Here is a 72,089-nt window from a genome sequence, read left to right as displayed (position 1 = left end):
TCTACACACTCTCTAGTTTAATTACATCTTTCCTGAAATATGGCAACCAGAATGGCACACAATATTCCAGGTATGGTCTGATTATTGTCCTATCCAGCTATAACGTGATGTTCAGCTCTTTAATTAAATGCCTGACCTATTGATGTTTACCTACCACATACCTTCTTCCCCACCTTCTATGCCTGTGTGGCCACTTTCAGGGAACTATATACTTCTACTTCAAGGACTTACTATTCTATAATGCTTCACAAGGGCCTGTCCTTCACATTGTATGTCCTACCTCAGTTTACTTTTATAATTTAAAACTTACATATTATTTTGTTCTTATTTATTTTAACTTTTAAAATTTACTTTCCTTTTTTTTTGCTAGTTGCTTAATTTCTGTATATGCCAAGCAACAGGGGAGCCAGGACTAGCCCCACAGCATACCACCAGTCACAGGCCTCCAATCTGAAAAATAGTCCTCCACTATCACCTTCTGATTGCTTCCAGCAAGACAAGCTCATGATTCAGCAGTCAGTTATATTTCAATTGATCTTTACCCAAACTCCTTTAGATTACATTCCTTGATTACAGAACACTCTTGAATGATCCAGCTGTCTCAGTCTCCAACAAGCCAGAATGACAGTAACATTCAAGACACCAGATCCCAGGTTCCTTGATGATGCACTGGAAGCTTTGGTAAAGGAGATGGAAAATACAAAAAGATGCATTATATCCACAGTGAGCCAATAGCCCCCTCCAGACATGCATTCTCAAGGAAATGAGAGAAAAAAGCTTCAGAAGTTAGAAATGCATTGCTGCAACGTCATTGACCTCACATAAGCCAGTGAATTAATTCATCTTCAACTGCCAAATCCCACAATCCAAATTATTTAGTCCTGTCCATGCCACAGTTCTCCACATTCCCATTACTCCACTACCAATATTCTGCATCAGATCTCATGCTCCACTTCACATTCACTCTTGCAAGCCTCGTACCACATTTCAGAACCTGCACACATTGACAGTTATTTGACCAAGCAGCCACGTTAACCTAACAGATTTTGTAATGCATTCTTCTCTCAGTAAGATCGTGGGTCTCCCAATGACTGCGTGAGGCACATTGTCAGTTCCAGCATTATCCTTTTGCCATGAGTACTTCTTTGATGCTCGGCCTAGAGATATCTTTAAGTTCCTGGGACAAAAGATCTCCATGAGCTGCTCTGCCCTGTCCAGCCACTTTGAGGCGATGGTGAAGAAAGCGTACCAGCACCTATTTCCTCAGATGTCTGTGGAGATTTGTGAACGCAGCTCAAATCACAACCCCCCTCCCTCCATTGAATCCATCCATACTTCCCACTGCCTTGGAAAAGCATCCAACATATTTTTTAAAAATCAGACCACTCTGGTCACACTCCCTTCACTCTCCTCAGTTATCAGACTCCTGAATGAAGCTCCCACTCATAAGATATTGTATTTGCTCAGTACTAACCGATCTCTCTCTCTCTGTTACTCTGCTCTGCGTTTTATTTGCTATACAATCTAGTGGTTGATTGAACCTCATGAAAAATCTTTCTCACTCTACCTTGGGACACATGAAAGTAGACTTGAACTTTAACTTGAGCAGGAGATACCAGGCAGGAGAGACAAGACACCTCTTCTCGCTCAGGTGCTTGCGTATTTGTGTCTTGGAATAACAAAGATAGGCCCTATCTTCAAGAATGTTACGGAAGGATATCCTCTCTCCACCTCCTAGCCCTAACTCTCTGAAGAGCAATGTTTCTTGAGACCAAGGCTTTCTGGGTCCATTGTGGCAGAAGTGTATTCAAGATTATTTTATTTTCCATGTAATAGAAGAGATTATATATTACACAATTTCCTTTAGTCTGTCATAAGGCAGACAAAGAGTCGCCATTAAAATGACCTACTACAGGCAGAGTTCCAACCATCCATCAGATAGTTCCAGCTGATGACAACTGACTTATGCTAGATACTCCAGATTGCTACAAGCCACAGTATTAATGAGATCACTGATGCTTTTTACTGAGGGTAAAGGCACCATCTAATCCAATCAGGCTGAGAAAAAAACCTCAAAATCTGTGAGGATTTTGTGCTTCACAAAGTTCAAAGAGTGATACATTCACTTACATAACACCTTTGTCTCCCACTCTGAGCCTGGAGCTCTATATCAGTTCCACAGGATGCCACTCCTGAAAGTACAACTCAAGGATGGCAGTTGGAAAAATGCCATCTATTCATCATGACTTCGTTTCCACCACATTGAGGAAACAAAATCCAGATTAGATTACCATTTTGCAGAATTCCCCCAACAGTCCACAAGGGAGAACTAATGTTCCAAATTACTTTTTAATTCTCCACCCCATTTCAACTCTGAACTCTTTATCCCTTATCTCCTACATTGCTCCAACAAAGCTCTATGTAAACTTGAAGGACAGTCCTTCTTCACCATAGTATTCAGGATGAGAAAACGCATTCAACAATTTCAGACAACTAGCCATTTTACCTTAGTATTTAAGATCTTAGACAACTCCTTGCAAACCCACTATCTTCTCCAGCTAGAAGGACAGGGGCAGCAAAAGCATGGAATGGCAATTAAATACTGGCTCAACTTGCAATGCCCACATCTGCTGATTTAATATGAATAATTTTTTTAAAACTGCATTACCAAGTTAAACTGACTGCTCCATTCTTACGACATTTATTCTATTTTGGAATTTTCCATTGATGAGAGACCAATCCTGAATCTATAACTGATTGGAAGATTACAGCCAGCACCTGTGCAATTTAATTTTTAATTTCCTTTAGCAATTAAGATGCATTCCCTCAGAAAATGTTATATATCAACTTAAGTATGTGCAGCTGGTTTTCTTTTTTTAATATTTTAAGAAAATACAGAATATAGAACTCAATTAATATAACAATAATACATTGAATATAAAATCATAGAAAAACATTCAAAAGTTCCAAAAAAAATCAAAAGGAGAGTCCCCAGATTCAAAAGAAAAGTGGACAGAAGCAGGGAATAGAGGGAGTTAAAAAGAAAGAAAGTAGAAAATAAAAAGCAACAGGAGCGAGGTTCACCATCTCAGTCACATCATTTTAAAAGTACTAAATTTCTAATAAGGAGAATATAATTGACAAATATCAAAAGAAATTATACAATCTGGGCATTTAAGTAATCTAAATAAGGTTGCCAAATTTTGATGAATTTACGATATCTATTCCTAAGACTATAAGTAATCTTTTCAAGAGGAATACAACTTTGTACTTCCATGTTCCAACGATCAATGTGAAGTAGGGAATTGGATTTCCATGTTACTGTTGTACATTTCTTGGCTATTGACAATGCAATTTTAACAAATTTAGATTTACTTCTGGAGAAGTCCATTTTTATCACTGCCAAATTCCCCAGAAGAAACAATTCTGCATCTAGAGGGAAGTTCACCCCCTACAATTTTTGTCAGTGCATCTGGTTTTCTAATACCTTTATTCACAATTAGATCTTCCTTTGCTGAGAAACCAACCACATTTTCTTCCTTGCAAAACCAACATAAAGTCTTATTTAACAGTCATGTAATTGGGAGAGTGAAGAAGGCTTCACAAAGTGAATGATCAAGAGGCTGAGGTATGACTCACAAAGGTCAAAAATGTTGTTAGGAACAGACAATATCTTGTGTTTCTTATAGGTTGTTAAAGTGGCATTTAAAGATCCTTCCCTCTTTCTTTCACCATCAGGTATTCCAGGCTTTGGAAAACCAAGCAAATATCAAATTTAGATAATGGATCAAATTACAACATGGAATACAGTATCAAGTATGATGATATAATTCCTTTCTTCACAGGGTAGCATAGTAAATACCACAAAATACCCCTTCGTGAAAATGGCCTGCACAAAGAGTTGGAGATCTTCCCTTTTTTTTAATCTTTAATTCCTTTCCTTTGCATTCTTGGGAGGGGGAAGAATAGGGGGAAATGGTTCCTATGTTACAATTGATCTCCTCACACTGATCCTGGTCCTGCTAACCTGCAAAAAAGCCTTGAACACACCCATTTTACCAAAGGGTAGCCACTGGGGCCTGAAATTTTAAGTTCAAGTTCAAGTTTATTGTCATCTGATTGTACATCAATTCCTTCTTGGAAGGAAGAATTGAAGATCAGAATATTATTTAAATGGAAAGTAACTGCAGCATGCTGACATGCAGAAAGACTTGGGAGTGTTTGTGCATGAATCACAAAATGTGGGTTTGCAGCTGGAATGTTGGCCTTCATTCCTAGAGGTATTGAATTTAAGAACAGGGAGATTATACTACAACTGTACAAATAATTGGTGAGACGGTATCTGGAGTACTGCCTGCAGTTCTGGTCTCCCTACTTGAGGAAGGGTCTACTGGTTTTGGAGGCGATGTAGATGAGGTTCACCAGGTTGGTTCCAGGGATGAAGGGGTTGGCCAATGAGGAGAGATTGAGTCATCTGGGACTGTACTCTCTGGAATTTAGAAGAATAAGAGGGGATCTTATAGAAATATATAAAATTATGAAAGGTATTGATATGATTGAGGTAGTAGATAAGTTGTTTACATTGGTAGGGAAAGATCAGAACTAGGAACATAGCCTCAAGATTCAGGGTAGTAAATTTAGGACAGAGATGAGATGGAACTGCTTTTCCCAGAAGGTGGTGAATCCATGGAATTTGCAGCCCATTGAAGTAGCGGAGGCAGGCAATCTCAGTAAATATATTTAAGAGAAAGTTGGTTACATTTTAACATAGTAAGGGAATTAAAGGATATGGGGAAAAGACAGGTAAGTGGAGATGAGCCTATCATCAGATCAGCCGTGATCATATTGAATGGCGGAACAGGCTTGATGGGTCGGATTCCCGGGCAAACTCAACTCCCATCAATTAGTTATATAAATATCAGCCTGGACTTCAAGAAATTGATCAGATCATAGAGCTGCAGCTTGCTTTTGTGTAATATTGCAGGTGAATTATATTGAGGTATGTGCTGGGATCTATGTTAGTCATTGCCTTCTTATAGTGTCATTTAGATGTGACCACTTTTATCCTGATCTTACAAGCAACCTAAATAGAGCCATCCCAAAAGCTCACCTCAAATTATATGATCTTACTGTTCCCTGAACTATATGTATTATTGCCAACCTTATAAAAGATAACATTTCAAAAAAAGCTTGATAAAAAAATCTGCAGTTAAATCACCAAACAAAAGGTAAATAACTAAAATCAAGGTTCATAGATCATAGGCCTCGGAAAATCCTGGAGTCACAAGATATTGTGATGTCAAGATGGAAGGAGTGGTGTAATCTACTGTCAGGACAATTACTTTTCCACAGCTTGAATTGTCTATAAAATGGACACATCCAAAATAATCAATTAATAATTTTAGTTGAATCATACAATGATCCATATAAAAGACTTTGCTGCTGGTACCCTAATTCACATTATCCTTTCCAGGCATTACCATTGTGTTTGTTGGACCACAATGGATCTCCATGAGACATTGTGCTTGTTTCAAGTTCTTCCAGCACCTATCCTATCCCATCTCAACTCACGTGATACCTGTGCTGCTCCTGTTCAGGCTTCCTCTGCTTCCCTCATGTTTTTGCCAATCTTTTGGTAGCTGTGCTTCACCTCCTAAAGTGTTTCTTCATTTATGTAAGTCACTGAAAGGTTTGGGAAGTCAGGATCCACCAAATCCTACCATTCCAACGCATCCAAGAGGTTGTCCTGATGTCATTAAGGAAGGATTTACCTTGCCCTTGGATTAAATTCCTCATTTGATTTCAGTGCATCAAAGTCCTATTAAATTGGCATCAGTGCCATATATCGGCTTGTTGTTCAGCAAAGTGTTTCCCTAAGGTTGCTGGATAGTTACTCATCTAAGAGCCTATATCACATGGTTTATAGATTTTTACATTTTTGTTTCTTTTCCACTCAATGTGGACCCAATAGATGTCTCTAAGATTATGAAAAGTTTCGATGGAATGACTTCATTTGTGGAGAGAAAGTAACAAGAAGCCAGCAATATAAGAACATTTTGAAAAATGCTGATGACGATAATCAGAAATTTAAAAATAATGTCGGAATCATTCAGCCGGTCAGAGAGTGTCAACCATACAGTAAAATCCTTGTTATCCACAATTCAAAAAACTGGCAGCCTCAAGCAATTGGCAAAAAAAAACCACGTAAAATAAATGGGTAACAAATATGTAAGTTTAAAACTGGAGCACCTCGCCGTTAGTTCTCCCTTCACACAACATGCAGCTTCAAACAATCATAAAGCTCATTTCTCCAGCATCTACCAGTCCCTGTGGGTGCCAGATACCAGGGGTTTCACTGTATAAGATGGTCACTTAAAACTCCAATAGGGAAACGAGAAGAAATATGCTCGTGTAATAGTCGAGTTTTTTTGAACCAATGTTTTGGGTCAAATTTGTGGTTGGGGGTGGTCAACTTTTAGAAGGGTCATACTTTTGATTGCAGTAAGTATCTGAGTTGTTCAAGCCGTTGGGAGTTCGGGTGGCCAGGGCCAGGTGGTAAGTCTGTGTTTGGGGCTCGGGTGCTGGGATGGGTGGGTGTCCAGGGCGTTGGGAGCTCTGGTGAGTGGGTGGGCAGCTGGGGTGAGGAGCATCAGGAGCTCAGTTTGGTGGGCGGCCAGGCAAGGTTTTGCTGCAGGGAGTCCTGCACTCAGATGGCCGGCCAGATGGGGCCAAAAATAGGCAGGTTTGTTTTTATACGGGTCATGGAAAAAACACGCGATATTTGGACCAATAAAGGGGGGAGGTCAACTATTACACAAGATCAACTATTACATGAGTATCATTACCCAGTGAGTGGTGAGAATGTGGAACCATGATCAACTCTGCCACAAAACATGTCAAATTCAAAATATTTTCACATATTGAGGCATATAAGAAATCAGAAATTGAAGGCTAGTGCAATACACAAAACTGCTGGAAAAACTCTACAGGTCATATAGCATCCATACAAGTCCACTGAAACAGAAAGGAACTCCCACTGGCAACCACTTCAATCCCACACTGGCATGTCTGTCCATGGCCTCATGTACTGCCAAGTGGAAGCTGCTTGTAAATTGGAGAAGCAACACTTTATATTCTGCCATGGCAGACTACAACCAATCAATATCAACTTCTCCAATTTCTGTTAACCTCCCTCCCTGATCTCTCTCTTTCCTATCCTTTTGTCTCCCTTCCTCCAGTGTCCTAACAGAGAGATATTTTTCAGCTCTCTGCCCTTCCCCCTGTTACCCCTGAGCTCATTTCTCTTTGACGCCTTCCACCTGAATCCAACTATCACCAGATAGCATGTGGTCCTCCCCCTCCTCAACCCCAACTCCCCCACCCCTATTCTTTTTCTGTCATCTGTCTTATTTTTGGCACTCATGAAGAAGGGCTAAGGCCCAAGACATGGACTGCCTTTTGCTTTCTATGAATGTTGTGTGATCTGCTGAATTTCGCAAGAACATCTGTGTACTGCAATATATCTACTTCTACACCCCCAATAAAGGCAAGAATACAAAGAATCCTGGTCAATCTATCTGTCACTCAGAGTGATCTATGGATTGCATGCAGTAGTGATTCTGTGCTATCACCTTTTTAAAATATCCTAGAACTTATTTCCTTTTTTTGCTTTCACACTTCTCTTCATTGAATCCCATGTGCCAATATTTTAATCTCCTGACCAGTACAGCTTTCATCTAGTTGTTACTGTACTATCTGCAGTCTTCTTCATAATGATCCCCATCCAGATTTGACTAACATCATAATATATGTATATTATAAAACATCATAATAGAGCATTGCAGACCCCTACAGTGAACAGCATTCCAGACACACATATCAAACAGCATTTTGCTTCCTACCACTAAGAAAGTTTTAGATTCAACTGGCCACTTTCCTTTTGGTTCCTTCAGTTTTTGCTTTTCTCATCAGTGCACTATTGTGATCTTGCCAAGCAGCTTACAAGAATCAAGTGAAAAAATACATGTGCTATCCACACTGAACATCCTTGTTAATTCATCAAAAATCATAATGTATCTGATACAGCAACTGATCATCCTATCATTCTACTCAGAAACATTAGCAATGTTGGTGTCATTGAATAAGAAAATCTGCAAATGCTGGGGGTCGAGTGCACCACACAAAAGTGCTGGAGAAACTCACCAAGTCACATAGGTTATCTCTAATATTCATACAGCCATGTAAAAAGCACAATGTGTCGAATATTAGGATTGCAATGAAAGGGAAGATTGGTTAACACTAAGCAAGAGAACACTATAATGGGGTTCATTCAGGAGCCTGATGGATGCAGGGAAAAAGGTGTCTTTAAGCCACTTAAGCCTTTTTCCCTGATCAAGGGTATGTTGGATATTTCAGTATGTTCGCTGCCTTTCCTAAGCAGAAGGAGATATGGATAGAGGGGAACAAAGCATGAGTGAGATTCTGACCTTCATTCACTACCTTTAATAACTTCATCTGATCTTGAACAGAGCAGGTCCCATAACATCTGTGTTACAAGATCAAACCAGCAACCACAAAGAAGCCATATCACACAGGGGTAAAGATGAAACTTTAATTCAAAAGCCCCCCATTTATAACAATGCCCAATTTCTATAACAGTATAAAACTAATAAATTCCCCAGCCTAAATATAACATATGTAATTAAAATCTAAGCTACATTTCCAACCAGCCCAGAGAAAAACTTAGACACAAAACAAACACAAAACACACAAGACTCACAAAACTTCGATCTCAACTGAAGCAAGGATCATAAACAAAATTCAGTTTGTTTGGTAAACTGAAGCCAAAAGATCTTTGAGAGAGAAAGAACACACAAAATTCAAAGTTGTCTTGTGTTGCTTGCAGAGAGAGGAACCATTGGCTTGGACCGGATCCTTCTGGCTGCCTTCGGAATGTTCATCCCTTTTTGAAATCCCAATATTCTAAACTGTCCTCCAAACCATGACTCATGCTCTAGGCCTTCTTCCCCTCCACAGCACCCCCAGTGGTGGTTTATCGTCCAAGTCCAGAAATATTTAGATCATTTTCTGCACATGCTCAGTCCGTCTCCCATTCTCTCAGCAGTCCACCTTCACCTTGGCTCTCTTAGGCAAACTGTCACTTTTTAAGATAAAACCACACAACACATAGGCCAATACTCAACACAGAACTCTGTAACACCTGTAATGCATCCAGTAGGTATGCTTTCAATTATGTTGCTGAGGCACAGGGGGATTATGTGGAACCTTCTTAATCTAAAAGTGCATGTTCTTGACCAATGCATTAACATGCTTCTCCCAGGACAGGTGATTGGGGATGTTTATTCCAAAGAACTTAAAGCTATCTACATTTTCAACTTCAGTGCCATTAATGCAGACAGGGTTGTGTACTCTGCTCCCACTTCTGAAGTCAATAATCATCTCCTTTGTCTTATTGATGTTGAGAGAGTCATTGCTATATTGGCACCATGCCACTGGGCTTTCAATCTCGCTCCCGCACTCTGTCTCAATAATATTTGATGCAGGCTCCCCACTGTGGCATAGCCAGTGAATTTAAAGATGAATTTGGAATGGTATCTTGTTGTACAGTTATGGATGTAGAATGAGTATAGTAGGGGGTGATAGTTCACATTCCTGAGGAGAAATTCCTAGAGAATGGTGGCATGGGTAGACAGGATGGTGATGGCAAAATTTGGAGTGTTTGCCTTCATCATTTAAAGAATTGAGTACACCTATTAAAACATCATATTACAGCTGTGGAAGACATTGGGAAGTCTTCATTCAGAGTATTGTGGGCAGATCAGGATGCCCAGCAATTGGAAGGATGTCATAAAACTGGAAAGGATGCACAAAAGACTTACGAGGATATTGCTGGGACTGGAGAGAACATGTTACAAAGAGATTCTGCATAGGCTGGAATTTTTGTCCTTGTAACATAGGAGGCAAAGGAGGGATCTTACAGAGATATAAAAGATCATGAAGGGCATAGATATAAAAGGTAAATGGTCATAATCAGGGTAAGGATGTTCAAAGAGCCCTGAGTTTAAAATTAGAGGAGATAGATTTAAAAGGGATCTGGGGGTCAACCTTTTCACAAAGTGTGTGGTAGATATGTGGAATGAATTGTCAGAGGAAGGTGCAATTGTGATGTTTAAGAGATATTTGGACAGATACTGGAATAGGAAAGGTTTGGAGGGACATGGGCCAAATGGGATTAACTTGGTTGGACAACCTGCTTAGTAAGGATGAGTAGGGCTATATCTCTCCATGACGTTATGAATCTGTAGTAACTGTGATAGGCACTGAGCTTTGCAATTTTCTCACTACCCTGCCGTAAGACTCTTCTTAAAAGCCATCTCAAGGTTTGATTTGTTGCTCCCTAATATACTTGTCTTTAATTTTTATCTGCCTGCATTACATTGAACTCTCTGGGGATGTTATTCTATATTTGATGAGATACACAAATACATAGCTCATACTTCAGGAGAATATTTTCTCTGGTAAGCCTAGAATTTGTTTTGAGCAGTCATCTAATCTTTTTAGGTTCTATTTTCACATTTGGAATGGGATGGAATTTATTATAATGATAATGATTATTTTCATATACATTGTACAATGTACATATGCACCAAAATTCTTAATTGCTGCAACCGAACAAGTATTTCATGAAAAAAAATAACGACCATAGTATATGCTAAATTGATTTTTTTTAAATCGATACAAAAGATAGGGAATAAATATTCACATTTACAAGTAGGGTTACAATAGTTCAGACAAACATTTTTATGGTGCTAAGCAGTTCATGATTAGTGCAATAAAGAGTCGGTTCAAGAATATGATAGCTGTTTCAAATAAAACTTTTCTTGAACTGAGAAGTGCTGGTCTGCAGGCTTCTGTACATTCTCAAAGTAGCAGAGAAAAGAAGTTATGACCAAGGGTCATAGGGATCCTAAATGATGTTGATTGTCTTCTCATGGTAGCACCTCACAGAAATAGCTTCAATTAATGAGGAGGCAGAGCCTGTGATGGACTTGGCTATGTTTGCAGAACTTCTCCAGCCTCCTGCATTCCTGGGCACTCAAATTCCCAAATCAGGCTGTGATGCCATCCGTAGGTATACTTTCCACAGTACGCCTGCAGAAGTTTGATAGAGTATTCGTCAATATGCCAAATCTCCTCAGACTTCTTAGAAAGTAGAAAGTAAAATTTAAATTGTGAATCTTGGCTTGAATCTTAAAACATTCCAGCTATGCATAATACATGTGATAGAATGGAAAGGAATAAATGCCTAACACAAAATATATTGCTAATACATGCCATTATTACTGCATATTTTATATCAGAGATTTACTTTCAGAACACATCACAATTAAATTAGATTTTAGCACAGGAATAAGCCATTTGGCCCAAAATGTCTGCATCAAACATGATCCCTAAATTAAATTAAAACTCTACCTTTGCACATGATACAATATTTCCCTCTACTCAGAATATTTCCCTGTGCCCAGAAGACTCTGAAATGCTACAACTATATTCACTTCCATCATTTACTCCCATATTTGCAGTAAAACTCCCTGCTATCCAGAATGCAAACAACCGGCAGCCTCAAGCAGCCAGCAAAAAATCATGGAAAATAAATAGGTAAAAAATACGGAAGTTTAAATTTGGCCCGCCTTGCCATTAGTTCACCAGTCAAGCAGCACACAATCTCAAGAAAGCAGAAAATTATCTTATTGGGCATCTACTAATCCCCATAGGTGCTGGATACAATGGATTTTACCATACTTTTATGGCCACTATCAAGGAGTTGTAACATAGACCCCAGATCTCTCTGTGCATCAGTACTTTTAAAGAGTCCTGCCATAACCTATGCACTTCCTCTTAATTTTGACCTCCCTAAGTGAAACACCTCACACTTGTTGGGATTAAACTTCATCCACCATTGCTCTACCAATATCTGTAACTAATCTATATCCTGCTTTATCATTTTCTTTCTTTTTAAAATATTTTATTAATTTTAATAAAGAGCTTATAATAATAGTTAATATAATGAATAAAATATAACTAATAAAACAAACAGTATATCAAAAACAAATATAAATTGTAAAACTTATCCATAATTCATAGTCCAGATACTATTTTTTTATAAAAGAACTAATAGTAAAAAAGAAAAAGATAGAAGTGAAAAGGAAAATAATAAAAAAGGAAAAATAAAACAAAAAGAAAAAACTCAGTAATAGTATTGCCAGATGCAATATATGATTAGCATTAAAAGATGAATGAAGGGAGAAAATAAAATCTGAGAAAGAACATGGAAAAGACACATCAGACAATTCAATTACATTGAAGTGAAATTATAAAATAAGATGTGAATCATAAATGACTCCCTTTGCATCTGAAATCTTATATCTGAATTATTAACTAAATAATTATTTTTTTCCATATTCAAACAAGAAATGATGTCACCAAACCAGTGATCATGAGTAGGTGGGTCAGCATCCCTCCATTTAAGTAAAATCACACATCTTGCTAAAAGAGATATCACGACTCTGAAATGGGGACAGAGAAGAATCATTCCCTCCCACTGTACCAAAGAGGGCCACCAAAATATTCAGTACTAAATCTATATTAAAAATTGTAGACAAAGTGTGGAAACCTCTCTCCGGTATTTTTCCCGACTTGGACAAGTTCAGAATACATGGGTCAAAAAATGATGCTTCTCCACTCTTACACAGCAGAGACTCATAACAGAGTAAAAGCAAGTAATAAACAATGATGGGCATATAATGAAGAGCTATTAACTTAAGAATTCTGTCCCAATCCACATCCGATAGTGTCAAATTTAAATCCTGTTCCCAAGCATTTCAAATTTAACAAGTGAAGTCTGTTTTAAATATAACAATTTCTCATAAATAATAGATATTAAACCTTTATGAGAAGAATTTAGCTTAAAAAACTCATCCACAAAATTTGATTAAGACTCTCTTGAAAAATCAGAAAACTGTAATTCAAGATAATGCCGGATTTGCAAATAACTAAAAAATTGAAATTTGGGCAGGTTAAATTTAGCAGAAAGCTGTTCAAATGATGCAAAATATCCATCAATGAACAGATACTTAAAACTTTGAACTCCCTCTCTATACCATTTCTGAAAAATATGATTAGAAATGATAGGGCTTGAAAGAGAGAAATTATGAAATACAAACTGATTTCCAAATTCTCACAGAATGTTTAACAATGGGATAAATCTATTAACTTAGTTGAAGTGGAAGTGAAGAGCTTAGAAGAGCTAAATTGGAAACATTTGGGGGGGTGGAATTCAGCTCCATTGATACCCAGAATGATTATGGAAAAAAGACCAAAATGTAAGACATTGTATATTGACTGCCCAATAATAAAATCTAAAGTTGCCAGCAGGGTACTCACCTAATGGACCACACACGAAAGATACTGAGTGCCGAGGAACAGCACATTGATCTGCTGAGTCTCCTGCCGCAAGCTGCGGGAGACTAACAAGGCTTAATTTAAACCTGCAGGTCCCGTGGGTCAGCAGCAAGCCCATAGTGATGTCCCACCTTGTCCTGTGGAGCTCGGGATATGCAGTATATAAAAGAAGCTTGTAAACTCTGAATAAATCAGTCTTGAGTTGACTAATTTGGGGTGTGTTTATATTACTTCAGTAGCGCTACTGTAGTAGCTACTACAGTGTAAGCAATTGAGAAAAGAATTTAAAAACTTCCACAGGAAATGTATTAGGTCTTTCTAGATTGTAATGAAGAAATAGCAACAATTATTTCCTCTTGTGAGATATATTCATCCAGTCTAATTTGACTATCAGAAGATATCTTAGGGATATTCAATCAGTCTAGAAATTCTTCATCAAATTACTGTTTTATGTATATTCAGAAGAGTATAGTTTGGAATAGAATCTTTTAAAGTATCATTTATTTGAGAATGATCTAAAGTCATAATACCATTATCTTTATGAACCTTTGTAATATGCTGCATAACACCAAATCATCTCAATTGGTTAGTCAAAAACTTACTAGATTTATCACCATGAATGTAAAATTGACTTTTAGACTTCAAAAGTTTGCATTCATCTGGATATGCTGAAAGAAGATCTAATTTAGTTTTAAGTTCAATCAACTTTTTGTGTACTTCTGAATTTTTAGTTTGAGTGCATTGTTGATCTAACTGTTTAATTTGTTTAATAAACTCAGGTCTTTCTTTATTAGTCTTCCTTTTTTTATTAACAGCATATGAAATGATTTTCCCCCCTAAGAAAGGCCTTAAAAGTATACCATATAACTAAGATAGAGGTCTCTGAAGGGACATTAATATCAAAAAAGAAAACTATCTGTTTTTTCATAAATTTTATCAAAGCCCTTATCTGATAATAATACTGAACCAGTGTCTTTTAATTGAGGAAAATTAGGAAGAGTCAATGATAATATAACAAGAGTGTGATCAGATAGTATAATATTGTGGTATTCACAAGAATGAGTTAATAGAATTTATCAATAAAAAAGTAATCAATACATGAATAAGTTGATGAACGTGCGAAAAGAAAGAATATTCTCTATTAGAAGGATTAAAAAATGCCAGACATCTGAAATACCATAACCTGATAGAAAAGTATGTATTAATTAGGCAGATTTGTTTAATGTGGCTGGGTTAAAAGATGAATGATGTAAGACAAGATCCAACCAGCAGTTGAAATCCCTGCCCAGAATAAGTGAATATAAACTTAAATCCAGCAAAGAAATAAAATAAAATTCAAAAAGACCTGGATCATTGACATTAGAAGCATAAACATTTGCAAAAACCACCAATTTATCATTTAGTTTCCCTGAAACAATAACAAAATGACTGTTAGAATCTGAAACAACTTTATACATACTAAAGGGAATATTTGATTAATAATGATTGATACCTCTCTAGCTTTAGCTTGAAATAAAGAATGATAGTTCTTCCCCTTCCACCACAACATCAGGTTTGAAACTTCATTGCCATGAATATGTGTCTCCTGTAAAAATATAATTGCAGTTTTAAGTTGTTTTAAATGTGAAGCCATTTCCTTCATTTTATTGTATGATTCAGGCCCTTTATATTCCAACTAAGGATATTAATAGAATGAGCCATGATCAGTTATAAAAACTAAATACTAACAGTGATACTAATTTCAAAAATTTCAGTGTGCAGGTGCAGAGCCATGTTTGTGCAACATACACAACAACCTCCAGCCTGCAGATGGCCCTGTTGAACCAGAAAGTACAACTCCAAATGCCGTAACGAAAAACAACTGTAACAATGAAGCACCAATGCAATGCAAAACAGAACCTGTCCCGTCCAGACCCATCCCCTAAGGCTGCTGAATAGCTGCTGCTCAATAACATTGCACTAAATAAATCTAGAAACCCACTATCTTCCAGTGGAAATTAGATGTTCCCACTCAAAACCAAAAGAATAAACATTACCTCTCCAGCTGTTCATACCAGACCAGGAGAAGTCATGTTTAGGTTAAATCACAATACACATCAAAAAAAATGTTTGAAGACTTCTCATAAAGTGTTAAAAAATCTATTGCAGGATAATTTTATCCCATTTTGATAGAAAAGTCTTAACTGTAAATACAATTGAAGTGTGTCAATTTCTTTTCCTTCAACTATTCTAATTAAATCAACTCACAATAACAATGCTTTACCTGCAAAAGCCTTAAAAACAAATGAAAAGTTCAATCATCAGTCCAAAACATTCAACAGAAAAAAAGAAAGAGAAAATATCATTCAAGACTGAGAATGGGAAGTTTGCAAATGTAATCCCAAGCCTCATCCACTGCATGAAACCATTTCTTGTTCCTGCTGGGAAGAGAAATGTGAAGACATGCTGGATACAGCAATGAAGGCTTACACTCACACTTGAATAGCTCAAACATAATTTCCCTGTAAACAGTCTGCTGTTTCATAATTTCAAGACAGTAATTTTCCACAATTCTAAATTGTTTGCCGCGATATCATGCTGTACCTTTACGTCGGGCTTCATAGATCAGCAGTTCCTTTGTTTGATAGCGGTGTAGGTGTATAACCACCAAGTGTGATTTTTGCCCCAATTTAGGCTTAGGCAATAGTGAACAATGCACTCTATCAAGCTCCAGTGGTGTCACAAACCTCTCTTTCCCAGCAGGTCAGAGAAAATTTTTTAAACCGTGCCAGCTTCATTATCTTCAGCCAAACCCATGATACACAGGTTCTGCCGAGATGAAGACAGAGTGGTCCAGGAAGGGGAGAGTTTTATCAGAGATGGACCAGGTGAGTTTGAGGTCGGGGTGGAAGTTGGATGCGAAGTGGATGTAGTTGATAAGCTCATCGTGGGTGCATGAGGTATCCCTGATGTAGTCATCTGTATACAGGAGGAAGAGCTGACACCACTAGACACATCTTTCCTGCTCCTCCTCTCTTGGCCTTCCACAAGGGCCAGTCTCTCCATGATTCCCTGGTGCACTCCTCCCTCCTCACTCATTGCATTTCTGGAACCTTCCCCTGTGCCTGCAGGAGGTGCAATGCTTGCACCCACACCTTCACCCTTACCATAGTCAAGGGCCCCAGACAGGTCTTTCATGTTAAGCAACACTTCACCTGTACATCCAGAGGACTTATTTACTGCATATGGTATGTACAGGATGCCTTTCTGGCATTGTCACATCCAGGGAGATTGCTTCAACTCTGCACCTCCTCTCTGTCTGCAACCACAATAATGACCTCCCAGTGGCCAACCACTTCAGTTCTGGGTCACACTCCCACCCTCACATGTCTGTCAATGGCCTTATGTACTGTCCCACCCTGACCATCCTCATATTGGAGGAACAACACCTTATTTTCCATCTGGGCACCCTCCAGCCACATGGCATGAACATTAAACCTGCTTGCCTTTTCTTTCCCCTCTCCCTTTTCCCGCCTTTCCTGTTCTTTCACCTACACAGCCCTGCCCTGTTACCCCTTCCCCCTCCCACTCTTTTATTCTGACATTCAACGCATTTCTCACACTGATGATGGGCTCAAGCCCAAAAAGTCAGTTATGTATCTCTGCCTTTGCTACATAAAGGACACTGTTTGATCTGCTGAATCTCTCCAGCATTGTGTGTTTTTACTTCAACCACAGTGTCCACAGAATTCTGTGTTTACCCCCGACCCATGCAAGCTGATTTTCCAATGCCAAATCCTAACATTTAGAACTTTAAATTCTTCAGCACTCAATGCTTTGACCTCAGTTATCAGGTTTGCCAATGTATTAGTCAGAGTTTCATGTTTCTTTCCATTATTTCTGACCTTCCCACTCCTTGAATCCAAAAGTGCAAAATATGAATTTTGACACCTTGAAAGTTTTAAAAAGCTAAGCAGAGGAAAAAAGAATATTGAAAGTACAGAGCTGTGATAGAGATGACTACTCCATATCACACCTAAACAGAAGTCCTATCCTTTAATAGACTTTTACACTCTCCAGAAGTCCAACAATCTTCAAGTGATCTGCAAACTTATGAACCCACCCACTAATTTTTTTTCAGACAAGCCTTATATATCACAAACAACACAGGTCCTAATACTGACTCCTATGCAAAACTATTGGTCACAGACTTCCAACCAGAATAACACTCTTCCACCACTTCACTACATGCCAGCTATTTCTAAATCTGAACGATCAATTTACCATGGATACCATACATTGTTATCTTCTCTGCTATATCCTTATCAACCACCTTCACAATGTGGCATTTGTTTGTTCACTTAGTATGAAAAAAAATCTAGTTAAATTTAAAGCAAATGTTTTTTTATTGAACCCTGCATTCAATCATAAATGTTGCTCTTTCATTTCTCTTGTTTGAGTTTTTGTTTAAAATTTAAGACAATGCATTTTTTTTCCAAAAAACTAATTGCACAGAAATTCCTTCTTTGTAAACATATGGTAAATATGGCATGAATTGCTCCATAATTTAATTATTTTGGAGATGACAATTCATAGATTTATCCAACTCAATAAATAGCAAATATTTTATTAACTAATTCTGTGAATTGCAGTGTATCTGCACCTGCAAATTATTTCCTCTTGACAATTTAAGCATCATTTCAAACTTTAATTTATGTTTGAGCTGAGAAAGTCACATTTTAAAAAGTTAAATAAATATAAGCTCATCCAATTGGGACCAGGGTTCAAATCCCACACTGTCTGTAAAGAGTTTGTATGTCCTCCCTTTGTCTGCGTGGGTTTTCCCTAGGGACTATGGTTTCCTCCAACAATTCAAAATGTACCAGGGATGTAGGTTAATTGGGTGTAAATTGGGTGGCATGGACTCATGGGCTGAATTAATTTAAATTTTAAATTAAAAAAAATAAGCAATTTAGAAATTTATGATTCAATATAATATAGATGATCTTATGCTGTGCAATACTTCCAATAGTTCAGGGAGTTAAAATATCAGCCTCACATGATTTAATGCCATTGGTTTGAACAAATGTATTATTCCCACTTAAATTTATTTGTTGCTGTTGAATGATGCAGTCATACAGATTAGTTCAGCTTTTCATTTAACATTATTTCAGTTTCCATGGTCATGACTAAATCCTAAGCCTACTTTTTACTGTGCCTGGCATAAAATCATCCCTTATACCAGAACTCTTACACCAGATCACAGAGTCTCTTTCCCAGATTCACAGGACTTTGGGGACACACACAGCATTTACTGCTCCCAGCTCTATTCAATCAAGACTGCAATTTCACTACTCCACCCACAAACTGCAGCAATGCAGCTAAAAAACTGCTCTAAATCCAGCATTTCACATTGTATACAGTATACCAGGGTCACGATTAATTGAATTATGCCTTTATTTTCACTGAAAAATGAATACTGTTATTTATCAATGAACACCAGTCAATTAGTTTTTAAAATCCACAGACCAGCCAATTAAAAATGTTTATCACATTAGCAAGGTGGAATACCCTAACATTTCAACTAGCAGTGCAGACAGCATTAAGAAATCAAATGCTAAAATGTTGAATGAACCATTATTTTTCTTTCAATTAAGGAGGGTAATGAAGAAATACATCCACTTCAACGTTGAAATCCATTAGGATGGCATTCACCTTTCATAAAGTATGGATAGAAATTCTAAAAATTGAGTTCAAATTCATCCTGGCTAGACTAGGAGGATGGCATTAGTGTTTTTTACCCTGTGTCAATTGCAATGGAGACTCAAGTGGAAACAGAACAATTATATTCACAGTATTCACAGTGGAAATAAAAGCAGCCTGTGTGGGGAAAGCAGAACAAGGAGCTGATTACGATAATAGCAGTGTTGATGGTGATAAGAGTGGCCATCCCGGGGATATACTTTGAAAGCCAGGATTAAATAAATTATATGGGCTGCTTATAAATAGGTTAAATTTTAATCAAATAGAAGATGCGGGTCAAAAAAAAAGCTCAACGAAAACTCGATCGAGCTTTTCGCCCTCCTTGGTTCCATCAGTTGAGGAAAGATGGAACCAGTGAAACAACGATCCGGAACGACGAAAACTATCTTCACACACAGATACCAATCATAAGAGAACATCAGAGCTCAAATTAGCCAGGCCTTTCCATTGGCCACCTGCCAGCACCCATGAGGCTTCCCTTGTTCATTTCTCTGCGCCTTCAGACACCACTTTCCTTTTAATTATACAAGTAAATTAGCCGAGTGAACGCCTTACTTCCAGCATATGCCAACACTTTCAATTAACATGCAAAACTAGGTCATTCGTACAAATAAGCCCCATTCACGATGCATTCATTGAAATCCAAAATGGTTCTTTTGAGTGGGATTTCAGGCAGCATTTGATATTTGTGAGGGCGTGACTGGAACCCCCCTTCCCCTTCGCCCTGGAACCTTGCATCAAGTCCGAGAGTCAACAGATCCGGTTCAGCACCCCGGACAGCACTTATCATTCGCGTTGGAAAAGGACACGGTATAATTTTCTGATATCCTAAAACCTGCTGCTTCCCAAATATTAATTAGTGATATCAAACACTGGGCATCTTGTAAGGGATGTGCCATTAGAAACAGAGGGGTGAGCCAATATTGATTTGAATTTCAAACTGTCCATTGGCACTTTGTACTATAGCATCATTGGTGGATCAATATTTAATGCCTGGAGATCCAGAGAATGCACCAGTCATGTCAAGGGACCTCTTCAGCCAATCTGCTTCGCTTGGCAGATGATTATTATTCATAGAAGTCTGCCTGTATTCTTTCCCTTCCAGAGCTCCACACTGCTGACTCAGTGCCTTATTCAGTCATCTCTGTCTACGCTGCAGTTGCCGGACCCTTTTCCCTTTCAGCCTCTGAGTATTTGCAACCTCCACTATGTCTAAAACAGCAATCGGTAAGAATTCCTTACTTTTGTGGTTGTTCTCAGCAGAACATGTAGCGAATTAAAATATAATGATTTGTTTTTCTTTCACAAAGGTGTATGCGTGCGTGTGATTCTATATCTATATGATTCATTTTATGCTTTTTCTTTAAATGTATAATAGTTTATGAGATTAACTGTAGAGTCTATTGTAATTTTTCCTGTAAAATATACGGTCCAAAATTACCCAGTCCAAAAATTGGAGTGGCACTTTGAAAACCATTGCAGCAGTTTGTCCAGGCGTAACCTTTATCGCCCAAAATAGTCCATTTTAAAAGCTCTAGTTAAATGATGACAGGTCGAGGTCTAACAAAAGATAGTAACCTTCTACATTTTTCTTTCCTTATTTTGCATGATTGGTTTTCTTCTTTAAAGACCAGGGTAAGCCCTAAAACCTGCAGAGAATAAAAGTACATTTGGAATGGTGTGCTGGTGACGATCTTTTAAAAACTGGACACAAGCACAATGCAGGCAGACCCCACCCATGTAGCTTTCAGCAATCAGACACAATCTGAAATTAATCAGCTTTCCTGTTCCCTAGCTGAGATTTCTAGTAAAACAAAATGAACAATTTTACATTAGATATCTTATTCACCAAATAAGAGATCACATTCTGATAACTACAAGAAAGAGCATTTTAAATATCAGGTTATCGGTAATTGAACATAACTGCAGCCCACCATTTAATGAAGGGTCATATTGAGACAATGATCAGGTAAATGTACTGCTCAAATCTTTGCTCTATCTCAATAAGATCGGTCTTAGAAGTATAAGCAAACATGAAAGAGACATTGTGTTTCAAATCAACCAGCTGGTAATGATAATTTTCTGTCTCCATTATTAAACAAACCATCAGGGATTTTCAATAATAAGAACACTACTTTGGAATTGGTTCCCAGTTTAGACACAGATGTCACCATCAGTGTGTGTTCAGTTAATGTGAACCAAAGAATAGAGGGCATTTGTATGTAAATGAAGCAAGCAATGAGTATAGTGAAGAACAAGGTGGGAAGGGCGTGGTGTTCATTCTAAGACAGCTGCCTGCATATGTACTGAAACTAAACTCTGGGAGATCAGCCAGCCCTGCAGTGCTTAGAGAAAAGATCCCTCCCCACTGCACCAATCTGGTCATCAGTATTGATAATTTGTAGTTGGTGAGAGACTGATCACTGCAGACAGCAGATTAAGAATTCTGTTACCATGGAAAGCTCTTCAATTGATTAACGAACAGTTCATCCATGGCAAACAGCAAATTCACTTAAGGAATGGACTGCTGAGATTAGGAGTTCAAAAAGGCCACTGATGAGAATCAAATTTCAATAAACAGCACTCTCAGACAGGCTCTGTATTTAAATGGCCAGAGAAAATGGTGTCCAGGAGAAAAATAGAATAGAATTTTACAATATGCAAATTTACATTAACACTTTGTATATTGCTTACACCATTACTACAAGCATATTTTCATGAGAACTAAGCCTTTCTCCCACATCCGGGCATGCCATTTCATTGTTTTAGCTGGCCTTTAATATCTTCCTTTGTCTTTTTAAAATTTCTTGGTTTATTTATTCATTATGCTTGTGGTATACTGGGGCTTTCCCTTTAAGTAATCAATTCATTCTACTCTTCCTCTTCACTGTTGTATTAACATATTTTGTATGTTACATTCTGCTATGTATGAATGTATGAATGTATGAATCCAAGATCTATGACATTGTACTATTAACAGATTCACAAATTAATTTCCTTAGCAAATTGATTCTTGGAATGGAACTGAAGTATATACATTACCAATGAATTACATCTTAAACACAATTCCTTCTCCCATCCATTCATCGCAGCGTTCATTTAGCTGGAGAGCGAAGTAATCTGGGTCATTGACTCTTCCATAAACACTATCCCTGCCATTTCATGACCAGCCACCAGGCAGTGCAATTCGAGGATATTCCTACTTCATTCAAGGCATCACGCCATGCTTCCACATGGTGCTCATGGTGCTGGAAGATGAAAATATTTGTCCAGCTCTTTCAAGAAAGTAATTTCAAATAGACTGTAGGATTTGCAGTGAAATGCATTTTGTTTTTCCTGGTTGGACATCAGTATCTAGACTAGTATAAACTGGAATACGATTTTACAAAACATTTTCAAGAAAAGGAATCTCATCAATTATTTTACGCTTAGTCATTTCTTTTCAAATCAGTATGACTTTGGAAGAAAATTACATAAATATGATTTAAGCAAGTTGTTAATTCAGAATTCAATCCTCTCCTTCAAAATCCCTTTCTCCATTTTCATCGCTTAAGATGCCGTGAAAACTAAAATCAATGTTGAGATAACTTATTTTAATTAGTCTCATGTCATCCACTCAGTCAATATTAAGAATATACATTGGCATTTATCACCTTCATATTAAATACAAAATTGGATGATTTGTTATGATTCAGTAAATATAGGAGAAATTGCTTGGGCAACACAAGAATATTGCCCTATCAATGTCCATGTCACTGGAATGTTAACGTATAAGTATATTATTGAATGTAGTTCACTGATGTTCTTTCAGTCAATATACATGAAACATTTTAGGACCATCTATAGCTTCCTTCAGATTGATCATTATTCATGATATTTTGTCCTTTGGGTATTGGTATGTCTCATAACATGGTTGGCTATGTGTACACGTATTCATCTACTCCTAATTGCTTCCATGTCAACATACTTCTGTCCAATATGATTAACTCTTAACTGTACTTTGACTTCAGCAAGTCAAAGAAATGCATAAAGTGGACATCAGTGATTCATGAAAAAAGCCTCATCACTAGATTCCAAGAACAAATGAGACTTGAGTGCTGAACAGTTAGTGATGCCTTTGTTAATGGTTCAAGGAATAATTTAGATTACTTGTATGCTCTTCTCTTATTTACCAGACCTTCACAGACAACTGATTTTCACTAATGCCAAAAATACTCAGTGTTGCCTCTGACCTCCCTTGTTTTTGTTTTCCTTGCCACAACAGGGTGATTATAGAGATAAAAATAATACTTAGAATACAAACATGGAGCAGAAATAATTTTGATTACAGGCATACAATTCTTTTCCAGGATATTTCTAAATAAATAACACAGAATAGAAGCAATAGTCTTGTTCTCCAGAATAAAGCAATAGTTGCACATTTAGATGCAATGCATGATGTTCTGTTAAACACTTACTTAGATGTGAAAAAATATTCCTGGCTAAATAAAATTTAATGTTCTTCTTAACAGTAAATGCACCACTAATTACACTTGAGAACATTAGACAAAAGCATAAAATAGTAATATGAGAAAATGTTGTGAGGGGCAAGAAAGAATGATGGTTTCTTTACTAATTACAAAGCAACAAATGCAGGAAATAGTCAGCCAGAAAACATCTGTGTTTAGACAAGCAATTCTGCTCAATGAATGTTCATCAAGACTGAATTATTTCAGAATGTTCCAACATTCCTCACAGCTGTAAATTCAAACAGGAATATGGAGCTAATAACATGGAAGAGGTGAAGTGACTGAAGCAGTAGATACATGGTAAGGTTCCATTTGAAAGCACAGAGCATAGCTTTAGAAGAGAGTCTGAAACATAGGGACAAACCATAGAATTCTACAACACAGAAAAAAGCCAATTGCCCCTTCTAGTCTGTGCCAACCATCATCTTGCTAGTCCCACTGACCTGCTCCCATTCCATAATCCTCCAGTCCTCTCCCATCCATGTATCTATCCAATTTATTCTTAAAACATGAGATCGAGTTCGCATACACCACATCAAATGGCAGCTCATTCCCCACACTCCTACCACTCTCTGATTGAAGAACTTCCCCCCCCCACATGTTCCCCCTAAACCTTCCCCTTTTAGAAAACTATGACCTCACGTATTTATCTGTCCCAATCCAAGTAGAAGGGAAAGAAAGGAATCATTGATCACCTGTGCAAAGTTAAACTACAGCAGTATCTATGCGATGCTCCCTTTATGCAAATTTTCATTTTATTAGCATCTGTGAATTTCATTTTGAAAGTCATGTGGTAATTATCAATTTGATGCCAATATGAATTATATCTCAAATGTGTCATCTAGAACTATTTGACATTGAAGTGATTGTGGTGCAATGTATTCTTGTGTTGTGTTACCATAATTCAATTTCAATATGGTCTGCAGTGTAATAACATACATGATGATTAAAGACTTACCTTCTCATGATTGCTTCCAGAAACCGAGGAAATAAATGACCGAAGAATTAGATTTTTATTTTACTTATCTATAAAATTAGTTTATAAATGGAAACCAATAACTGATCAAAAGTCAAAGATTGTGCATGGGCAACAGAACTGTCACCATCCAATTGATACAGGAAGAGGGAAACACAGGATATTTGAAATGAGGATGTATTGAAACCGTTATGGATCAAGTCTAATTGGAGTTGACAACGTAACAGGAAAACGTGAGTGTGAGCATAACAGGGCAGGTGTGGATCTGACTGAGACTTCATGCATCACAGTGGCCGATGTTAGAATGGTTATATAAGATTCCAATACTCCAGGACATGAAATGTGGCTTCTAGCATCTCCAAGAAACACAATTTGAACTTACTCTCTTCATAAGCCTAGGATAATGATGCAGATAAAATTGCAAAGGAAATAAATAAGAGGATTTGGCTTTAGATTTTGCCATCTGGTCGATGCTTTTTTAAAAATTCACTTGCAGTCATGAAACAGAACAATGGAGCAAGCTTGTGGAGCACCATGTTACCACTCAGATGGGCTGGACCCCAGCTTTTCTGGAATTGGTCTTGCACCTGTCAGTTCCAATATTCCCAAATCCCAGTTCATGTGTGTTTCCCATCAAGGAAAAGAAATGCATGTACTTCCCTGAATCAGCAGATTGCAGAATAGAGCAGTGACTGCTGAATACTTTCCCCTCCCCTCACTCTGCTTCAAATTAATATTGTAATGCACTCAACGTGAAAGATTATTTCATAGATTTTAAAAGGTTTGTCAGCTCAAAATTTGTTATGAACATTTGGATTCTAAGTCCTCGCATTTTAATCTGATCACAATGGAGAAAAGTGAGAATGGGAAAAATAGAAGCAAAAATTCCTCTGAATGCTTTTGACATTAACTGTTTCTGAATGTTGGTTGCATTGGCAGAATTCAGTATAATGTCTGTTAACCTAATACTTTCTCAAAAGGCAAAGAGTATAAAATTGTGCAGTGCCTTTTGGTTAATGGTTGTAATCCATTTTTTTCTCATTATCTGATAGGTTCACAAGGGTGCACATGATGGAATTATTAAATGGCACAGATTATTGATTAACCATCAGTAAGCATCTTCTAAATGTCTGTACTGCAATGGGGAGTACGATTACAATTGAGCATCTGGTATTGCAAAGAGTTTATTATGATAAGCAGTTTAGCTATAAGTACAACGTGTGTCCTTTCTGTAAAGTGACACCATTATTGTTAAAAGTTGCTATTATCTTTCCTGGAGCTTACTGATACTTTTTCTTCCAAGAACCTGTCATAATTATCATAACTCAGGCTGCCTGACACTGGGTCATCCTGAAGGCCCCATCGCTATCTACTCTGGGAACACTTGCCATGTACCTTGATTGGTGTTGCCATCAGTCTCTTTTCTGAAAATATCATTGTCCTCCATTACACTGGTGAAATGGCATCCCTTTCCATCATGACTTGCCATCACTCTCCATTCTGGAATGTCACCATTGTCCATCTTGTGTTTTTCATCACCTTTCATCATGAGAATCTTAACTCTTTCTGTCTTTGGGGTCCTGCCATTCTCCATCCTGGGATGCCATCTCTTTCCATCATTGATTGGCATTGCTCTCCTCTCTGAGGACACCATCTTGAGAGTGCCTTCACTTTTTTGAATATTTTAAATTTTTTTAAAAAATAACATCGATTAGAATGTATTCATACAGAAAATAAATAGATAAAACCACCCCAAACCTCCTTCTCCACCCACTAATACCCACCCTCCTCTCCCTACTACCCATTAAAGAAAGGAGATAATCATTTAAAAACATTCAACTATTCAGCTGTGAAAACCAAGACACCACACCAAAACAGACTGAAAGATTTAATCTTCAAACCAATAATTTTTAAGTAAAGGCTCCATACTTTTACAAAAAAATGGTATTTATCCCTCAAATTACATGTTATCTTTCAAGGGGAATACAGGGTTTCATTTCAGTATGCCATCTTTGCATTTAAAACTAAATCAGATCTCCAGGTGATGGCCAAACATTTTTTAGAAACCGCCAAAGCTTAGAAATTCAATTTGATACATAGTCAATCTTAATCCTAAGGCAAACTCTTCCTCCTTCACATGCTACCACTCTTCATCCCTCTCCACTCTAAGGGTTCAATCACTTTCCTTTAGGTGATGTTATTCCCATCACAAATAAATTAAGCATAAAGAAAAAGTGTTTGGAAATCACTGGATGGTCCCAATGACAACCAATTACTTTAATACCAACTATGCCATCCATAATTATATTCAAATTGAAATATTCCAAGAAAAGGTAGGCCTTTTTACAAATACTTCCTATGTAATTAACAAGTTAAAGAGATATGTGCATTATTTTCTAAATTCATACTTTGGTGATTACAGATGTCACTTTCCATGAAAAGTAACACAATAACAAACTATGATTTGATGATATTTGTTTCGGGACCAATGCAGTTAACTCAGGGCCTGTGTATCAAGAGCCATTATATCTTAACTATTTCACCATTAGACATTGGTTCAGCATTTTGTTTGAATGACAACATCTAGAACACATTTTTCAACTGAATTGTCACCCATTTAGATTATAAGGGCCCAGAGTGAAGCACAGAATCCGTAACTTTTAAATCCATGTAAAATGTCCTGCCTAAACTATAATATACAGTGTTTGTAATGAACCAGAAGAACAAATTAAATTAAATTACATTTTAACAGGCGCTTCTGACCCACATGCTCATGCTATCCAAATGCCCCGATTAACCTTCTACCCCCATATGTTTTAAAGAGTGGGAGGAAAACGGAGCACACAGAAGAAACCCACATAGACATGAGGAGAGCATACAAAATCCTTACAGACAGCACCAGATTCGAACCCAGTTTGCTGGCACTGTAATAGCGTTGCACTAACTGTGCTGCACAGTTTAACATTGTTCCATTGGACTGGCCATTCTCAATGGGGCCATGGCACATTTAAAGTGGGGTGGGGGGGGGGGGGGGGAAGGCCACAGACAGAAATCATTAAATATTTTTAATGTACTCATTGGAAAGAAGTCTGGAAGAAGCCAACTAAACTTGATTGCTTCAAAGGGAAGGGGGCTCATGAACTTTGAGCATAGTCCTAAGGGGACCATAATCAAAGAATAGTTGAGAGTGGCTGCATTAGACATTAATAATCTCCTTCCAGAGACTCTGTATGCAGTTATTTAATACAGTATCCAGTCTCCAATAAACAGCAGTTTGAAAAACAGAAGTACTATTTCACTTGTCAATAGAATTTTAAATTTAATTTAAACCTGATTTAGTATGCAACTTTATTATGAGAAAGAAAATTCAAATAATAAATTTGACAGAGCAGCCAGGCGAGCTGGAGCTTAATTTAATCACCTCTAAAAGCTGACGCTGAGCCCACAGTGCAGAAGTATTCTGTGACACCGATTACCATGTAGCCAGCACACCAACCACTCTAGCACCATCATAAAAAAAATCCTACCCTGTGTGTCAACACCAGTTAAAACTAGTTCACCCGGCTTAATGTTGGCTTGAATGTTTTAATCCGGTGGTATTTATGGCCGAAACCATATCTCATTTAGATACTGCAATGGATGACTTAGCAGTGGGAATGCAAAGCAGAAGTGCCCTGTCTCCACAGGATGCCGAGCTCTTCAAGACAAACACCCTAAAGCCAATGGAGCAGATAGATATGCAGATCAGTATCTGTGATCATCTTCATGGATCAGAGATAAAGTGCAGTAAGAATGACCACACATGAATTTTAAGTCACGGAAAGTATATCTACATGTCATATTCTACCATCAGCAACATTAGCTTCAGCCACTGTTCAAATCGCAACATAACATCACTGATCTTCCAAGGACTTTTAACTCGCATTCCAGTGATCCATCTCACTCTCATACACATGCCCCTGTTGAATACTTCATACCCAACTTTCAATGCTGCCAACTTTGCAGCAATGATAGCCTAAGGTGTGTCATAGATCTGTCTCCCTCTTGTAGAACATGAAGCACAACCAGACAGCATACAGATGTCCTATCTACCAGAAGGAGGTAATGGCATGCCATTGCCATGACTGGTGAAATCAGTGATGGGAATGGTGCTCAAATATCTAATCCTCAAGCCTTGTCCATAATCTCTCTTGATTTGCATTTCAATCCATGTGAATATGTCTATCATATCAACCCCCACCCTCTCTACCCTACCCCTGCACTCCAAAGTACTTGCATCGGTATATACTTTCAGATATCCAAGGACCAACTCCCATCCAAACAGTGAAAGAGCAACAAGAATGCAATGACAAAGAAGACACACATCATCATTCAATTTCTTGTGGACTAAACCAGCTTTGCTGCAGAATGCATTATCAATCTCCGAGTTGTCTGAAGATCTTCTCCAGAGCCTCCTGTGAATAGCTCTACTGAAACTCCCAACCTTCCAGCAACAATGCCGCATTTGTCTATGTGATATTCTTCTTGGAGCTAGGCAGGCAAAAACTCATAGGAGGCAGCAAGTCAGGAAGTTAATAGCTAATTTATACTTCTGTGTCAAGTAATACATCTTAATTGTATAAAGATAGTTTGGACTGTTTGATGTGGTAGAGAATGTGCTATGATCAGACATCTGTTGTGTTGGTCAATGACATAAGTTGTATTTTGCTGGTGAATGGAGCATTGAATTGTGGTTTCAAGCATCCTACTTGGACGTGTTTATCACAGTTAGCTTTCTCTTCTTTCTCAGTTGTGGTCCTCCTTGCACTGCTTTTTATATATCGAGTGGTTCTGGCTACCTCCCTAAGTGGTTGTGCAATTCCTGCTCTGCCTTATAAATCCTGGTTCCTCCACGGTTGCCCTCACATTATTTTGGCTGACAAGAGCTTTACTCTATCAATATAGTGTAGAAACATGGTTTTTGCTGTGTTGTGGTGCAGAGGAACTGATTATTCCAACAGTCAATCTTTAGTTTGCTACTCTTTCCCATGCGCAGCAGGTAGAGCAGACTAACTCAGAATGCCACCTCATAATATCTACCACAGTCTCAGCCACCAGTCTGCATGACTCTTAGTGCAAACTATTACACGTAATTCCATTTCTGGCCTTCAATTATATGATTACATAGGCAATGCAAATCTTATGGTTGTGGCTGTAGCAGGCTGTTTATTTCAGACAGCTTGTCATTACAGATGTATAGATGGTTCGCACTGTAAGCTTTGTTGTGGGTGGACGATTCTTGTCTCGGTATCTTGGATGGACATAGCCTCTTGCTGAGAATTTTTCTTTCTTCTGTCTTTCCCCAAGTATTCATCTTCTCTCAATTTGTCTTGCTCTGTGCATTTTGTTCACTCATGGTGAATCTCAGGGAACATATAATCCAGAAGAATAACTACTTTTATGCTGAAATGTAAAATCAGACATGTCATACAGTCCCTGTAGGCCACACATGTCAAACTCTGGCCCGCGGACTAAATTTGGCCCGCGATATAATTATATTTGGCCCGCAAGATCATATCAAAAATGTATTAGAGGTGGCCCGCTGGCCGCCGCGCCAGTATAGCACATGCACAGTAACCGCTGTGTCCCAGGGTGAGAGAGAGAGAGAGAAAAATCCTGGTCGTTGAAAGGTAGTGGTGGGTGGTATTATAAACACGCTGTCATGTCCCCCCGCCCACCCCCCCACCACAGCGCGGCCTGGCCGGTGTCAGGGGAAGCCAAGGCCGCTTCCCAGCACCTGGAACCCCAGTGGCACAGCGTTTCTTGGAGCTGCAGATGGAGTCGGGACGCCGGAGGGAAGATTGAGGCTCCCCCGGGCGATGGGAGCGCCGGCCGCCCTGCGCCTTCCCACCAGACCAACGGCGGGTGCCCGGAGTACACGTGGAGAGCGAGGCTGGTCGGGCAGGTAGGGTGGAACCCCCCGCCAATCTCGGGAGTGGCATGGTCTGGATCGGGATTAGCCACGCTCACCTGCTCCTCCACTGCTGACCGGGATCCCAGCGCGGTCCTGAGCACGGAGACTGCCCTGGAAAGGTCCTGGGACACCGGCACGGAAAGAAAAGGGGGTCCGAGAGAAACTCAGCAGGTCAAGGGAGGTCCGGGAGAAACTCAGCAGGTCAAGGGGGGTCCGGGAGAAACTCAGCAGGTCAAAGGGGGATCCGGGAGAAACTCAGCAGGTCAAAGGGGGATCCGGGAGAAACTCAGCAGGTCAAAGGGGGATCCGGGAGAAACTCAGCAGGTCAAAGGGGGGTCTGAGAGAAACTCAGCAGGTCAAGGGGTAGGGGTCCGGGAGAAACTCAGAAAGTCAAGGGGAGGGGGTCTGGGAGAAACTCAGCAGGTCAAGGGGGGGTCCAGGAGAAACTCAGCAGGTCAAGGGGGGTCCGGGAGAAACTCAGCAGGTCAAAGGGGGATCCGGGAGAAACTCAGCAGGTCAAGGGGGGTCCAGCAGAAACTCAGGGGGGGCCTGACCTCACCAGGACCGTTGCCCACTCCCCCTCCCTGCCGCAGGCCGACCCGCGACTCGCGGTGACGGGGCCGCTGATCCCCCGAGATGCCGCCCTGCAGCGAGAGCCGATGCCCCCGCACTGTCGTTGTCCAACCCGATCTCCCGTAAACCCCGCCCTCCCGCACATAGGCCTGAGTAGGTATTATGAACTTTAATCTCAGGATAAAACGATCTTCCAATAGTTTCATGTCACAGTGATAAATATATTCCTGGTTAAAAATGGTCCTGCACCTGGATACAAGCTCATTAGGCATAAAACTTGAAAAGTGTGTAAATCAAAGGATATCTGTACCAATGGAAAAAGGGCATGGCAAATAACCCACAATCAGTCACCCATTTGATTGTTTCAGGAATCATGTTATTCTCCCACATTCTCAATAGCCCTCAGATTTTACTATTCGACAAATCCTCTATAGAGAAATATTATTTATTGAATATTTTATTTCTCATTTGTTAATGCTTCTGGAAAAAGTTTATCCAAAACTATTATTAAACATTTATTTTAATAAGAAAAAGTTTAACATTACATATGTTGAAAGAAGAGAAAACATGCAGATGTTGTTGAAAATTTTCAATAATATTTAGTTCGGCCCTCGACTTAGTCCAAGTTTTTAATTTTGGCCCTCCGTGAATTTGAGTTTGACACCCCTGCTGTAGGCATTTGCATGAGTTATGCCAAACATCCCAACAGCTAGAATACAAAAATATTAATCAAAGATGTGGTGATAGTGTCTTCCAATGGGGATGGGGTTCCATCTGAATGTGTTCTTAGCCTTGAGAAGTTGAGAGCAAGTGATGTCTGGAGCATGGACCTTCATCTGACATTGTGGACTTTCTGCTCTGCTCACTGCAGTGTCCATGGCTCCCATTCTTGCTGAGGTACCATACAGTATAGATCACCCCACAAATGTGAAATTATCTGATGCTGTTTTTAAAGCAAATTATGACATTTTGGATCTCTGGGATCACTCCGAGCACGAATAACCATAATACTGAAGTCAGTTTCCTAATGAGTATGTCAATATTAAATGTTAATCATTGCTGTAAGTTATTAACAGAAATTCTAACCGATACACAACAAATTGTAAAAATAACATGTATTCCTTAACCTGAAATGGTTAAGTAAGAAATGGTCTTTGTCTGCAATGTCAATTTTCTGACATGAACCTATTCCTGCATATTGTATTTACATTAGATAAAAGCTATTATTTAGCAATAACCTAAGCCACTCCAGCCTTTGACAGAGACTAAGGTGGATTCATGATTTTAATTTAATTTCATTGAAAATTTGGGAATAATATTTCATATTGTAAATGGCCATCATCCTTCCATACTGACATTTTAATAACTGACAAATGTTTTCATAAAATTGTAGATTGAAAAACATCTATCCACATGAAGCAGTTGACTTCAACACATCTCTATAGATAGAAGAAGTAAATCTTTCACTCAAAACTTATACGAGCAAATCAAAAGATTCCTTAAAACATTTAAACTAGTATGCTATGGTCCTGTTCACTGATACATATATTTTATTCTGCATGGCAACATTTGAATATAACTTCTGCAAAACACTTAAATAAAGATTGCAAAATCTATTTTAAATAACTGATCTATTTTGAAAACAATATATATATATATATATATATATATATTATTTATATATATATATATATATATATATTATTTATATATATATATATATATATATAAAATATATATATTATATATATATACACACATATATACATATATATTATATATATTATATATATATATTATATAAATATTATATATATATTTTATATATAAATATTATATATATATATATACATATACAATGAAACGATTAGGAATTATTTCAAAATGCATATATTTTTTCTAAAACATGATCCCTGCTGGTGCTTTGTTGAACCATATACCTCCATTGACTTTGCCCAAGTTTTTAATATCACCTCATTTTCACAGACTTTAATTGTCAGTGACTTTGAAATGAGCTGAAATATTTCTCTTTCTGTTCACTACTGCTAATTGGGAAATGGATTCAACAAGTTTTTTTTTTCAAAATTTAGACCTACAGCACGGTAATAGGACCTTTCAGCCCACGAGCCCGTTCCACCCAATTACACCAATTGACCAACAACCCCTTGTATGTTCTTGAAAGGCGGGAGGAACCGGACCCTCCAGGGAAAACCCACACAGACACAGGGAGAACATACAAACTCCTTACAGACAGTGCGGGATTCTAGCCCCCGTCCCAATTGCTGGCGCTGTAACAGCATTGCACTAACTGTATGCTAACTCCGCTGCCCCAAGGTTAGCATAGCATTTTCTGTTCTGAAATAATAGCCAATAATTTAGAGCATCAGATTAACAAGTTAGATTCAACTTTCCAGCCTATTCTTATAATCTTTATCTTGAATTATCTTGAATCGTTGATACTTAGGGAATATGTCACGTGTCCAGGCTGTTGAGTAAATGAGGTTATTGTTCACATTAAGCAAAGGACAACTTTCTATTTAATTGATCAATCATTTACATCTCTGTCAGTTCCCTTTCTATTTAGTGGTTTGTATTTTCATTCATTAGAAATCACAAAGAAAATATTGATTCTTTTTCCATAAAATATTAAATGAGCAAACTCACACATTGAATATTGGAAAATAGAGCAAAGTTATTGATGCATAAATTCAGGGGCTTTGATGAAGGCTGAAGCTAAATAGCATCAATTGTGGTGAGAATAGATGACTATGTTACCACAGCAGTGTGTATGAAGATTGTGGTTACAGTTTTATGAAGGGCCATTTTACTTCCCGCTATCTCTTTCTTCTTGGACTGGGCTATACCATAGAATCCAATCATGAATCAAGACATTTCTAAACATCCAGAAGGTATTGAAAGAGAGGCAGAAACACAATGTGTGCAACATTTGAACAGAACCAAGGAAATATTAACTAAGCCACAATGAAACTTGCTTCCTTAAATTTATTTTTGTTCATGCATTTTTGATGGAGTGCCTAGTTAATGAAAATAGTGAATGTTAAGTGCTAGTAAGCCAGATTTGGGTGAAGTTCATTCCAGTGTAGATCACTCCTGAGCCCTAAGGAGATGGCAGATTAAGTTCTGAACCATATGCATAAACTACTGATGACTGAAGAGGTCTGTTAAGTACAATGATGGCAGTTTATGTTTCTATATACATTTTGTTCATGAGTGCTAATCCTAACCTCAAAGAATCTGCTCCCATACACCTACAATTTTCAATTATTTAAATTAAGTTGTGAAAATCACACAAGTATTATGGACAATAGAAATCCTGGGTTGACACCAATATTCCTTACAGATCACAGGGATTGAATTGAAACTATTACTACCTATCAACATTATTTATCATCTATGAAAACATCCCACAACTCCTAGTACCAAATCCTGCAAAACATCCCAATAAAACCTTCTGAAATTCAAGATATCCAGCGCCCATTTCATTACTGGCAAGCTAGAATAACTGGACAAGCATTTTGCTTAATTTTCAGAAAATGTTATCAAATTTAAGTTGCTATCATCTACTCTGATTTAAATGACTTCAAATATGATGAATAGGAGTGAATTAAGAGTATCAGGAGGAAAAAAGCAAGACCGAGTGAAAGGAGAGAGAAAGAAAATGTTTTGCAAGACTAATAGTGGAGAGGAAATAAGTGCCCTTGGGAACTTTAACAATTTGTAGCTCATTTCTTCATTTCAAATTGCGAGAGTTTGCATTTCAATAAAGATGCGTTAAACAAATCATTATTTCTTGTGCAATCTGGGGCATTATCAGATGACTGCAGTTAGTCATGTAAAATAAAATAATTCAATTTCTAAACGTGTAAATCAAAGTGAAGGTGTTTGCCTGTTAATTCTGCTGTATAGGTAAACTTCCTTCAATAAAGGCTAAGCTTTAGCTGTAACTGAATCATTTGACTACACTTTGAATGATTATGAGGGAAGAGGTAATAATATTGTAATAATTGTGAGGCGATTAATCATATAATACAAAATTCTTCATGTACCAACCATTCAGTCTATTCATAGTTTTCAAACCTCTGAGGTTTCTTCATGGGTGATTAAAATAACTATCAAAAACTGTTATGAAGATTTTCTGAATGATAAAGCACAAGATGTCAAATGCAATACTTAAATAACAGCTGAATATAATTGAAATGCCTATTAGAGGTTGGGTGCTAGGCTTGTCTAGAATGAAATACATTTCATCTCTCATTGAACTGCAGACTTGAACCAATAATATAATTCTGGGAATGCTTAACATTGGTGGATGGATCTTTCCCACCCACAAAGCAGAATTTTTTAATATTTAATTTACAGCTCAATTGCACTGAATGAGGTGGAAACGCTTGCTTCCAGAATTTCTCAGAAGAATCTCACTAGGAAGAGCACTTGAATGAGTACAGTGAACAGAAATGCCCCGAAACTACTTTTGACAGGGTTTACTTCAATGGTGTTATCTTCTTCTTTGGCTTGGCTTCGCGGACGAAGATTTATGGAGGGGGTAATATTTATTCAACAGCACGCTCTTATTGAATTTCTGTGCAATAATGCAGCAGTCTAATAGCTTGCATCCTTCTTTCCGGCACTGTCTTGTAAGGAGTTTGTACATCTCCTCTGTCTCTGTGGATTTCCTTCAGGTGCTTCAATTTCCTACCATCATTCAAAATGTACTGGGGGTGTAGGTCATTTGGGTGTAATTGGGCAGCATGGGCTTGTGGGCTGAAAGGACCTATACCATGCTGTATGTCTAAGTTAAATTTAAATGATTTTGGGTTTCACTGGTTGCTTTGTTGAAAAGCAAAGTTTAACTGCTCAAACATTGAAGTTCATCTGCTTTTTAAATGTCTGTAACAGGGTGATTGACAAACATTATCCATATATTTTTCTTGAAACTTCTCAAATCAAGGTATCATTCTTCGCAAAGACATACATAACATATCTGACAAGCATGGCAGTTCGAGGGCACCAATGCATTCTCCCTTTGTGAGAAAATTGCATTTGTAAAAGGCATCCAAAAAAACTGTAAGCTTCACAGCATAAAAATGATCCTCCCATCAAAAGACTTGTAAAGCTGGTGGTGTATGAGATTAAAGAAGGGGACAATGCATGTGTTGTTTGAACGGGCCTCTCTCCTCTTTTGTGCCTTTGATATCCAAATATCACCGTGTCATTACCTAAATGAAGCTTGTTTACCTTCTATTTTAAATTGTGAACATTTTTATAAATTCTGCAAACAAGAATGGCCTCTGAAATAATGCAGAGGCTGAAAGAACATCTCAACATTTCCAGAATATACTGTCAGGTCCAGGATCTTGCTGATGTGCCATGCAGATTGAGAGAATTTTGACTTGGTGTAGAATTTAAAGCATACATACATACAACAAATTCAGCATAAAAATACATTAGAATCCTACTGCTGAAAGGTGTCTAAACTGAAATTTTAATGTCTGCTATTTTCTCCTTGGATTATGACTGATCTGCTATTTACCAAATTTACAGTTTTATTTTCCAACATCTGTAAAATTTTGCTTATGCACTGAAATATCCAGAATCCTGGAGTGAAGGAAATGGGTGAATGACCAAATGCTGCTCATTATCATACTGATAACCTTAAGAAGGAGGCAGTAAACTTATCCAGTTAGGATTTAAAGAAAAGCAACCTGGGAGTTAAGTAAGATATTGCAAGTATCTTTAAGGGATTATATTTGCTCATATTTCTCTATTTTTTCATAACATACAAGTCAACCATTGTTTCTATGCTGGCTGTCAGAGAAATCCTATCAAACTTTCTCAATAATTTCCCTGTAACTTGTTCTTCCTCACCTGCCAACAAATTCCACCCCCTCCCCATCCCATCCTGATTCTCCTGCCACCTGCCAACACTAAGGGCAGTTTAAATTAGCCATTTAACTTACAAGCACACCTATAGCATGGGATGATACCATAGCAGTTGGGTGAAACCTACTCAATTCCAGGGAGAATGTAAAAACTCCTCACAAGCAGGACCAATCAAGCCAAACTGCTAGAGCTGTGAGGCAATTACAGTGAGGAATCTGAATTTCTACATACAGTAATAGGCCCTTCTGGCTCATGAGCCCACACCACCCAATTAACCTCCAATCCCTTACTTTTGGAGGGAGGGAGGAAACCGGAGGACCCAGAAGATTCGATCCCAGGTCGCTGGTGCTCTAACAGCATTGCACTAACTGTGCCACCCTAAAGACCTCTGAAAGAGTTGTGGAATCTAATTTATTTTAAAATGACATATGTTTGTCAATGCATTACTACTTGATCAAGCTAGACATCTGACCGTACTGAATTTCCAAGTTTATAGGTTAAATGCAACTGTTAAATCACATGTCTATTTATAAAAAGAAAAATAGTATCCAGGCCCATTTTCTTAATATGTGCAATGATCCTGATTTAAAAAAAAAGGAAAAGCTGCTAATCGCCCATTTGCAATCTCTTCTCTGAATATCATATCATGGTGGTTTAAAACATTGTTGCATGGATCCATCAGCTGATGTGTACCTTTCTGGCTTTTGCTTGAGCTGGTCATATAAAAGAAGTGATTAGCTGTAACCTGTAATAAGAGAGGAAGACTTAATTATTCAGATGGATAACTTTCATTAGATGAAAAATTCTTCTGTGAATTTGTGTGATAAATATTTACTGACACATACAGTGCTTTACAGGATGGTGAGGACACTTGGATTCAAATATCTAGCAAAAGAAGCATAAACTTTCAACTGTAAATGTACAATGCATATCAATAACAATAGAACTCTCATCTGTTAGAGGAGGGTGCTGCCTTCGTCTGAGCTCCTGAGAACTAGTAACAAAGGACTTCAACCCTCCTGCTACTCATGCTGCACCAGCAGTTCTTTGATGACAGGAAAATCAGTTCCACAAACTGTGCAAATGTCAAGTGGTCATGAGACAGTTTTAGTACTGGTGTGTGGCAAAAGGATGCTCTGCTCCCCTGGAGAGATGACAATGGAAGATCATTTTCAATAAAGGATATGGAAACTGATTTATCCCATATTTCCTGATGGCAGTCCTTTTTCTTGATATTACAACTTGTGTTATTTTGCAGAATTATTTATTATTAGCCAGAAGCTTTAGTTGATTGAACTATTCTGCCTCAATAATACAGTATTAAATAAATATAAACATGGAAGAAAAATTATCACTATTTTCCTAAACACAGCAAATTCCCACTTATCCAAAATACAAGTTCCTATTAATTCATTTCCCAGACTGTTCCTATTTGCAATAGCTAGTTTTGTTCCAAGTAATTCTGATTAACCGTCCTGCTTTGATCTGTTGTTTCTCACTGAGGTCCACCTACATTAAAGTGTGAAACTGAAAGCTAACCTTAAGAAGTAATGACTGTGTATTTGATTTTATTTCAGCCTACAAGGAGAAAATGAAGGAGCTCTCTATGCTTTCTCTGATATGTTCCTGCTTCTATTCTGAACCACATGCTGCCGCGTTCTATAATTATGATGGTGAGTCGATCATTGTGCTTGAATAAACACGTTAGAGATTTATTCAATGTGCTAATTTCCTTAAATAATTATAAAGAGATGACAGATCCCTGAACAGTTCGTCTTCAGAGCAACATTTCAACAGAGCCATTTTGGATTCCTTAAAGACACTATTCTGAAATTAATTTGCTCTCAAGAAATAAATATTCAGTAAACTGTCCTAAAATAGTACATTTGCTTTTTACTGTGGTTAAAGAAACTAAATTGTGTTTTGTAAGATTGTAGCAAAAGTTTAAATTAAACCAAAACTGTTCATTCTTAGCTTAACTAGATCCAATCTTCTCCACCTATGGAAATACTCATTTCTTTGGATGAAAAGGTTTGCGATGGGGCTAATAAAGCACTCTCCCGTGTAAATGCCATTGATTCATCAGGGCCATGATTTCTAGGGCTTCATATTAAGGCCTGCAATTGCATTAGGAGCACTGATATGCACTAGAGAAGGGCAGTCCTGGAGAAGGCATTCTACACTGGATCTACATTTTGACCAGCTAGTGCCCAGACTAACTTCATCCTTAACTCTATGTAACTGTAAATCATGGTGCCTGTAAGCCTGACAACAAAGGTAAAATTTAGCATGACTATCTTATCCTCTGAGCTGATGTAGTCCGCTCTACAAGTTATCAGGATCTTTTCAGTTGCTTGAGCTCAGTGATGTGAAGAACACATTTTGCTGAGTGGGGTAAGTGCCTGGGTGTGACCACCAGCTGTATCTCAGGTGGGTGAAATAAAATGGAAATATCAGAGAGAGTGTTTTTTTAATCCAAAGAATCGACTGAAGATGGCAATGACCTTTCTATCAAAGGCAATTAGGCTCAGAAGTAGAAACATGAAGTCAGAGAGTTCTATAGAATGGACACCAGCCATTTGGCCCAACCTAGTCCTACATTCAGCCCATATCCCTCCATAATCTTTCCCTCCATGTATCTGTCTAATGTAACATTATCAGCTTATTCTTTGAATCCATCACTCATTTTGAATGGACAGTCCCTGTGATGGATGTAGTTCCAGATTATGGAAGGGTGATGATCCACAACCAAAATCAATAGAATTCCACAAACAAACTTTTTTCTCTACCTAACCAACTGCATGTTAGACTGTCCTCCTTCTCCTGCCCATTCCTCCCTCCTCTCCTCACCCCACCTTTTCATTCATGTGTCTACCTGCTCTTTGCTCCTATCTTGACAAAGGGCTCAGGCCCGAAATGTGGGTTACCCTTTACTTCCTATGAATGCAGCATGACCTGCAAAGTTTCTTTAGGACTTTTGTTTATATTGCAAGACCAAAGGATTCAGCAAAGGATGGTACTAACTGGCTCACCGTATGATGTACATATTGAGGCCTCAGTATTTCTTTCCCGTGTTAGAAACCCATTGAACTGAAATCATCAACTTCTTAAGCAAGATGGTTCTCAATGTTCAATGTAGAAAAGTATAATTTGCAGATGCACCAAAATTTGTACTTGCTGCAGCCAGATATATAAAAAACAATTACAATAGTAAAAATTTAAATAACTACAGATGCAAAACAGAAAAAGAGATAATAAATATCAAAGGATAAATTAATAAATGTATACCTTTGCAGTTAGTCTAAGATTTTTAAAAAATTTATGTACCATTTCAGTGATGCAGACAGGTCTTTTGGTGGTAAAATGCACAAATTTACACTGCATTCATTATTCCCTAGACATGGAAGTAAAACAAATCAACAAGCGTTCCTCAGGTCAATCCTTTGAGGTGATTTTAAAGCCTCCTTCCCCAGAAGCAGTGCCAGCACTGGACCGAACTTTGTCACCTCCAAAGAAGAAGGATCTCTCTTTGGATGAGATCCAGAAGAAACTTGAGGCTGCAGAGGACAGGAGGAAGGTAAAGAATTATGCTGAATATAATTTGATTAGATATAAACATACACATGTAACCTACAGTTTGAGTCTTTTGGCCAACCTTTTCCTTACAGAAAGCAGAATTTTAACAACCCTCATAGACTTCTAAACTAACTCATGTCAGTGAGTGTCCCCTATGAGAAGCCTTCTTAACCACTGGAAGCCTGTCAAATCATTTCACACATTCTCTCCTAGTGTAATGAAAATACCATATATGGTGTTGAAAATTTTACCTGTTCCAATCCCATTGGTTTCTCAATCTGTGAAGAAATTCCTTTTAAAACTTTCTCCAATCAGATTTGTTTCAGTTGTTGATGTGAAAGTGAGCAGAAGTTTAACTGAGGGGTTCAATTTTGGGTTTGACCAAATCTCCATGTTTAGGGCCAATGTATGAAGAATCACTCTGACCTGGATGAAGGTTGTTGTGGTCCTATAAGGAGAGGTCTGGATGAGAGAACCATACCCTGATAAGCCAAGCCATCACTAATCAAGGTGAAAAGTGAAACTTCACCTCAATGGTGGTGAAGCCAGGCTAGAATCAAGTTCAAAATCTGGCCTTTGGCTAAAGGTGAAGGGTTTCAACCCAAAACATGGACCATGACTTTTCCCCCACAGATGTTAATCGACCTGCTGAGTTCCTCCAAAAAATTGTTTCAGATTCCAGAATCTGCAGTGTCTTGTATCTCCTTTGGAACCTTCTAAAACCATATAGTTAGAGTTCATACTTCCTTGATTTGTGCTATATAATTTTAAAAATCTATATTTGAAGTACTAGGATAGGTAATACCCGAGCAGTACTTTCGAGTCGGTGTAATAGTTTTATTAGGTCAGGTTCACAATTAAATCCAATTCATTTGATTAGGCAAGTCCATCTTAACAACTGCTTTCATCATGTGTCTTTCAGGAATAGATATAAATAGATACATGTTGGTAATATAGCACATGAAAATGATGATTAGCTTTTGATAACTTTGCACAATATACTGTACTATAATTTGTCAGTCTAGTCCATGAGAGATCAAAACTGAAGGGAAGTCGCTGTCACAGCAACATTGCTTATGCATTCATTGCAACTATGCTCCCAGGAACCTAAATAATTTATAATAGTTGTGTACAACATTTTTGCAAGGAAAATCAACATGCCAATCCAAGTCGCTGCTAAGGGTCACTCATGCCAGACTCTGTGATCATAATTGCCTTTTTGACCGCATTTCAGTCTGGGTATCCTCAAGTCCAGTGGAGGAATATCAATTTACTGCATCTTGCCAGCAACTATAATGGGATGTCTGGCTCCTGAACTTGTCTCGGTTTCGGCAAATCCATGCCTTTCAACAGTTGCCAGACAGCCAACAAGTTTCAGACAATTTACAATTTTGAATTAATTGATATGTTAATATTTATTGCTTTTCTTTTAATTTTGTAAACTTTAAAAAAAATTGTTATCATTTTTAATATTTTATCATAAAATTTGTTTAAGTTTTAACTTTTTTAAAATCTTTGCAAAGATTTACAAACATTCCAAACTCTTTGACAGTTGATAAACCAGGGATGGTTCGGCCAGCTGTCAATTTATTTTGGAGGGCGAAGTTCCCATTTTTGACAGGAAAGCTGAACCTTGCTAATTAGGAGCTATTCAGGTCACTGGAACTAGGGAGCAATGAGCAGGGACAACATATCTCTCAGTGAAGTCGGCCAGATAGTAAAACCGCAGGAATCCAAAAGTCTATATTATACACCACTGAATTTTAAGGACACAGGGCCCATCAATGTATCATTTCTTCTTTGGCTTGGCTTCGCGGACGAAGATTTATGGAGGGGGTAAAAAGTCCACGTCAGCTGCAGGCTCGTTTGTGGCTGACAAGTCCGATGCGGGACAGGCAGACACGATTGCAGCGGTTGCAGGGGAAAATTGGTTGGTTGGGGTTGGGTGTTGGGTTTTTCCTCCTTTGCCTTTTGTCAGTGAGGTGGGCTCTGCGGTCTTCTTCAAAGGAGGTTGCTGCCCGCCAAACTGTGAGGCGCCAAGATGCACGGTTTGAGGCGTTATCAGCCCACTGGCGGTGGTCAATGTGGCAGGCACCAAGAGATTTCTTTAGGCAGTCCTTGTACCTTTTCTTTGGTGCACCTCTGTCACGGTGGCCAGTGGAAAGCTCGCCATATAACACGATCTTGGGAAGGCGATGGTCTTCCATTCTGGAGACGTGACCCATCCAGCGCAGCTGGATCTTCAGCCGCGTGGACTCGATGCTGTCGACCTCTGCCATCTCGAGTACTTCGACGTTAGGGATGTAAGCGCTCCAATGGATGTTGAGGATGGAGCGGAGACAACGCTGGTGGAAGCGTTCTAGGAGCCGTAGGTGGTGCCGGTAGAGGACCCATGATTCGGAGCCGAACAGGAGTGTGGGTATGACAACGGCTCTGTATACGCTTATCTTTGTGAGGTTTTTCAGTTGGTTGTTTTTCCAGACTCTTTTGTGTAGTCTTCCAAAGGCGCTATTTGCCTTGGCGAGTCTGTTGTCTATCTCATTGTCGATCCTTGCATCTGATGTAATGGTGCAGCCGAGATAGGTAAACTGGTTGACCGTTTTGAGTTTTGTGTGCCCGATGGAGATGTGGGGGGGCTGGTAGTCATGGTGGGGAGCTGGCTGATGGAGGACCTCAGTTTTCTTCAGGCTGACTTCCAGGCCAAACATTTTGGCAGTTTCCGCAAAGCAGGACGTCAAGCGCTGAAGAGCTGGCTCTGAATGGGCAACTAAAGCGGCATCGTCTGCAAAGAGTAGTTCACAGACAAGTTTCTCTTGTGTCTTGGTGTGAGCTTGCAGGCGCCTCAGATTGAAGAGACTGCCATCCGTGCGGTACCGGATGTAAACAGCGTCTTCATTGTTGGGGTATCATAGATTGTTGGTAAGCATACAAACGCATTGCTACTATATTATTAGGGTGCAGTATTTCTCACTCTAACATACAGTGTGCAGCAGATCATTATTTTCCCATGATATTGAATATTATTTCAAACTGTCTGATATATTGTTATGGATTCATGATTAGATGAATCATATATAACAATATTAATGCAAAACAATTATGGACTGCAAGACTACATGTTTGGTTCTATTATTATAAATTGCTAAAGTTTTAGATACATTTCATTTTGACTGCTTAAGTGTTAACCATCTGCTGAACAGGAGTAGCTTCTACCTCAGCAGTTTTCCAATAACTAAAGTTAAAATTGCTTTATCATTTTCCAATGTATTTATTTGTAGGAAACTGACTTATTTAATGAGGTTTATTTCATTTCCTGAAGTTACAGTTGATGAAGTTCATTGCAAATATTTATTTGGTACAGTGATTCTGTTAATCTTCCACTCTTCAACACAAACTCCACAACGCCACAATACAGAAACCTACTTCCCCCTTTTAACAATCCCATTTTTATCTTGGCTGCATTCTTACTGTTAATGCTCCCATGATATTCCTATTTTGTTGCCTTGGAAGTTAACGATCTTCACATTCCTTGATTTTGTTTGATTTAAAAATTCACTATATTCACCACACTGATTGCAGTGTTACAGCCTAATTAGATTTCCACTCATTCTGTCCCGTTTAAATATTTCCCCTTGATGTTAGCTTAATAATTTCCTTGCATTTATTGTAGCATTATCCTTTTATCATTGCATTGTATTTTGATTTTATCAACTAGGTCCTTGACATTTTCCTTTTTCACATAGAATCGTTAGATGAAGACAGCGGCTTTCTGTAATGAAATACTGCATTTGGATACATTTTTAATATCTTGTTGTATTTTCTTTGTAAAATGATTATATAGTTTCCTTTGGTGAAAAAGATTTTAAATGAGTTTAATATAAGGTAAATTAGAGATGTATTTCTTCACATGCTCCTCTATCATTTTCCTTTTTAACCTGTAATTTGCCTTCTGTACCAACGTTGATAAATCTAACCGTGCTTCTATGACACAATTTTTCCCTAATTATTAACACTGATTTTCTCAGCTCTGCAATGAAACTTCCATCATGAAAAACATAATATATGATTCAGTGAAATATACAGAAAATCATTTGATCATTTAAAAGAAAATTAAAAACAAGTGTAAATTATTTTTCAGGATAATTTCTAACATATTGTGTGCTTGTACACACCTATCCCCACCACACACATGTACACGTAATACATACAGTATATATGAAAGTTTCATATCTTTTAATTGCAGTCTCAGGAGGCCCAGATTCTGAAGCAGCTTGCAGAAAAGAGAGAGCATGAGCGAGAGGTCTTGCAAAAGGCCATGGATGAGAACAATATTTTCAGCAAGACTGCAGAGGAAAAACTGATCATAAAGATGGAATTGAACAAGGAAAATCGCGAAGCTCACTTAGCTGCTCTTATGGAACGTCTCCGCGAGAGGGTAAATTTTAAAAAAAACATTTGATATTGCCATCTATGTCCGCACTTTCTCTCATTAGTTCCATCGGCTCAGTGGAGAGAAGGCATTGTCAGCCTTTCAGTGGTGAAGTTGAAAAACATTGCCAGTGTATCCCAAATCTTTGTCTTCCTGTTAAATCTCTGTCTTCATATATATTCTGAAATATGTTTTGACAGTTTTAACATGCTTCCCACTCTTTGAACAATGGTGCAATATTTCATAAGCGAAGGCACCATAGCTTCATAAGATTGTGGACATTATTAAATCAGTCTCTCACACAAAGTGAATGCTGCTATACCTCTGACCTATGACCACCAGGTTACCTCAGTGCAGCCCGCTGTACCTTTTCAAAAGTGGAGAACATTGGCCAAGAAGAACAACTCACTGGTTTAGTGTTTAGGAGTCAAATTTAATTTCCCCCCACCTTTGCCACCATTTTCATGGATGTGAACCATGTTGATGGAGAAGCAAAATTCCCACCCATAATTAGCCAGATTATGAACAGTTATGGGGAGGAAGCCAAGCAGTGGGGCTAAGTGGAAAAATGCAACAGTTCGCGATTAAATGGTGGAGCAGATTCAATGGGATGAATAGCCTATTTTTTGCTCCTCCATCTTGTGGTCCTATGGTAACTATGTTTATCTTTAGACAGAAGACCATCTGTCCTAAAGAAAGCAGGACCTCATTTAAATGGTATTTTTTCCACTTAGGGATATCTACTGTGATATCATTCTCTCCATTTTTAATGAAAATGTGAACTATTTCATGAAAGCGAGGCATGGGAGTAAGATCGAAAATCCCACACCCCAAGGAGTCAATGACTGGTTCAGCCAAAAAAAAATGCTGCAGCCACTTCCTCCTTCCCAATGCTGAGGAACGAGAAAGGTAAAGAATGCTGAGCTCTTACAAGGGTCAGATTAGAGCAACAATTATCCACCATCCGTACCGAATAATAAAGCACATTTTAAAATTTGCTGATACAAAAAGATCTAACACTGCAATTTAATAGAATAGTGGTCTTAATCTGTTTGAGAGCAATAAGAAATGACAGATATTGAAGGGAATTCAAGTTATGCCACAGCCACTCATGGGCTAAATAAGACCTGGAGAATTGTGAGCAGTTCCAGACATCACACCTTGAGAACAACATATTGGTCTTGCTGGAATGCAATGTAAAAGTTGGAACCAGAGTTGCATTGCAAGGAGAAATTACAAACCACCTGTTGCTTTGCCCAGAATTTAAAAGCTTACAATAAGTGCTGATTTGATGGAAGTTTACAAAAGTTTATAAGGTAAATAGCAAAAAATTTGCAACTGCTTGGGGAATATAGGTCAATGGTGCAATGTCTGAAAATAAATCTCAATTATGTCAGATGCTCTACTGCTCACACTGGTAATGTGGATTTATTTTTGCTCATGGAGGTTAGTGCCAGGCGATTGTCAATTTTATCCCTAAGACAATTTGATTTTTGATCATTTATAATTTTAAGGGTTTTTGGAAAAAAGGCAGGTACATGGTTGGTAATAAATCAACCATAGATTAAGACATTAATAGAAAGAGGGGCTATCTGTCCCATACCTGTCTCTATTAGCTATTAAGTTTTCAGGTTTATTGTCATCTGATTGTACAACAGTGTGTAAGTGGCCCAGTGTAGGAGTGGGACTTAAAGGCTTTGGCTCACGAGGCTTCAGCAAGCAGAGGCTGAGGATGAGCTTGATTCTAGTGAGGTAAGGCCAGATAAGTTGTTTGTATTTAACTTAGGAAGAGTAAATGGCTATGGTAGTAGAATTCTCCGATTGCAGGATATGGGATATCTTGGACAGCACAATTATCCCTGATGACTACACCTCCAGCTCTAGTTCCTTAACTCAGTCTCCCAGGAGCAGCAGCTGTATGAACTCTGGATCATTCGACAGGCAGAGGTAGTGATAGAGAGGAACTTTAGGGAGACATTCACACCCTAAAGTCAGGAGGCAGGTGACTGTTCGGAGAAGGAAGGGGAATAAGTAGACATTGCAGAGCACTCCTGTGGCTGTTTCCCACAACAATGTATACTGTTTTAGATACTGCTTGGGGGGAAGACAATCTACCAGGGACAAGTTGAGGTGGTTACATTTCTGGCAGAGGCTGGCTCCTTGGCTCAGAAGGGAAGCGGGGAGAAGAGGAGAGCTATGGCAACTGGGGACTCATTGGCTAGATGAATTGATAGGAGGTTCTATGAATGAGATCAATAGTATGTTGCCTCCCAGGTGCCAGGGTCAGGGACATCTCTGATTGAGTTCACAGCATCCTGGAGGGGGAGGCTGTGCACCTGGATGTTCTGGTCCAAGTGGGGACCAATGCATAGAATGAAGTGGCGATGAATATAGGGAGTTGGATAAGGAGCTGAAAAGCTGGACCACAAGGGGAGTAATCGTGGGATTGTTGCCTGTGTCACACAGAGATAGGAAGCTGGAAAATGAATACGTGCCTGAAGAGTTGATACAGGGGTTCAGATTTGTGGTTCATTGGGATCTCTTCTAGCAAAGATCTGAAGTGTACCAAAAGGACAGGCTGCATCTGAACTGGAAAGGGACCAATATCCAGGTTTTGCTAGAGCTGTTGGGGAGGCTTTAAACTAGTTTAGCAGGGGGTGGGAACCAATGTTCCCTCTAAGCTGTGCGTGTGCTCAAACATTCCATGTGCTCACATGTGTGCAAATGTACGCTCATTAACTGCTCTTGAGCATGTGCACTTAGACCATTTGTGCGCATACCCAGCTTAGAGGGAACTCTAGTGGAAACCAAAATGTGAGTACAGAGAATAAGGCAGAAGGACAAAAGCATGATGCTCTGAATTTGTGAGGAAGGACAGGCAGGGGACAAAACATAAATGTAGCCAGGCAGAGGTTTAAAATGAGGCTATTTCAATGCTAGGAGTATTAAGAATAAAGGGGATGAACTTAGAGCATAGATCAGTACATAGAACTATGATGTTGTGGCCGTTACAGAGACTTGGCAGGAGGAAGGGCAGGATTGGCTCATGCAGGTACCAGGATTTAAAAGGAATAGGATGGGAGATGAAGCAGGGGAGGGGGAGGAAGTAACATTTCTGGTCAGGGATAGTATCACCGCTATAGAAAGGGAGACAATGTAAAGGCATGTACATTGAGGCGGTGTGGGTGGAAATCAGAAATATGAAGGGAGTTATCACTGTGCTGGGAATTGTCTATAGACTCCCAAATAGCCCACTTGACACCAAGGACCAGATAAGCAGGCAGATTTTGGAAAGATGCAGGACATACAGGGTTGTAGTTATGGGTGATTTCACCTTCCCTAATATCAGCTGGCAACTTCTTACTGCAAGAGGGATAGATGGGGCTGAATTTGTCAGGCGCATCCAAAAAAAGTTCCTGACACAGTAGATGGACCAGCCGATGAGAGGAGAAGCCATACTGGATCTAATTCTACGTTATAAACCTGGTCAGGTGGCAGATAGCTCGATGCGGGAGCATTCTAGTGAGAGTGACCATAACTCCCTGTGCTTTAGCATTGCTATAAAAGCAGAAGAAATGGGAAAGTGATTAATTGGGGAAGGGCTAGTTATGATGGGATGAAGCAGGAAACAGATGTTCAAGGGTGAAAGCAGAGAACTAATGTAGAGGAAGTTTAGGGACCACTTGTGCTGGGTTCAGGATAGGTTTATCCCACTGGATCAAGAAAAAGATGGTAGGAAAAGGTAACCATGGTAGATGAAGCAGGTAAGGCAGCTGGTGAAGAGGAAGAAGGGATCATATACTAGGCTCATGGTAGCCAGGAAGGAGCTTAAGAAAAGAATTGGGAGAGCTTTAAGGGGGCACGAGAAGGCCTTGGCATGTAGGATTAAGGAGAATCCCAAAGCATTCTATGCATATGTGAACAGTAGAAGGATGATGAGAATGAAGGTGGGGCTGCTAAAGGAGGCAGCATGTCCCTGGAGGCAGCGGAGGTTGGGGAGGTCCTAAATAAATAGTTTGCTTCAGTATTCACAAGAGAAAAGGACATTGATCAGGGTGAGATTGAAATAGAACAGGCTTGTGTGCTGGACGATGTGAAGATTAAGGAAGAGAAAGTGCTGGATTTTCTTAAAAGCATTAATATTGATAAGTACCCGGAGGTGGACGCGCTCTATCCCAGGCTGCTGTGAGAAGTGATTGCAGGGGAGATGCTGGAGGATTAGAGAATGGCAAATGTAGTCCCCTTGTTTAAAATTAAAAAAAGGTAATAGGAAAAATCCTGGGAATTATGGACTAATCAGTGGTGAGCAAACTATTGGAGAAGATTCTTAAGAACAGGATCTATGAGCATTAGGAGAAGTACAGTCTACTCAAGGATAGTCAGGATGGCTTTGTGAAGGGAAGGTGTGCCTCATGAGCCTAATTGAGGGTTTTGAGTAAGTAACAAAAGAAATTGATGAGGGTAGGGCAGTAAATGTGTCTACGTGGATTTTAGTAAGGCATTTCACAAGGCTCTCCTATGAGAGACTCAAAGTCTTGAGGGAAGGGATCCATGGACCTTGGCTGTGTGGATAAAAAAAAGTGGCTAGTCAGTGGAGGTCAGTGACTAGTGGAATACCTCAAAGTTCTGTTCTAGGACCTCTGGTGTTTGTGATTTTTATAAATGACTTGGGTGAAGAAGTGGAAGGATGGGTCAATAAGTTTGTGGATGGCACAAAGGTTGGAGGAGTTGTGAATGGAGCTGAAGGCTATTGAAGGTTACAAAAGGATTTAGACAGGATGCTGAGTTGGGGAAGAAAGTGGTAGATGGAGTTCAATCCAGATAAGTGTGAGGGGATACATTTTGGAAGGACAAACCAGAAGGCTGAGAATAGGGTTAATGGTCAGTTACTTCAGAGCGTGGATGAACAGGGGGACTTTGATGTCCAAATCCATACATCCCTCAAGGTCACCCCACAGGTTTATAAGATAGTGAAGAAGGTTTATGGAATGCTGGGCTTCATTAATAGGGGGATTGAGTTCAAGAGTAGAGAGGATGTGGAAGCTATGGAGAGACTACAGAGGAGATCTACCAGGATGTTGCCTGAATTGGAAAGTACATCTTATGAGGCAAGGTTAGCAGAGCTGGGACTTTTTTTCTTTGAACCGCAGAAGGATGAGAGAAGACTTGGAGGTCTACAAGATTATGAATGACATAGATAGGGTGGACAGCCAGCACCTGTTTCCCAGGGTAGGAATAGCAAGCACCAGTGGACATGAGTACAAAGTGAAGGGAGAGAGGTTTAGGGGAGGCATCAGGGGGAAGTTTTTTTTGCACATAGATTTGTGATGGTGGTGGAGGATGAAAACATTTGGGGCATTTAAGAGACTCCTAAACAGGCACATGGATGGAATAAAAAAAAATAGAGGGCTATGGGGTAAGGAGGGCTTAGTACTTTTTTAAGAAATATGGGTCGGCACAATATTGAGGCCTGACGGACCTGTACTGTGCTGAAGTGTTCTATGTTCTAATCTGACGAAACAGCGTTCTCTGGTCCTCTGTGCAAAAACATGCAGACATACACACAATATTCATGCAGGATAAGTATTACATTTATAAAAATGCATAAATGAATATTGTTTTGTACACATGAAAGTCTCAGATGTTTAGAGTGAGCATTTCCTTTAGGCATTCAGCATTCTTACTGCCCATGGGAAGAAGCTGTTGCTCAGCCTGGTCGTGCTGGCTATGGTACTCCTGTATCTCTTCCCTGACAAGAGCAGCTGAAATCTGCTGTGTGCAGGGTAGAAAGGATCCTCAATAATTTTGTGCACCCCTCTCAGAGGATGATACCAGTAGAACATGTCGATGGTGGAGTAGGATGATTCCATTGATCCTCTTTGCCACTTGTGGTCCTGTGGATTGTCCTCCCATCCAATTTTCTTCAGCAATCATACCATAGAGTGATGCAGTCGGCCAGGACGCTCTCGATAGAGCTTCTAAAGAAGATCGGCATAATGATGGCTAGTAGCCTTGCCTGCTTCAGTCTTCTCAAGAAGTGTAGTCACTGCTGCACTTTCATGACAAGTGAGGAGATGTTGAGTGTCCACAATAAGTCACTAGTTAAGTGAACTCCAAGCATCTTGGTGCTTTCCATTCTATCTATTACAGAGTTGTTGATGTGTAGTGGGGGGTGGTCGTTCCTGGTCCTCCTGAAGTCCACGATCATCTCCTCCTTGTCAATGTCAAAACTCGGGTGGTTAATCTCCTACCATTTCATGAGATTTTCCACCTCTTCTCTGTAGTGTGACTCATTGTTGCTGATGAAGCCAACTGCTGCTGTGTCATCTGCAAACTTGATGACCCTATTGGTGCTGGATCTGCCGATGCAGTCATGGGTCAGTAAAAGTGAACATAAATGGGGTGAGGACACACCCCTGAGGTGCATCTGTGCTCAGCATGTCGATGCTCGATATTCTACTACCGACTTGGACAGACTGTGGTCATTCCATTAGGAAGTCTAGGATCCAGTTACAGAGAGGGATGTTGAGTCCCATCGAGGACAGCTTCTTCACCAGCCTCTGGGGAATGATCATGTGAAACACTGAGCTGGTCTATAATACAACAGTATTTTAGCCATGTCACAGATATCAATTTTCAAAATAATTGGACTCTGAAATATTTCCCAATATTTTGTTAAGCGAGTTAGATTAAACAATCAATTAGAAGAAGCAGGCCAATCCGGGGAATAATTAAATGCAAATATGAACCACACAGCCATAAATTAACTGCTATTAATTCATAAAACCTTAGTTGTGTAAACTATTCAGGGGGAATTAGAAGAGAGAAATCTGCAGGGATTTTGCTATGGAATCATAGCAAAGCGAGTGTGCAAGTGAGAGTTGTTATTCAATTAATTGGCTACAGTAAATCACTCTTACAGCAGGTGAGCCAGCAGAAAAACCAGAGGCATGTGTGACTGAATAGACTCCAGAGAAGAAATGCATAGACTGAATTGGCCAAAAGATTTCGATGATGCAAAGAAAATTATTTTTCATTTATGAATGATTTAATCCAATTCAACCCATATTTCAATAGGCAATTGTCACTTTTTAAAAAAAACGCAAAGTATATCCTTTACATTATGACCATAGACCATCAGATCTCTTTATGCACTTGGGGAGGCCCTTTCATAGGGGAGGGGGGGAAAAAACCCACAAGGCACAAACCTTCCTAAAAACAAATCTTGTCCTTGAAAGTGGAAGGCATGAAGTGACCAGAAAGTGGCCAAACCTTGTAGTGATAATACATCCCTTTTCTTTACATTCTGTATTAAATTCAAAGGCACATTTGATTTAATGCAATGGCTTCAATGAGGAACAGATGATTGTTGGATATGTATATAAACTGAAAAGATAATGAATGGTGGGTCCTGCTAACACTGCCTGCATTCTATTGCTGTATTACTCAGTTGGGATCAAGGATGTTAGTCTCTGAAATAAGCTGATTCTGCCTCTTAATGAAGTAAGATAAATTCATCATAAAACACTACTTGTAGATGTATGTCTTCACCTTGATGGGCAGCAAAAGTATATTGTATTTGCGGAGATTAAACCTGATAAATTCTTCAAAACATTTTCAATATTCTCCTTTTATCAACGTTATTCACCAGAGCATGTGACGTAAATGACACCAAGAGTTTCATGTTATTGGCTTGAAATATTTCTCTTTCCACTCAAACTGCTCAGATTAGCTGAATATTCCAACTATTTCCATGTTATTTTGGATTTCCAGCATCACCGATCATTTAGTTTTGCACATTGAATTGAGATTAATCATGGAGCCATGTTGTGATAGAGTGAAGAAGAATGTTGTGACCTACCATCAGTTCTAAACTGACAACATCATGAATGAAATCATTAATGTGAACCGATATTTCCACAAGACTTGAATATGCTGAAATTGTTAATTGGAATTGCTTTATTCATTCATTCTTTGCTTCAGATGATTTCTTCATAGGAAATAAGTAATAACTTTTTCAAATGCATTTCATTTTGCTCACAGGAGAGGCATGCCACAGAGGTCCGCAGGAACAAGGAACTTCGGGAAGAAATTTCCGGCTGAAAGCTACAGCCTGATGCATTTCACCATCCTGAATCAAGCCTTCTGCCCACATATTCTGGATAGTGATACATTAATATGGGAATCATGAGACATGGTTTAAGGAAGTTAATAAATCAATTACTATAATCAAAATTTTAGTTTAAAATTATACAAAGAAAAATGTGAACCAATCAATTTGCAAAAGGATTTGCTTGATGTGGAAACACAACTTGGGTCTTGTTTTGTAATTACCAACTTTCTTGTTGATGATCTGAGTATGCATTATGAAGCAGTTTCAAACCTTACTGCATCCTGCTTCACATCCTTTATGTTGTCTCCTTCCACTGATTTGACATTGCTAGATCAGCGTTTTGGAAGCTCTGTACTCATCAGTATATAGAGGGAGAAAGCCTGAGAATATCAAGGTCAGATAGTCAATGGTGCTAGTGACTTTTGAGTCAACGTCCTCCCAGAACTCTCAGTTCTATTTTCCACAACTCACACTGGCCTTGACCTTTCACTCTCAAAAAACATAGTCTGTTTTTCTCTTTGTTCAAATCCCCTGAATCTATGAGCAGGGCTTTGTACTGGTCTTTTTGAGGAAAGGGGGAATTGTGCCAAGTACGGCCACTGAGCACCCAAGATCTACAAATTTGTTCCAGCTGTTAAAGTTATTACCTAGAAGGATGCTGCCTGCTTATTCTAATCTTCATTAGTGGTATTTTCATGTATGTCATTGTGTGCAAGCTGTGATAATAAAGAATGGAGTTCTGTGAACTGTAAAATGTTCAGTCTGTTCATTGCTTTATTCTCCTGAACACTGACTCTCTTCAGAAAACACTAACAGACATATAAATCATTTTATACAAATCTGTTCTTCAATGGGTATCAGTGAGGCACATCTTAATGGCTTAGCTAGCAGATAATATGGGCACCAGGGTACTAGAAAGAAGAATAGGCCTTTAAACTACTAGAGTCCACTCCATCATTCAATCAAATCTTGGCTGTCTATCATTCAACTGTTTTACCTGCTCCTTGATCCGTGTTTTGCCAATATGGTTCATTACTCTATAGTGCAGTACCCTGAGTGCTCCTTCTCTTCAGAAAACAGTGACAGGAACTTAATCATTTCGAAGCACTTTGAATAAAGCACTTCGACCAGGTATCCTCTCAGGCCTCGGGTGAAAGATTATTTGAAATCTGGTAGGGGCACGACTCAGAAGTACATCAATCCATAGCTGCACTGACCACTGAGGGGAGGAAACCCCTGTTGTTCCCATTCTTTGCTGAGCCTGAAAAAGCTGCCAACTCTCAGATGGATTGTGGATCACTGTAACGTCCTCTGAGCTTGATCAGCATGGCAACATGCAAGTGCTGGTTCCCACAAAAACAGTCACTGCTTGGATAAAATATGAAGAAATTAGACCCTCAGGTTTGGAACAGAAAAGAAAAGGGAAAAATGAAGGATATTTTTGAAGTAGTAACCACCTAACTGACCTTCCTTCTTATAGCTCCAATTCTCTGGCATTTTTAAATCTGATTTGGTTTTTACTTTTTTTTAAATATTTTATTTCAAAGTTTGATGCACCAATCACTCAGGAGATTAGAGAAACCAGTAGGTTTTAATTCACTTGAGAACATAGCATATCCCTACAGTTCTGTTGTCCTGTACTGAGTTGCAGGGGGCTGTGGAACAGTTATCTTTATATGAGAGCCTGAGGGGAGGGGCCACAGGTAAAACTGGCCAATAGGAGTGCTTGACCAGGCAATTACATATTAATAGTTTACCATATTCACCTCTTTTTTAATTATTAAAAAAAAGTCCCATGGAGTGAAGTGGAACTTACAAGTTTACAATTTGAAAGTCCTAAGTTCAGCCTACCAAGCAGTCTAGTCTGGTCATTTGCTGGGACCATCGTAGAACTGATTGTGGCTGTGGGGTGCAGCAGTGGGATCCTGGATGGTCTCGGGTGCCTGATTGTACTCATCAGTATTGTGCTGGTGGGTGGGCACCATGCCTGGCATATCCTCGCTTGCCAGAGGCAGGATACCAGAGGTTGGATGCATCATGTGCGTTCAATGGTGAGGAGGGTGTGGGGTGATTAGCAGCAGTCTCCAGGGCCACTGAGGAAGCTGTCCCTGATGGAAACAGTGACCTTGTGTCCATTCAGAAATGCCACTTAGGCATACTGGGGGTTGGCATGGAGGAGGTGGACCCTTTCGACCAATGGGTCAGACTTAGAGTTTCTCACATGCATCCAGAGCAGGACAGACCCTGGGGATGTCAGCCATGCCAGTAGTGTGGTCCCTAGACCTGGTAGAGTGGAGGACCTCAGGGAGAACCTCCTGCCAGCAGGAGACTGGGGAACGGCCTTCCAGACTGCAGCATTTTCCCTCTCCACTTGTCCATTACTCCAGGAGTTGTAACTAGTGGTCCTGCTTGCTGCAATTCCTCTGGCCAACAGGTACTGGCACAGCTCATCATTCATAAAGGAAGGACCCCAGTCACTGTGGGGAAGCCAAATAGAGTGAAGAGGCTGCACAGAGCCTTGGTGACTGTCATGTCTGAGCAGGGGATGGCAAATGGAAAATGGGAGTATTTGTCGATGATGTTAAGGAAGTATATGTTATGGTTAGTGGAGGGCAGGGGTCCTTTAAAGTCAACACTGAGTCCCTCAAAGAGGTAAGGGGCTTAAATAGGTTGCGCCCTGTCTGGCCGATAGGAGTGTGGCTTCCACTCAGCACAGATCTGGCAGTTCTTTGTTCTGGTCCTAATCTCGTTAACGGAGTATAGCAGGTTGGGTGCTTTAACAAGGTGAAAAAAACCTGATGACTCTGGGGTGACAGAGATAATTATGAAGGTTTTGCAGTCGGTCGATCTGGGCATGTCCCGTGGTACAGGGCATCTGGTGGCTCGTTAAGTTTGTCTGGCTGGTACAGGATTCATAGTTAAAGGTGGATAATTCTATTCTCCACCGCAATATTTTTTTGATTTTGCCCTGCTGCTGATTGTTGAACATGAACGTGACTGCGCATTGATCGATCAGCAAAGTGAATCTCTTACTGGCCAGGTAATGGCTCCATTGCTACACTGCCTCGATAATGGCTTGGGCCTCTTTTTTGACCGAGGAGTGTTGAATCTCAGGGACCTGCAGAGGGAGGGATATAGATTTGATAAGAGGGCATGCCTTGTCCTCATAATTGGGGACCCACTGAGCATAATAGGAGAAAAACCCAGGGCCTGGAGGCTGTGTGGAAGGGGAAGCTCCAAGAGTGGTCGCATGTGGTCTGGGTCTGAGTCAATTACTCCATCCTCCATAACACAGCCAAGGATGGCCAGGCAAGTTGTGTGGAACACGCACTTGACCTTGTAATAAGTCAAATTAAGGAGCATGGCTGTCTCGAAAAATCTCTGGAGATTGGCATCATGGTCCTGCAGGTCTTGGCTGCAGATGGTGACATTATCGAGTTATGGGAAAGTGGTCCGCAACTCGTACTGATCCACCATCCGGTCCATCTCCTGCTGGAAGATCGAGATGCCGTTTGTGATGCCAAAGGGAACCCACAGGAAGTGGTAGAAGTGGCTATCTGCCTCAAACACTGTATACTGGCAGTCCTCTGGGCGGATGGGTAGTTGGTGATATGCTGAAGTCACTGTATACAACTTAGATGCCAAGGAGTCATTCTGGCTCACCGACAGTGATGGAGAGGCGCCGCATTGTGTCCTTCCTCCAGCTATCAAACAAGCAACTCGTCACATGGCCTTCTACCTCGATGTCCATAATCGACCTGGCAAGTTGGTGCGGACTGTCCTGTTGGAGGATGATGGAAGCTAGAGTCGTGTCATTGCACATCACTGCAGAAGAAGATGGCAGCATGCAAGATAGTGGTCCCCAGTGTCCAAACAGGGTGTTGACAGCCTCTGCTGCCTACATGTGGCACTGCTAGGTCCTGAATGGTATGCTGTGATTGATTCAAAATTTAAAAAAGCTGTACATCAGGAGAGTGAGGGCAAGGTGGTGGAGATGGTTGCATAGGGAGAAGGTTCACATCAGGAGAGTGAGAGTAAGGTATATAATGAAAGTGATCATGCTTGCATAGCCACTAGCAAGGCCTTTATTATAGCTTCTGTTTGATTAGACTTGGCTGCCAGCAGGGGTCTGGACTGCAGTATGCAAGATCTGTAATGGAGGCTTGCAGCCTCATAGCATGCCTCATGGTGCTGTTTACAACAACTTTAAAGTAAAGAACCTTTTCCTTCATCCATGAGTTGTCTGAACTCACACATGAATACAAGATGAAACATGGTGTCAGAAGTGGAATGAATGAAATTAAACGGAAATGCTTTAAAAGGGGGAAAAAAAATCTAAAGTCAGCCACTGATCAGAAGCTAACAAAGTGAAAAATGGAAGGATTAGATCCACCAGCGAAACTTCAGCTGACAGGTAATGTGGCTGAAAATTGGAACAGATTCAAACAACATTTTGGATTTTATTTAGTGGCAGTCGGAGCTGACAGGAAAAGTGATAAAGTGAAAGTGTCAGTTTCCTTACATGTTGTGAGTAATGAAGCCCTGGAGGTTTACAATAACTTCACATTTGCTGCTGAAGGAGACAAAATGAAACTGAAAAAAATAATGGAACAGTTTGAGGCATACTGCATACCTAAACATAACGTGACATTTGAGAGGCACAGATTTTTTACATGTGTACAGAAAACAGATGTATTGATCAATTATGACTGAATTGAGAAACAGTGATATGTGAATTTGGTGGACTGACCGACTCGCAGATAAAAGACAGACATGTGGTATTCCAGATAATAGTCTAAGGGAAAGATGCTAAGAGAGCAAAATCTAGACCTGGAAAAAGCCAGAGCACACTGTAAAATTGCAAGCAAAAGAGCTGATAAGTAAAACTAGCTGCAACGTGGATGCAGTGAGCAAGAACGGACACAAACCATTTAACAAAAAGCATGCCAAAGTGGAAGAGGTGTGGCTAGCGAACAAAAATGAAAGGGATAATCGATGTGGTACACAACACTTAACTAAAAAGTATCCAGCATATGGTAAAAAATGCTACATGTGCAACAAAAGAAACCATTATTCCCATTGCTGTAGGAACCAAGTGCAACAAAGCAAGGTTCATGCAGTAGATGAAAGAGAGATAGAGGAACTCTATGTTGATGTTGTGACTGAAAACAAGAAAGAAAACAGAGATCGGATATTGAGATTAAAAGTGAATGACATATACATTTCAGTTAAATTGGATACTGGGGCACAAATTAATGTAATATCAGAGATTGATTTTAAGATTAGAACCAGACCAAAGATGTATGGAACAAAAGTGAAGGTGACAGGATATTCAGGTACCAATATACCAGTGTAAGGAGAATGCATGCACGGTCAAAGTGAAACACAAGGACAAAGAGCACATGCTAGCATTCATCGTGGTACCAAAGGATGAACAGGCCATACAAGGTTTAACAGCCTGTGAGAAACTGAACCTGGTAAAAAGAGTCCTCATTGTGGAAAGCAAAGGAGAGACAGTCCATGATGAACTCATGAAAAAATACAATTACCTATTTCAGGGTCTAGGCTGTCTTCCAGAAGAACACACGATCAAAGTGGATAAACGTGCCACCGATAATACATCCAAGCAGAAAAGTTCCATTTGCACTTCAAAAGCAACTAAAGGCAGAGTTGGACAGGATGGAAACCCTGAACATGATTCAGAGATAGATGAGCCAATATAGTGGGTGAGTTCATTAGGTCGTTGTGGACAAAAATAATGGAAAGCTTAGAACTTACTTGGATCCAAGAGACCTAAACAGAGCAATAAAGAGAGAACACTAAGTTTCCGATGATTGAAGGAATTATGTCAGTTTGCAAATGCAAAGTTTTTCAGCAAGTGAGATAGATTATCAGGATTTTGGCAGTTAAAATTTGATGAACCAAATTCACGACTGTGGACGTTCAATAGTCCATTTGTTACCATTCGGAATTGCCACAGCTCCTGAAATGTATCACAAAACTATCCATATGGTCTATGATCACCTGGACAGAGCTGATACCTCAATGGATAACATCATAGTATGAGAATGGAGCATGATGAGAGACTAAGGAAAGTGCTGGAAGCAACAAGGAAAGCAAACCTGAAGATGAATAGAATGAAATGCCAGCTCAGAGTGACAGAACTAACATCTGTAGGAAATATTATTTGGCAGTGAGGGCATCAGACCAGATCCCAGAAAGGTGACTGCCATTGGGAACAAGCCCAGGCCATAAATGCAAAAAGGACGTACAGAGGTTTAATGAAATGGTCAACTACGTGGGTAAATTTATATGCAACCTCTCAGAAAAGATGTCTCCATTGAGAAGACGAACAGAAAAGAACATTGAATGGGAGTGGGATCATGACCACGAAAAGTCATGGAGGGAACTAAAGAAACTTCTCACAGAGGAATCAGGTCTGAGGGTTTACAACCCAGCGAGACCCATCAATATATAATCAGACACATCACATCATGGGCTCGGTAAAGTTCTTCTGCAAAAATATGATGACTGGCTGTACATCAGGAGAGTGAGGGCAAGGTGGTGGAGATGGTTGCATAGGGAGAAGGTTCACATCAGGAGAGTGAGAGTAAGGTATATAATGATAGTGATCATGCTTGCATAGCCACTAGCAAGGCCTTTATTATAGCTTCTGTTTGATTAGACTTGGCTGCCAGCAGGGGTCTGGACTGCAGTATGCAAGATCTGTAATGGAGGCTTGCAGCCTCATAGCATGCCTCATGGTGCTGTTTACAACAACTTTAAAGTAAAGAACCTTTTCCTTCATCCATGAGTTGTCTGAACTCACACATGAATACAAGATGAAACATGGTGTCAGAAGTGGAATGAATGAAATTAAACGGAAATGCTTTAAAAGGGGGAAAAAAAATCTAAAGTCAGCAACTGATCAGAAGCTAACAAAGTGAAAAATGGAAGGATTAGATCCACCAGCGAAACTTCAGCTGACAGGTAATGTGGCTGAAAATTGGAACAGATTCAAACAACATTTTGGATTTTATTTAGTGGCAGTCGGAGCTGACAGGAAAAGTGATAAAGTGAAAGTGTCAGTTTCCTTACATGTTGTGGGTAATGAAGTCCTGGAGGTTTACAATAACTTCACATTTGCTGCTGAAGGAGACAAAATGAAACTGAAAAAAATAATGGAACAGTTTGAGGCATACTGCATACCTAAACATAACGTGACATTTGAGAGGCACAGATTTTTTTACATGTGTACACACATGAGCATCACACTCAATGAAAGACACGGAGACGCGATACACTCAAATTAAAAAGGAGCTGCTCAGTGTCACATACACCTGTGAAAGATTTCATCAGTTTGTGTCAGGACAAGCAATCAGTGTAGAAACTGACCATAAGGCCTTGATTGCATTGTTCCAAAAGCCATTAAATGAATGTCCACTTAAAATACAAAGAATGATTAGGCTGCAACACTATACACTGAATGTAGTGTACACTCTGGGTAAGCTAAAGTACACAGCAGACACGTTGTCTAGAGCTGTTGACACGAGAGAGCCCACAAACACCAAATTGGATGAAGATATGAATGCCTTCGAAGACATGATCACAAGTGCACTGCCAATATCAGATGAAAAAATGGAGCTCAAAGTCAGATACAAACAAAGATGAAACACAAACAACTGAGGAAAAAAAAAACATCTTGGATGGATGGCCCAACATAAAGCAGACGTTGCAGGTGTCGGGCAGAACTATCAATGGTTGAAGGCATCATCTACAAAGGAAATAAAATCCTTATCCCAAAGAGTCTGAGAAAAGAGATGCTAAAAAGGATCCATGGAGGATATCTGGGAATCAAAAAGTGTAAGAAAAGAGCACGAGAGGTGATGTACTGGCCAAGAATCAACAATGATATAACAAATGAAGTCTCAAACTGTACACTATGCCAGAAATATGAAGCAACCAGTCCTGGAAAACCATTAAAGCCACATCCAGCACTATACAAACTTTACCAGAAGGTAGGTGCTGACCTATTTGAATGTCAAGGGAAGGACTATCTTGTAGTCACAGACTATTACTCCCTGTATCCAGAGATGTGTAAACTGAACATCACTATTACAGATGCTGTAATAACAGGTATGAAAGCCATATTCTCCAGACATGCCATAGCAAGTGAGGTCTTCACAGACAATGGACCCCAGTTTTGCAATTCAAAGTTCCGACAGTTTGCCAAAGAGTGGGACACTGTACACACCATGTCACGTCTGCATTTTCCACAGTCCAATGGTCTAGTGGAAAAATCGGTACAAACAGTGAAAAAGACTGATGAACAAGGCAAAAGACAGTGGAACGGACTTCTACCAGAGCATGCTAGTGTACCGCACAACGCCACTCGAATGTGATATGTCACCAGCGCAGCTCCTTATGGGACATAGGCTAAGATCAAATCTACCCATTCAGGAAAACCTCCTAAAAACAAAAGAGGGGGAAAATGTGAGGAAATTCAAAGAACAACAGAAAGAAAAGCAAAAGTATTACTTTAACAGAGGAACAAAAAACTTACCATAACTCAACACTGTTGACCAAGTAAGGCTAAAAGACAAAACAAACTTATGGACTCAAAAGGGAACTGTCCATAGTGAAGACCAACCAAGATCATACACCATTCAGACAGATGAAGGTGCTGTTCTGTGAAGAAATCATTGAGATCTTCAAATGGGACCAGCCACAGTAGATTGAAAGACGGATACTATTGAACAACCTGAATGCACATCTGAGAAGACGTCATCCGAGGCAACAATTCAAGTTCAAGGATAATAAATCAGGAGATCATCAAGACATGTGAATCCACCCAAGAGACTTATTGTGCAAATTTAAAGACTCCCGTTATAGAATGATGTAGTGCTATCTTATTCGCTCTTCATGTTTTAGTGAATGTAAATATGAACACACACAAGTTTTAAAAATGTGAACAATCTTGATACTAATGAAAATACAAATTCCTGGTGTTAAAGTTAAAATTACAAAGTTATACAAAAAACATGTTGGTTAAAAGTAAGTACTTTTTATTTTAAGGAAGGGAGATGTAATGATAGTGATCATGTTTGCATGGCCACTAGCAAGATCTTGATTATAGTTCCTGCTTGATTAGACTTGGCTGCCAGCAAGGGACTGGCCCAGAGCAGGAGACTGCAGTATGCAAGACCTATAATGGAGGCTTGCAGCCTCATGGCATGCCTCATGGGCTTCTTACAACAACTTTAAAGAACCTTTTCCTTCATCCATGAGTTGTCTAAGAACTCACACATACAAATACAAGATCAAACAAGGTGGTAGAGATGGATGCACGAGAGGGAGCTTCACATCAGGAAAGTGAGAGTAAGATGGTGGGGATGGGTGCATGAGGAGAAGCTGACAGAAAATGGGAGTGAAAATTTTGAATTTTTCAGATAACTGTTTTATAGATAATATGAATTAATAATATATTTATTTTCTGGTGAACTCCAATGTAGCTCAGAAAAAAAAGTCTACTCATCTTGCTCAGTCCCAGAACCACATTTCTCCCAGTTCAACTGAGAAGATCACTAAACAATGATTTAGTTTTGAAAATTATTCTGAGAAGGTTTAGCCTTGCCAAAACCACCTCTGATGTCATGTAAACCTAATCTGGGGTAAAGATTAACATTTTACTTTGCATCCTGACTTTAAAAAAAAGAATTAAATCAATAATCTTATGGAAACTGAAATAACATTAAAAACACACAGATTTGTTGCTTTCATGGGAAAATGATCCAATCCTGATCAGATCATAGCTTGATCCAAAAGATGTGAATGTTTCAGATTAACATCGAATAACCCCTATTTTAATCAGTGTGAGACGCTGTCTTCACTGTATGATGTAGCAGCCTTGCTCTTATTACATCATGCTGTCATCAATTTACTGACAAAATAAAAGGGAAGAAAAATTACAAGCATTTATAAAACACCTTTCACAATCTCTAAAAGCAATTTGTTGGAGCAATTCTGAAGTGCAAACAGTGTCAGGTTGCTAGAAATTTGGCAACCTTTGTACATAGTAAGATACTGGTTGGATCAAACATTTGGAAGACTTCCCTTTGGTCACCAGTGATGAATATCAGAGTATTTATCATTAGTGCCCAAGAAGGTTGGACTCACCTCCTCACACTAAATTTCAGATTTATTGTCAGAGTAAATACATGACATCACATACAACCCTGAGATTCTTTTTCTCGCAGGAGAGGCAGAATTACCACTTATTGGTAGTGCGAAAAATGTACACATGTAAGCAAATGAAGAACTGTAAACAGATAATAAAATGTAAACAAACACTGTTGATTCTATCACCAATGTGTATATGTACAGATTGTAGTGTAGGATGACTGTGATTGGCTGAGAGTGTAGCCACACCTACTGGCAGGTCTTAAAGGATTGCTCCTAGCCAGACCAGGTTATTCTGGACTGGTCGACCTACTTGTGATATGGTCCAGTCTTTTAGTTAATAAAAGCCTTGGTTTGGATCAACAAGTCTTTGGTTCTTTTGACGCACTACAATTTTATCTGTCTAATACAGAGAGAATTGGAGTTTGCTGATCAGCTTGTAGTCAATAAAGGACATCCTAATGAATGCATTTACTGTCCAGGTGTTCTTGGCCTTTGTGTAGAGTCAATGAGATGGCATCCACCATAGACCTGTTGCTATGATCGGTGAACCAGAGGGATCCATATCACTGCTCAAACTGGAGCTGATATGCTCAACATCAACCTTTCAAAACACTTCATCACCATTATTGTAAGTGCTACTGGTCAACAGTCATGAAGGCAGATTACTACACTCTTCTTGGGCACTGGTATGATTGACACTTATTTGAAACAGGTGTGTACCATACCCTGCTAGTGTATGATGTTGAAGATATCCGTGAATACACTGACGTTAGTCAGCACAGATTTTTAATACTCAGCCATGTACTCCATCCAGACCAGATGCTTTCCTCAGATTCACTCTCCTGAAGGCAGCCTGCACATCATCCTCTAATATGGACAGGATGGGATCATCAGGATACATGGGGGTGCGTAGAGGTTGTTCTTCCCTGTTACTCTGGTAAAATCAGGCATAGAAAGCATTGAGTTCCTCTGTGAGTGAAGCTTTGCCATTTACTGAACCAGATTAGGTTTTGTAGCTCATTATGTCATTTAGGCCCTGCCACAGCTGTCAGGTGTCCTTTGTTGTTTCCATTTTCATCCACAATCTCTACTTCTCTTTGAATATTGTTTTTTGTAGGTCATACCTGCTCCTGTTCTGGATCTCTGGACTTAAATGCCTGTGATCTGGTTCTCAGCAGGTACCAGATTTCATTGTTCATCCAATGCTTCTGTTTGGGGAAATCCCTGGATGATTAGACTCCATGTGTTGGAAACTCAAATGCTCAGGAACACAGAACGGCACAGAAACTGATAAACCTAGCCAAGTCCATCATTGTCACTGACCTCCCATCTGCTGAAAACATCTATGAGAGGCACTGCCTCAAGAAGGCACCCTGATCACACTCTCTTCTTGCTGCATCTTCAGGCAGAAGGTGCAGAAGCCTGAAGTCCAGCATCTTTGGGTTGCAGAACTATCTTTATCCAAAAGCTCTCAGGCTCTGGAACCTCCCTATATACTTAAATAAGATCTCCCATACTACTATAACCCTAATACTATCTCAGAACCATCAAAGTCTGTCTGTGCTATTGTAATATCACATTTTTAAATTATTGCAACTGAATATTTACCTAACCTTTTAAGTAAATCATCTAGTTTTCCTCTCATAGTAATTTATACTTATAATTTATGAGTGGATTTTACATGGGAGTAGCTGCAGCAAGCAAGAATTTCAGTGTATCTGTATATTCAGTGTACGATAATACTCTCATTATCGATATCATTGAGAGCTGACATGTTTGTGCACTTATCAATGGTGACCAAAGCTGAGTTTCTGCATCACTATTATTTACCTGCCACCATTTCTCTATAGTTTATGTTAAATGCAGTTTGTGACTGCTAGTTCCAGAATGTGTGGCAGTCTATGGCAAAATTTATTTTACTCAATTCAACCTATTTTTAGTAGGTATATACTTATTTGATTACAGGAAGTCCATGACCATAATAATCACCGTTGGCAATACAACTTAAAGAATGTTATGAAACAATGGTGCTGGCAAATTACTGTAAATATTGTCACAAGAAATCCACAAGTATTTCGTGTTTACAGAAAGTCATTTTCCAATGTATGTACACATACAGTGAATATATTAATATGCTTGAGTTCACAAATAGGTGTCCAAACATATCAAAATGAGGAAAGTGGCAGCTTTGCCTCTCCTCCAAAAAAAATAACGCAGGGTATGCATTGAGTTTGCCATTTTCTATTAATAGAGTACTGTTGCTTGTGTGTAGCACTTTGTTCTCATTGTGGCATGGCAGGTTTCTTGAGTCAGCATTCCAACTCAAGCAGGACAATTATCAGCAGGTTTGCTCTGCACTTTAGGCTAAGATAATGCTTCCAACCATCAGCAAACCAGTTTGTCTTACATAATGCATCACTGAATATTAGTTTCAACCCTCCTGAGTAATTTTCAAATATTTCCAAAGCTTCTTTTCCCTGAAAATAAATTTAAGTGCACAGTGATGGCCCTTCTCTGGTGACGGTATAAATCACTCCAATTCAAAAGGCAGTTTAGTCATCAAATTTCCATTGAATATTCTGAAGTGAGGACTCTCAGTGGTGGAGGATGGAGATTTCAGCACCCAGTACCACCAGGTTCACATATACCATTGGTGTAACTCACTCTTCAAGCCCTACATCAAAAATCAGTGCAATTTCCTCATGAGAAAATAGACCTGGTGATGTTAACACTTTCAAACCCTACATCAAGTCACAGTGGAAAATGTAAAGCCACCCCTTTCTATAAGCCATTGGAGCAGTTTTGCCAGAAGTACTATTATAAAAGAGGACAAGAAACTTTCATTGAAATTTTGGATTAAAAAAAAACATTTAAACAAAGCTGTTCAATGATGTGCCAATAGTTCTCATTCCTTTCTGATGCCCAGCACAAAAGTCAACTTCAACACCTCTGACCAGCTGACTGTTCAGGATGCTGAACAGAGGAAAACAGTGGTCAAGAACCTGATTTCCTTTACTTTACATTGCATCACAGAAGTCAGGAACAAGCCACAGGTAAGATGCCAACATATCCTATTGCCATACTGGGCCGTGGGGTGGAGCACAAATGTGCTGAGCTGAGGGACTGGATGTAGCCCTGTACACCAGTGATGACTGGCATGTGTAACATGCCCCATGCATTCTTATAGGGTTGCCCACTTTGAGCAAAAACTTAAGGATTTTTATTTTACTTAATCTTGATGATTATAATTAATCTGAACATTTAAAATGTTTTAACAGAAAGTATGCAATTTTTATTTTTACATCATTTTAATTTCATAATTGATGATAATTTATCAAAAAATAATCCAGAGAAAAAGTTCAAGCAAAGAAATTAACTGTATTCCTGCATTTCAGGTCAGGAAAGGCATATTCAAATCTGGAAATGCAACAAAAATCACATAGTCATTAAAATGACACAATAAAAAAATAAGTCAAAAAGGAGAAAAATCTCAATCCATGTCCTCTTGTTTGAATCTCCCCTCTCTCAATGGAAAAAGACTGTCCACATTGACTCTATCTGTCCCCCTCAATTTTGAATTCCTCTATCAAATCACCACCACCCACCACTCCCCACCCAGCCCCTCCAAAACTTCCACGCTTCAGGGAATAAAGTCCTAGCCTGCTCAACCTTTCCCTGTAACTCAAACCCTGAAACCCAGGCAACGTTCTTGTAAATCTCCTTTGCACTCTCTCTTTTCTGTTTATATCCTCCCTATAATTTGGCGACCAAAACTCCACACAATATTCCAAATTTGGCCTCACTAATGCCCTATACAACTTCAACATGACATCCCTACTCCTGTATTCACTACTCTGATTTATGAAGGCCAATATACCAAAAGCTTTCTTCACCACCCTATCTACACGTGTCTCCATTTTCAGAGTATTATGTAGCAGAATTCTTAAATCTCTTAGTTCTACTGCTCTCTTCAATTGTCCACCATTTAACATTCATGACCTTTGCTGAATAGTCCTACCAAAATGAGGGACCTCACATTTATCAGTATTAAACTCCATCTGCCATCTTTTAAAAACTCTTCTAATTGGCCTATATCCCATTGCAAGCTTTGAAAACCTTCTTCACTGTCCACAATGCCATCATAGTATCATCCGCATATTTACTAATCCCATTTCTCACCCTATCATCCTGATCATAAATATACATAACAAACAACAATGGACCCAGTACCAATCCCTGAGGCACTCCACTAGTCACCGGCCTCCAATATGACAAACAATTTTCCTCCACTACTCTCTAGCATCTCCCATCCAACCAACCATTGTTGAATCCATTTCTCCACTTCAATATTAATACCTAAATGCTTGAACATTCCTAACTAACCTCTTGTGTGGAACCTTGTCAAAGGCCTTACTAAAGTCCACATAGACAACATCCACAGCCTTCCCCTCATCAACATTCTGAGTAACCTCCTCAAAAAACTCTAAGATTTGTTAAACATTATCTACCACATACAAAACCATGTTGACTATTCCTAATCAATCCCTGTCTTTCCAAATCACTGAATATACTATCTCCAAGTACACTCCTATTAATTTAGCCACCAACGATGTTAGACTCACAGGCCTATAATTACCAGGTTGTATTGGGAAGGGTTGTGGCTGTCATGTGACAGCACAGTTCCCTACCTCATTGCAGGGCATACCAGCTGCCAATCAAGATTTGGTTCTGCACCACCAATTAGAGCTCACCTTGCTGATGGCCCCATGTAAATTATATTTAATTAATATTCCTTTCTTAGTGAAAACTGAAAAATATATATAATTTAAAATTTCCCCTTTCTCTTCCTGACTCCCTCTGGTCTTCAAGGGGCCCAATTTTATCCCTCATTATTATTTTAATGTATCTATAGAAACCCTTTGGATTTATTTTTACCTTGCCTGCCAAAGCAGCCTCATATCTCCTTTTAGCCTTTCTAATTTCTTTTGGGTTTTTTTTTTTAAATACACTCCTTACATTCTTCAAGCACCTCATCTATTCCCTGCTGTCTATACCTGTTGTACACATCCCTCTTCCTCTGAACTAAGTTCCCAATATCCCTTGAAACTAAGGCTCCCTTTATTTTCTAACCTTTCATTTTATCCTCACAGGGACATATTGACTCTGTACTCTCAAAATTTCCTCTTTGAAGATCTTCCATTTAATTGTTGCATCCTTCCCAGAAAATAAATGATCTAAATCCACACCTTCTAAATCTCTTTGAAATTAGCTTTATTCAATCAAGAATCTCAACATTAGGCCCAGCCCGATCTGTCTCCATAATTAACCTAAAACTAATAGTATTATGATCTCTAGACCCAAAGTGTTCCACACCACAAACCTCTGTCACCTGACCTATCTCAATCCCTAAAAGGAGATCCAATACTGCCCCATCTCTAGTCAGTCTTTCTACGTATAGAGTTAGAAAACTTTCCTGAACACATTTGACAAACTCCAACCCATCCAGCCATTTTACAATATGGGTAATGACTGAACATTGGGTTGTGGGCCGTAGGTTGCTCACCCCTGCCTTCTTAACTATTCTATCAACCTGTGCAACAACCTTGATAAATCTATAGATTTGGACCCCAAGTTCACTGTCCTACCCCGCTGTTAAGTCTTCTCTCCATTAGGCATGTACTCTGCATTCAAGTTTGACCTTCCAAAATCCATCACCTCACACTTATCCGGGTGGAACTCTATCTGTTACTTTTCCACCAAACTATACATCCTGTCTATATCCTGTTGTAACCTCTGAAAACCTTCAACATTATTCACACCTCCAACCTTTGTATCATCTGTAATCTTATAGACATATCCCCTTACTTCTTAGTCCAGGTCATTTATCAAAATCACAAAGAGCAGGAGTTTCAGAATGGATCCCTGCAGAACTCCACTAGTCACTGACCTCCTAGTGACATACTTTCTGCCCACTCTTACACTCTGCTTTATACAGTCAAGCCACTTCTGATCCACACATCCAAGGTTTCATGGATCCCATCTCTCATGATGTTCTGAATTAATCTACCCTGGAAGACCTTGTCAAATGCCTTACTAAATCCATATACGCCATATCTCTATCCCACCTTCATCAATTTATTTTGTAACTTCCTTTAAAACTCAATTATGCTTGTGAGGCTCAACCTTCCCCTCAGAAAGCCATGCTGACTATTCCTGAGAAGATTGAACTTCCCTAAATGCTTGCAAATCCTGTCCTTAAGAATCCTCTCCAATAGTTTGCCCATACTGAAGGCTCACTGGTCTTTTATTCACAGGATTTTCCCCATTACATTTTTTTTTTAAAAAACAAGGGGACCACATTTGCCACTCTCCAATCCTCTGGTACCACCCCTGTGGCCAAGGAGGCAGGGAAGATCATTGCCAGAGCCTCAGCAGTCTCTTCCCTCCCTTCCCATAGCAACCTGGGGTATATCTTGTCCTGTCCTGGGGACTTGTCAATCTTAAATATTTTTAAGAAGATCCAGTACTGCTTCTTCCAGTATGGAAGCATGTTCTATTCTGACCTCACCTTGACCAAGGTCTTTTTCTCTGATGAATACTGAAACAAAGTATTCATTTAGGACCTCCACAATCTCCTCTGCTTCCAGGCGCATGTTGCCTCTTTTAGCCTTAAGCAGCTCTACCTTCACTCTAGTCATCCTTATGTTCCTTACACAAGCATAGAATGCCTTAGGTGTTTCCTTAATCCTAATTGCCAAGGCCTTCTCAAGCCCTCTTCTAGCTCTCCTTCCTTGTTCCTTCCTGGCTATCATATAATTTTCATGAGCCCTTCCTGTTTTCTGCTTCCTAAATCTAATATTCCTGCAATGGATGAAAATATTATTTAGTCTACTTGGATTCTCCATTTTATTCTGCCCAAAATGTATCATTTTACACTCTTCTGCAATAAATGTCATCTGCTACATTTTGTTTAGCCTTCTGTAAACCTGGAATTGTATGTTCCTGCTGTAACCCAAGCTTCACTAAAATAACAGCTGGTTAAAGTAATTAGTGACCTCTTCATAAATAGAGGCTGCATCTAGTAATATTGACCGTTACAACTTATACTTTTTCCACATCCGTGTAATTTGCACTTGCAGTTAAAATATAGTTTTGTTTTGCCTATCTAGCCTGACTTGAATTGAGACCTTCACTGTGTTTTGCAGATATATGCAACTGCACTTACAAGTACGTTTTAATCACAGTATATTACACTAGAGACCTATGGAAGGCTTACTTTTCTTGGAAATCTGAAAGTCAGTAAATACCGCAACACAAGTTCATTAATTCATTAAAGCAGAATCCTCTAACATTTAAAGGAAATGAGAATGGCTCGAAAGAGAATATGGAGAAGGTATGATTAGATGAGATACATTTCCTTGCTGCTCCTTACAGGGACTGTCCACACTTTATCATGGTGGCAGCTGTAGCTTCCACTCCTCTATACCACACGAGTAGCCACTCAGAATGAAGTAGTGCAGACTGTTTGACAATTTCAGCCAAGACAGCCAAATCGATTGCTCTGCTGGTTTCATTCTACTCACAGTCACAGATGCATGAACACATGCAATAAAACCCTTCCAGCGCATGCTACTGGTCATCGATCAGGTGCCAGAATTCCTGCCACTTTCTTATTTGTGTAACTTGATAACTTGGAACTCAAATGAGGTCAACATGGAGCAAGGACAAAATCTCAGGCCCTGCTGTCTGGGGAAGCAAGCAGAAGAACCCAACTTTGGGAAAAGATGCAGGGTTAAACTCAGGGTTCATCATAAGGTATCGTTCAAATTGTCCGATTTATCAGATAATGCCCAAGGTTGTACACTGTAATTTAGTAAAAATTGACAACCAGCTTTTTTAGAAACTGCCAGTTAGACTTTTTCCCCGAAGCCAGATTGTCACAAATACTCATGGCCTTGTCATTTCACATTGTCATATTTCCAAGTTGTAGTTGCACCTTCAGATTTCATGGAAAGGATTCTCATGTCCCTATAAAGCTGTTATTATTATTTCATTAATAATATAATAATGAAAGAAGTGATAAACAGTGAACAACATTGCAATCCTCTTCTTATATTTCCAGAATTTCTGCTCTCAACCCATCTCCCTCCAAAGAGAACAGAGACAGAGTTCCCAGTCCTCATCTCTTGCCCTACAAGTTTCTGCACCCAGTGCATCATCCTTCGACATTTGTGTTAAGGAATAGGATCTGACCATGAGCTACATCTTCCCCTCCCTATGCTTTTCCATGTTCCAAAAAAGACCACTCCTTCTGTGACTCCCTGGTCTGCTCATCCCTCCCACCCACCCATCCTTCACCACTAGAACTTTCCCTGCAACCACAAGAGTTGCATCACTGGATCTTACACTTCCTCCCTCTCCATTATACAGAAACCTAAACAGACTTTCCAGGTGAGACAAAGATTCATGGGCACTTTTTCCAACTCTCTCTATTGGGGAACAAGATAGGTTAGGTGATAGGGGCTTGTGTTGGGGAACACTTTGGGTTTAGCGATCATAATGCTATTAGTTTTAGGCTAATAATGGAGAAGGATAGGGCTGGGCCTAAGGTTGAGTTTCTTGATTGGAATAAGAAGATGCAAAAGGATTTAGAG

General features: G+C 39.3%; 1 protein-coding gene across 1 annotated transcript; it reads left to right on the top strand.

Moving 5' to 3' along the window:
* Positions 1 to 20,360: 20,360 nt before the first annotated feature.
* Positions 20,361 to 53,985, top strand: stmn2b (stathmin 2b). The gene is made up of 5 exons (XM_069915410.1): positions 20,361 to 20,451; positions 38,713 to 38,808; positions 40,534 to 40,712; positions 44,955 to 45,146; positions 53,184 to 53,985. Exons 1-5 carry the CDS (start codon positions 20,433 to 20,435, stop codon positions 53,241 to 53,243), a joined length of 546 nt encoding a protein of 181 aa, XP_069771511.1. The 5' UTR covers positions 20,361 to 20,432; the 3' UTR covers positions 53,244 to 53,985.
* Positions 53,986 to 72,089: the final 18,104 nt, after the last annotated feature.

Source organism: Narcine bancroftii, chromosome 2 (assembly GCF_036971445.1).
Source record: "Narcine bancroftii isolate sNarBan1 chromosome 2, sNarBan1.hap1, whole genome shotgun sequence".
In the NCBI taxonomy this organism is placed as follows: Eukaryota; Metazoa; Chordata; class Chondrichthyes; order Torpediniformes; family Narcinidae; genus Narcine; species Narcine bancroftii.
Note: the sequence above shows the minus strand (reverse complement) of the source record. Positions and strands in the feature narration are given on the sequence as shown.

Bases quoted from the DNA above. Each gene is read 5' to 3' on its own strand.
- stmn2b (XM_069915410.1), top strand. The intron at 40,713-44,954 runs GTAAAGAATTAT...TTTTAATTGCAG, and splicing joins CTGCAGAGGACAGGAGGAAG to TCTCAGGAGGCCCAGATTCT. The intron at 45,147-53,183 runs GTAAATTTTAAA...TTTTGCTCACAG, and splicing joins TGGAACGTCTCCGCGAGAGG to GAGAGGCATGCCACAGAGGT.